Source organism: Ambystoma mexicanum, chromosome 14, assembly GCF_040938575.1.
Source record: "Ambystoma mexicanum isolate Mex_15411 chromosome 14, UKY_AmexF1_1, whole genome shotgun sequence".
NCBI lineage: Eukaryota > Metazoa > Chordata > Amphibia > Caudata > Ambystomatidae > Ambystoma > Ambystoma mexicanum.
In genome coordinates, this window is record NC_090940.1 from 528,329,335 (window position 1) to 528,401,423 (window position 72,089).

Sequence of the window (72,089 nt, forward strand, 5' to 3'; positions counted from 1 at the left end):
CAGCCTTTATGGGGCTGGCTTCCAGGGTGCCTCGATGAAGATCATCTTCTGCACGATGTTCCCTCGTACCTCGGGGACAGTTGGGGTTCCTGCGCCAGATATTCGAGATGCTGGGAGGCTGTGCAGAGGGTCCCACAATCTTGGGGGGAGACTTCAATCTGGTTGCGGACCTGGCATTAGACTGGTGGTCAGCAAAGGGAGGAGGGCCAAGAGTGGCGGGCCGAGAGAACATCTCCTTCAGGAATCTCCTGCTGGACTATTTTTGGCTGCAGGATCACTTCCCGGGACTGGGAGTTATACTTTTCTCTCCCCCACACACCAGACTTACACCAGGATCAACATATTGCTGGTCTTGCTAGATGGGGAACGAGAGGTGGAGGCACCCAAAATTGAGGTGGTCACTTGGTCAGATAATGAGATGGTGGTGGCAAGTTAGAGGGTGCCAAAACACCAGGGGCAGTTCCACTGGAGGTGTAATGACACCTTACTGAGATACCAAGTATTCCATGATTTCCTGGGGAAAGAGGTGCAAGCTTTTTTGAGGTCAACGATAACAGGGAGACTGGTACGACGATGGTGTGGGAAGCAGCTAAGGCTACGTTCGGGGGACTCCTTATTGCTGAAGGGTTGCAAAAGAAGGGAGAGAGGGGGTTGATTGAGGCCAGGCTCTGTGGAGAGTTGGCGGCACTGCATTCCCAACTAGCTCTGCAGGGTGCTAACGAGGAACAAATCCTGGGTGAGATGAGAGATAAGTGGCAGGAGTTACATAAGGCATTGATAGGAGAGGTGGCAAAGAGGCTAAGGTTCACAGGACAGAGGTACTACGAGTGTGGAGACAGGGCAATAGCAGTTCTGACTGACAGGGTAAGGGGTTTCAGGATGGAGAGAAAAGTGTACAAGGTGCAGGCACCGACAGAGATGTGGTGGACAGAGGGGGCGATATTGCTGCCTGGTTCGCGGGCTATTACAGGGAGGTATATACTAAGCCGGCGGAGGTGGGAATAGAGGAGATGCAGGACTACCGTTATGGCCTATTACTTCCCAAACTCACTGGGAAGGACATGAAGGCCCTCGAAGGGGAGGTAACCAGGGAAGAGATGTTGCAAACGATCCAACAATCGCTTGCAAGATCTCTTCCCCGGGGCAGGATGGGTTTACAGCACATTTCAACAAGCAATATCAATCCCTATTGGTGGCACCCCAGGCAAAGTTATTTAACTCTATTGTAGGGGAGGGCACAGTGCTGCTGACTTTTCTTCAGGCCTTGATAGTGGTTATCCCGAAGCCGGGGAAAGACATGGCTGAGTTTGTGGTTTTTACAGCCCTATCTCCCTGCTCAATGTGGATGCAAACATTTTTGCCAGGGTCCTTGCGTCCCGTCTAGAATCCTATCTGCCCAAATTGCTTCATTCAGATCAGGTAGGTTTTGTAATGCACAGGCAGGGGGCCAACAACCTGTGAAAGACGCTCCATGTCCTTAATGCTCCAGAGGTGAGGTAGGATGGGGTGCTCCTGCTGACGCTGAATGCTGAGAAGGCTTTCGATCGGGTGAGCTAGGCCTTAATGCGGGAGGGTCTCGCGACCATAGCGATGACCTCGAAATGGAAGGGATGGATGGTGACCCTATATTCGAATCCAACTTGAGTGTCTCTCAAGCTTTCCACCAGCAGCGAGGCATGCAACAGAGTGGCTCGCTCTCCACACTGCTTTACGCGTTGGTAATGGAACCATGGGTGGCGAGGATTAGGGGAAAAGAGGAAATAAGGGGAGTCTCGCTATGGGGAATCAAGTGCAAGGTTAGTCTCTTTGTTGACGATGTCCTGCTATACATCACCAAACCGGAGCGATCGGTCCCTCCCCTCTTGGAGTGCCTGGCGAGATATGGGGAACAATCCAGTTTCAAAGTCTACCTGGAGAAATCGGTGGCTTATGAGGTAGGGTGCTGTCGGAGACCGAGAAGACATATAATAAGAGACTGCCATTTCAGATATGAGGAGATTCTTTCCGTTATCTAGGGATACATTTAACACGCCACTATGATGATCTTTTCCCTGGAAACTTCCTACCATTATGGGGACAGTAAAAATGGATATGGAGAAATGGACGAGGTTGGGGCTATCGTGGATGGCACTTCTGAACTGCATCAAAATTGTGGTACTGCCTACATTTCGATTCTTATTCCAAATGCTCTTTGTGGTGATCCTGCCACCTTTACTGTGAATGCGGCAATGTTAAGATTCCTCTGGGCAGAGGCAAAACACAGGGTAGCATAAAGGACTCTGACCTTACCAAAAGAGGAAGGGGTCGTTGGGCTACCAGATGTTTAGACCCACTACAAAGCGACTCAGCTCAGGTTCCTTGTTGACCACCTGGACCCTCCCTCTGACAAACAATGGGTACAGGTGGACAACGCTATCTTGGCCCCGGTCTCGCTAGGTGAGTGGTTATGGTTGCCTAAATCTCAAATCCCATGGAGGGTGCTACATCATCCGGTCTTGGAATTCCTGTGGACCATATGGAAGGAGGAAGGGGGAGGGAACAGATGGCTAACCACGTGGCCATCAACTTTGAGTTGTATCTGGGCCCCACCCCTGAGAGACGGGATAGTAGAACTGCTGGGATTCCAGTCCTGGTATGAGGCAGGGCTGAGTAGAGCCGGGCAAATGAGGGGCGGGGGCATCTTTATTGCACTAAACCAGTTGGAGGGGGCTCTGGTTCTTATGAAACTGCCATTCTGCTATCTACAGCTGAAAGGGGCACGAAAATCTGAGGAGGGAACTGACGGGCTTCCAGCAACTCCTGATAACAAGGAGAGGTTCCAAGGGACTCATTGCAGGGCTGTATAGGTCAATTCTATTAGCGAAACCTAGGGACCCACCACCAGCCAGGGTCAAATGGGGTCACGATTTAGGGAAGGACATAGACAATGCATTATGGGCACAGATGTGTAGGAGGATGGCGCGCTCTATGATCACCCTACAATACAGACACCAGGCCCTGAAGATGATACACAGGTGGCATTACCCGCCGGCTGTAATAGCAAAGATGTGCAAGGGATATGACCCTCATTGCTGAAAATGCCACCGGGAGAAGGGGGACTATGTCCACATGTAGTGGGGTTGCCTTGAGGTACAACTATATTGGTGTCCAATTCTGTAGCTTCCAGCCCTTTTTCCTCCCCACTCTCCTCACCTGCGTCGTGGATCTCCAAATCTCCGGGGCTGAGGTGCCGACGTGTCAGGTAATCCTTCTCTTTCTTTGGTGGTGTGTGCTAACAAACCAGCAGTCCTGCGGCCCCGTTCACGTGGCCAGGCATAAAAAAGGGAAAAAGCTGAAACGGCAGAAAAAACCCTTTTGCAGCAACGAAGTACCAGGGAGGAGAAATGAACCAGCTACGAGTGATGGAGCCGGCAATAGGAAAACCACAGCGGAACTGCACCGTTTCCTAGTTGAAGGATACCGCAAGAGGCGGCGGCAAGAAACAAATACAAACAGCAGGAGGAAGGAGAGTACACGCAGCGGCGGAGCCGAGCGGAACAAGAGAGAATAGCCGAAGAAAAGGTAAGAAGGGAAGGATAGGAGGCAGAGGTGCGGAAACGCCAGAGGAGTGAATCCGAGGGAAAAGAGAGCGGCTGAGTACAAGCCGAGAAAGGAACACTTAGCGTCTTACCCAAAGATGAGCGAAAGCCTAAACTGAGGGGTTGCAATGCAACGGTCGCCGGGAGGAGGAAGAACAAGTACCTCCCGGCGGCCGCCATCTTGGGCAACAACTAGACCTGCACTGCACGTATGGAAAGGAACGTGCTGGAATTAGTGATGCACTCGTCCGCGATGAAGCCGCCAACGCGGAAGTAACCGCCACTCAGCGCGGCGGATGACAATTGAAGGGAAGGCTTATCCTGCATAAAAGGGGTGGATGGGATTCAGAGAGAGCTCTCACCGTGGCTCCTCCTCTTTTGAGTATGGTTGGTGGAAGAAACTGAACAGTGGAAAAACCTGCACATGCCGGTGGAAAGGGAATGAGTGGCCAAGATCAAAGCAATATATGACATGGACTATCTCACACACCTTCTGGATGAAACCTGGTGCAATATTGAGGTCTGGAGGCTTCCCTTTTTCGAGAAGTATGGAAGATAAGGGTTAAATGGGGAAAAGACCTGAGGAGAAGGGTTTGTGATGGTCCTATTGGTCATAGCAAAGCCATGTCCTACTTGACATTTTTTGGGAGTTTATTGGGGAAATGGGAACCACTGAGAAATGGTTATAATGTAGGTCCGGGGCTTTCGAATTGTCCATCCACAGAAGGGTTATCACCCCTGTCTGACAACCATGGGAATCTACTAGTGCTCACTGCATAGGGGTGGAGGGGTCGGGGAAGGGGGAATGAAATTGATAGGGGGGAGGGTAATTACAGTGGATTGGTTTTAGATGGGAGGATTTAGGATGATTTGTTATACAATATGTGAAATGCCAATAAAGTTTAATTTGGAAAAAAAGATACATGATTCACAATCAAAGCAAAGTTCCAACTAGTCCACTTAGGAAATACATTTGCCACTAATTAAACCATGTAGACCACTGGGGACAACCACCCTCAGCTCTTTTCCGTAATCCCAGCACTATCAAGTTGTTCCGGAGATTTTCAAGGTCTTCCAGTTTTGGATATATATTTTAGAATTGAACCTCATGGGATCCCAGATTTCCATCCGGATAGTTTCAGGGTTCTTCAGATTGTGCTACTGAAGTCTCCATGGCCCCAATTCTACTGAACCAGCAGTGACCTGAATCAATCATGAAGGTGAAACAATGACAACAGGAATGGTATAGCGCCTTAACTTCTTTAAGATAGTACGGGGCGAGGGCAGGATATACTTCAATAGTGTGTGAACCAGCACAGAAGCAACCAAACAACAATAGTGCATTAAGTATCAAAATAAAAGAAAGGCCAAATCAAGATTCTATAAATATATGAATTTCAGCTAACTAAAGGGCAGACACATCATCACAAACAACTAATAACCCAACCCTAGCCGAGTGTTTCGAGTGTGTTGCCTGGTGTCTGGCAGTCTCTCTGCCATTGCAGTCGTGAGGAGAGGAAAAGGAGGAGCTACACTACAAAACAACCGTCCCCGCCGTAGCGGAGTGTTTCGAGTGTGTTGCCTGGTGTTCCCTGGTGTTCCCTGGAGGTCCTGTGGGCTCCGTGGGCAGGTAGAAAGCGGTGGTTGTGTCAGGAGTTTAATAGGATGCGTTGCCTGATTCACCGCCTTTGATACTAACGACGCTGACACTCTCGTACCCAACCTCCGTTACAAAACAACATAGCCGAAAGGAACACGGTAAGAGCACGGTAAGAGCACGCACAAGCGTTTATTAAGTATAATAAATACTAGTAAACAAGTACTGTAAGTCTGGCTCACGGAACCAAGCGACAACAGTATTAACTGTAATGAGAGGGGCAATGATGAAAGCAAATACACGTGCACAAGCGAAGCAAGGGCTGTGTGCGATATGCACTCCAATCAGAATTCACGGTGAAGAAATTAGAACTGAAAAACAGCCCTCTGCGGCGCCTGCGGAAGTCACTGCGGTGTGTGAGTGTGACCCCCGGACGTGTGTGACGCCGCCGTGCAATTACACTCCAATAAGGAGCTGCCCGCACAAGACCTAGCTGGAGTGGCGTGGCTGCGGAGAGAAAGAGATGTGAACGATACTCTTGATATCCTAGATCTGAGGGTGACACTGAAAGTGACCAGGATCAGGACCTGGACTGGGATGAGGAGAGTGAGAACGAAACGATGGATGTGTACGAGCCAGAAATTGAGGGGCTAACGGAAAGGTGGAGGAAGCTGAATGGGAATACACAACTAGGCCCCACAGAGACATACGGCAAAAAAGCCAGCCCGACGTCGGGTCAGGGAGAAGAGGTAATGGGATCCGGCGCATAAGAAAAGATTGGTGATGCCAATGATAATCAGACGGGAGGGAAGAGTGAGGAAGTCTGCGCCGTAATGATACATCAGGTCGAATGCGCAGCCTTCTTCAACTACCCCTATCCGTAGGTGAGGTGGAGACAGGAGGCACTGATACGTGACTCGGAACAAGTAACACAAGTTAAGGCTGGAAGTGAAATGAATCCACAAAGTGAGACAAATACGAGCGTGCATTTAAACCGAGCTGGTCTCTAAAATCATTGGCATGGCTAAAGGTGGCTGAGATGCACAATCCAGAGCCAACCAAAAAAGACAATACACCCATGATGAGAAAAAGAGGTGATCAAATGAGTGAGAGAACACAAGAAACGAGGGACTCTCTTGGCTTTACATATACGAATGAAAGCATCAACCCGCTGGAGAAAACAAATGAGACTAGTGAGACACTGCAATCACACGAAGATTGGACTAAAAGCATTATGCTGCCAAATAATGCCCCCCATAACATGCTAAAACCAGGGGGAAGAAGAAACTCCATAGGGATAGCCGACCAAGTGATAAAAGATCTAACAAAGATGAACGCAAGCCTATCGCAAGCCCGAAGGATCTCCCAATTTAGTCCAATTGAGGGAAGCCCATCACATGCTGAGTCATACCATCTTAAGCACAGGAGCATTCATGAAGTAATGACTCTAGAATCAAACTCTCCAGCGTTTGAATCGAGAAATGAAGAGATTGCATTGTCGCAAAAGAGAAATCGAAGAAGTGAAAGCTTTGAGAGTGAGGAGGGATGCCTGAATAAACGACTCAAAAGGAAAAAACAAGAGGGTAGCTCGTGTAGAAATGAAAGAGGCGAGATAAGTTTGCCCAAAATGTCTAAACAGCGTACCACCCCAAACTCAACTGTGGAATCAGAAGGTGACGATGATGGAATAACTATGAGAAAAATAAATTGTGGGAAGTCCAATGAGATACCCTTGAAGGGAGGATCCAACACAGATGACATCTCGCATGGTGTCGAGACAATAATATCGAAGCTAAGCCCTATCTTGATGTCAGCTACAACGATAGCTGTCGCCCCTCTGATGAAGCTCTACGAGAATTTAAATGAGGACTGCAGAAACCAAACAACCCTGATCGCTCTACTAAACTCCAAAATGAATAACTTAGAGACGGATCTCAAGGAAATGAATTCTGAGATTTTACTGACGAAAAGAGGAAACGATATTTCACTAACAGCTTTGAAAGAATCGTTAAGAAATAACTCTGAGGACAAGAAACATCTAGCGGAAGTGGCGAGGCAAGCTCTCACGTTACTCCAAAATGAACGAGAAGGAAGGTGTGTTCTAGATAAAAATCGAGCCGCAAAAATTGGGCTAACGAGTATGAACACAGGGAACCCCCAGGAGACACTAGACTCTTCAGAGAATCCAGGGCAAGCTAACCACGTGCCCGAGAAAATGAGACGAGCTGAGCAAAAGAACTCCCATCAGAACTGTTGTTACGATACAGAGCTATTAATCAGTTCTGAGGAAATTAATTGTGGAGAGAAAGTCAGCCCGGGCCAGGAAACAACACAGCCCAAGAAGACTTGCACAACGAGTGTACCCACAAAATCTATGGAAAAAGAGGGAGAGACCAGCAAAACCCAAAGCGAACAAGACGCAGCTAAAGAACAAGTTCTTCCACCCCAAAATCCAATGACAAAAACTAAAAGCCCACATGTAGCAATTCCGTAGCTGACTTACCTAAAAGGTAGGAGGGTGAGTGGTTTGATATATTTGAACATCCGAAAGCTCAACTGGGAGTGAGCAAAGAGACGAGACCCAAAACCGACAATTCAAAAACAAATGACTGTAAAAAGAAAACGAAGAACCAACAAGCCCAAAAGAATAAGAACTCACAGAGCTCAGCGAATTTTTTTCGAAACATCAAAGCCCTGAATATAACAGTGAATAATACTGAGCTACAGACACTAAAAGAGCAAAAAAAGATTGAGGAAGAGCGAATCGTGGAAGATAAAGCACAAACCGAAATCCAGATTGGGGATAACATGCTTCAGAGTGAGAGCATTATAGAGGTGGACTCAGAAGACATAGAAGGCGATGAAGATTAACTGTTGAATATGTCAATTTACAGCTCGCCTGAGGCTGAGGAAAATAAGGATGCCAATAAGGTGGCGAGCACAAAAGAACCAGCCAAGGGTTGTGAATTCGGCGGCCGCGAGGCCAAGACGGTGACGCCTAAACCATCAACAGCTAGAAATTAAAAAGAAAAAGAAAAGGTACTGTTAAGCAAAAGAGTGATCACCTGGCCTGAAACACCTAAAAAAATTATGCCCAGACCGAAGATAAGTGGGAAAATGACGGATGATCCGCCAATCTTCTCAACCCTGGAAGAGAAAAGGTTGAAAAGTATGATGAAATTGAAATCCAACTCTAAGTCCAGGGAAGATTCTCAAGATTCTACAAGAGATGATCAGGAGAACACCAAGCTTGATGTTGAGTCTCCGAAAGAGAATTTAAAGAAATCAACACGAGCTGAAGGAGCGGCTAGGGGGAATGCAGAATCGTCCGCCAAGTCACAAAAAACTAATATGAATGTTGACAAGAAAGTCGTAGGAAGGAATCATCTATACAGATTACTTGTCGAAAAAATTGATAGCAAAAAAAATGATACCTCATTAAATCGATACACCATTCTACAGATATTCCAAAAAATACCGTCGTTAAGAGCAATAAAGAGCGATCGGATTGCACGTGTAGAAATTATTGCTGATATTATCCAGAAATATGTACTCTTACACATCGATGACAAAAAAGATGTTGATTTGATCATGATGAGCGAGAGGCAACTCCTGGAAGTTGGTTATCAAGTATATGAGGTAGACAATTCACTTGGAGACTGTGAAGGTGAAAAAACAAAAGAAATGAAGGCTCCAAAAACAAAAGGGAAAACCTTATTGGTAACTGAATCAACTGAAAAAAGTACAAATTATGAGTGCGTGTCTAAAGTCAACTTAATTGACGATGAAAGAGAATCTGAATTAGTATGTCTACCTGAAGAGATAAGAAAGAAGAAAACTAAAATAACAGTGTATAATTGTGAAAATCTAGGTGGAGGGGGCGCAAAAGAGCTAGAACTTAAAGCCGCTGAGGATGAAAGGAAAAATTGGTCTTGGTTAGCCAAATCACTGAACTCATCAACGAGGAGTTAATGTCATGCTGAAATAGGGCAACTGATGTTAGCCTTGTGGAATACTAGAGGATTTGTACACCTTCTAGGAACTCCACCTGAAATGATAAGAAAGGCTGATGTAATATGCTTACAAGAGACATGGGTGACCAACTTACCATGTGTGGACGGGTTTGAAGTAGCATTAAACACAGCCATAAAACAAAAAAAAGGACGGCCCATGTCAGGCCAAATGACATTAATCAAAAGATCATGTGGATTAAGAATCAAGGCAGCAAGTAACTTGTCACCTTTCCTTCAGAAGGTCTGTTTAGAACAAACAGAGTCCATAGGGCAGCTGGTGAACCAACTGTATATATTAAATATATACTGGAACCCAACCCCCAAGTCTGATCACAAGCTTGAAGATAACATTATCGAAACCATAGATGCAATCAGAATGGAAGACTCAAAGGCCTCAATCATATTATGTGGGGATTTCAATATGAAATTAATTGAAGTAGACCCACAAAAAACATCGAGGATTAGCTGTGAGACTCTTAAAAATGAACGCTGGCTAGAAGAAATGGCAAGCAAAAATCTTTCAATGTTGAATGGAGTAACAAGAGGAGACATACCGGCAAAGCCGACCTGGAAAAGAGGAAGTCAGCAGTCCATTATAGATTACATCTTTGCATCTGAGAATATACTACAAGCAATGGTCTCTTTCAGAGTTACGAAAAACACGCAAAGTGACCATAATATTATATCAATGGAGTGGAAGTGGTGTAAAGGGGAGGAAAGGGAACAGTGGAGATGTGGCATATCAGTGGTACCAGGGAGAAATAGACTAAGGATAACGAAAATGGACATAAAGGTAGTATCTGATCAACTGCAACGATCTCATGAGCACGGGACAATTGAAGCATTGGAGTATCAACAGTTGATTGAAATGTATAGAACCAAGAAAAAGACCTCTCTAAGGAATCAAAACTTTTACAAACATAAGTATGATCCGGAGGTGGGAAAAAAAAGAGAGAACTGAGAAAAACTTTAAGGGCAATCGTCGCTATCAAGGGCCAACCGAACCAAAGCCTGTCAAAAAAAGCAAGAAACCAATATAACAATTGGTGCAAAACACACAGCGCTAAAATGGAACAAAGAGAGGCTGAAACAATTATGAAGACTCTAAATCAAAGGAATTCGAGGGGATTTTGGGCCGTAATAAATGACTCAAGCAACTCAGAAAAGGCGATAATAAGTAACATGGTAACGGAAAAAAAATGGGAGTGTCAATACAAAAATCTATTTAAAAGAAGGAAAGAAATAAAAACAACAGAGATCCAAACGAAAGTACCATGGGATTTCAAAATAGACAGAGCCGACATAAAAACCTCAATTCTAAAGAGCAGTGCGTCGAGAGCCGCAGGACCTGATGGCCTGTCAAATGCGGATCTTAAAGAAAATATCGAGGAATGGTCAGAATTCTGCGATATTCTGTTTCAAGCAATAATAAAAGAAGGAAAGATACCTACAACTTGGAAGTTGGGAATAATCGTCCCAATATTTAAGAAGGGAATACGATCTGAGCCGGCAAACTATCGACCCATAGCCCTTCTTGATGTTATAGGTAAGGTGTTCGCAACCCAACTCCTTAACCAACTCACAAAATGGATTAGTCAAGAAAAGATCTATGACGAGCGTCAGTCCGGGTTTGTGAAAGGAGTGGGCTGCAGCATGAATCTCCTAATATTAAATCTATTAAAAATAGACGCCATACGAACAGGTCAAAAAATCTACCTGGCTTTCATCGACATGGCAAATGGGTTCGATGGTGTAAATAGGGAAATCTTGTGGCGTAAACTAAAAGAGAGGGGCTGTCATGGAAGTCTAATTGCGGCTATTAAAGAACTTTAATCAGACACCTGCATTCAAGTAAGGCTAGACAGCGATGGAAATCTGTCCAAATCAATACCCACAGAGAGAGGTGACAAACAGGGCTGCCTGTTAGGGGCGACCCTGTTCAATTTCTACATTTCAGAGGTTGGAAGTGCCCTGGCAAACGTGATTTCATTCCCACCAATCATCAATGGTTTCCAGCTGCACCACATCTTATACGCAGATGATATGGTGATCTTAGACCGTACGCCAATCGGTCTCCAGAGAAAACTGTCAGCTTTAGAGATCTACACAGAAGAACTCGGGCTAGAAATAAACATTGCCAAATCTGAAATTATGGTCCTGGAAAATAAAAGAGGCAAGAAAGCCCACAAGTATAGATCAAGCTGGTTCTTGGGAACAAAGAAACTAGAAAAAGTACAATACACCAGTACTTGGGTACAACGATTAATTCCAGTATAATTGATGAACCGATGGTGAAAAAAATTTTAAACAGATGTAGACAACTAACCTCACAAGGATGTGTATTGCAGAAGAAATTTGGAAAATTCACATGTGAGCCAGTGAGAAAATTTTACCAAAATAAAATTACACCGATCCTAATTTATGGGGCAGAGAACATGTTTGGCTGTGACCACAGGATATGGTCCAGGTGCGAAGGATTTTTTTGGAAGAAAATTCTCCAAATACCTCAAAGTACGCCGACTGCTTGTGTCCTATATGAAGTAGGAATCTCCACCCTGAATTCAAGGATTATGTGGAATAAGCTACTGCTCTTTAGGAAAACATATGAAGAAGCGAACCTACCACCATTCAAAATCCTGATGAGAAATGAGACAGGAAAAAGAATATCGGCCCTAAGAGACTGGAAATATCAATGTAGTCAGATCCTAAAACAACTGGGGACAGATGAGCTAACACTGGAACAATCCAGAGTATGTAAAAAGAAAATTGCTCGATCTAGACCGGATTGAAATCGGGGAGAGAAGAGCTTCTCAAAAATCCATGCTAAACCAACCAGAAGAAGCAAAAAAAACGGAATACACCCCAGAAATATCTGGTTCTATCTCCATGTAAGCGTCTTAGAAGATACTATCTGAAGTTCCGGCTGAATATCTTAGAAACAAAAGAAATTCTGAGAAACAGGCGTGTCATTCCAAGGGGCGATGTCCTATGCCGATTTTGTGGGCAGGAAGAAGAAAACTTAAAACATCTCATCCTAAATTGTTTAGAACTAAATGGCCAACGTGAAAACTGCCTGGGAAAGGTGATGACAAACTACCGGACGCTTTCTGCGGAGGAATGGTGGAAACAAATGCACTTGACAGAAAGTAACTCAGTGTGGATTGCGTTGACGAAATTCCTATTGCAAATACAGAACTACTTAGAATCGAGTCCAGTGGTCTCGAAAATAGAGTCCTATATGGAGACAAGTAAAGAGAACAAATTTGCAGATGAGACCCAGATTTAAGAATAAAGGAATGAGTGCCACCTTGGAGATCTACCACAAGATAGTATCTAAGGAGCCGACCGAAATAATGCTAGAAAGGAAATCATGTAAAGACGAAAGATGCACCTTTTTGTATATGTTTTAATTAAAAAGTTTTTCAAAAGTTTGTACAAACTAAATGAAAATAAAAAATAAAAATAAAAAATAAAAAAAAAATAACCCAACCCTTTAATAACAGTCACAATCAATGCAGACTTTATGTATGTGAAAGGGCATTCTGGGTATGAAGAAATGGGGCCTGAAGCTAGCAGAAAAATAAAACAAGTTTAAGTGGTTCATAGTGTGGATTGTCAAAGGCAGCTCCATTGAGATTTTGCAGCAGCGCTATGCCTTAAGAATGCACACAGTAGCTCAAATTGGCTTGCAATGGCAGAGAGATCCAAAAGCAGCTTCTTCTCGTCTGGGGGTTCTGGGAGACGGTCCATTGCGTCTCTGAGGAAAGTTGAATCGGTCTCCTGTCCTTGCCAGCTGAAAAGTAACCAGGGACAGGCATGCTACTTCAGTAGGCAGAGTCCTGGGTAGCATGGCAAAGCTGCAGTCAGGACCTTTCAACAGCAGGTTGTTTCAAACCTTCTCCTGAAGCAGTTAGGGAGAAGGTATGGAGCCTCTTTGGAAATCTTTATCATCACCCAAATTATAATTGGTTATTTGTAACATGCTTTATAGCCAGATGTTTCTAAGCATGGACCCATGGACCGGACTAATGTTGCTTCATGTCTCTTGCTTCCAATGCGAGCAAGTTGCCCCTGAGCTATCCTCCCGAGACAACATGACTAAGGACTTTGGGCTGTCTTTACCCCAACAAGTGTCCAGCAAAATCCTATTCAAGATGGTTCTTCAAACGTAGTTTAAATATGATTCCTCAAGATGACTCAAGTAAGCGGAGTCTCACTCCTTATATTGTCGTTTTGCGCCAGTGAACTGTGCCATTCCAAGCCTTTTGTAAGGATCCAATCATTCCTATTATAACCAAGAGTTTTGTCTTCTGATGCCAAATCCCATTCTTCTGTGTGTGCAGGAAGTTATGAGGGCACACATGAAGGAAGTGTTGCCTAGGCATTTTCAATACGGTGCAACCCTTCTTCCAGTGTACAGATCCCTTCTCCTCAGCTGCTGTATACTTCCCAGACACCTGTTTTCCTGAGCTAAAAAATGACTCAAGTACTTAACCCCCCAGATGGACTTCACCGTTTTGTTGCAGAGATCCCTTTGAAATACCCAACTTCCACCTGACCCCCTGGTGTCGTGATCCTTCCTCTTGGGAAGGTATCGGTCATTCGCAGCAGAGAACAAAATGGCAACCGGCTGAGCACAACATCTGTTATTGGTAAAATTCAAAGCCTCAGGCATCAATACACTAATGGCTCTGACAATGACAGTAGTCACAGAAACCAGTTGATAAAAAAAATAGCACCACATGGTTTTTGGCTGTTATGACTGTTTTTCATCATAGGCCGCTTTATCAACTCATAGGCCCTCATTACGAGTTTGGCGGTAGCCATGGAGCTATTAGCTCCATGGCTGCCACCAAACCGGGCTCATTTACTGGGTTCCTGCAATGAGGAATAACCGGGTCATTTCAACATTGGAGGACCTGGTAATTCCTCCTTGCAGGAACCTTTCCCCATTCCCATTGAGCCCTTATAGGGCTCAATGGGAATGGGGATAGAGGTAACAACGGGCAGATTACAACTGGCCCGTTGTTACCTCCTTCTTCTCCTCACGGGACCCGGAAAGCACGCCTGGTTTTACCAGGCGTGCAATCCGGGTCCCGCGATGGGAAGCTTGTAATCGTCCCTGATGGAATGAAGGGGGCCGGTCCCTTACCGGCCCACTTCATTCCATCAGCCTCAGCCTTGTAATGTGGCCCATACAGTTTTATATTTATATTTGACCTACGTTTTGACATGAGGCTGCAGGGATAGACAGTTTTATATCGCTTGAATCATGGGTGTCCACCATAGCTGTTGTGAATGATGTGATTCAACCAGGCTGTTAGTAGAATGCATTGCATCTGCTGGTGTGTCAGTAGACAGAGCCTAGCAATGTACATACTCTACCTTTTTAGCATGGAGCATAGGAAAGTGAGTCCTGATTAGCAGAGCTCACTCTCTGACAGAGAAAACCGGCATCTTTTAATATAGCAAGATTAAAGAAGCTCAGTATAGCACACCCTCGCCAAAGGCTTTCTGTCACACCACTGCACACAAGAGTTAAGACGCAAATGGAGCTATGATTGCCGAAGAGCTGGGGAATATAGGGTGAGCATTAGAAGGGCGCCTCTAGAAGTAGAGATTAAGGGTTGAGTGGAGCAATCAGTGATTGGTGAAAATGTCTTACAAACATTGGGTCTCATTACGACCCTGGCGGAATGGGTTAACGGGTGGCGCAAATGGATGCGGACCCGTTAAACCAATTCCGCCTGATTACGATGTACCCTCGCGGGACCCGGTAAGGACGCCTGGTAAAACCAGGCGTCCTTACCGGGTCCCGCGAGGGGACCAGGGAGCTAACAACGGGCCGGTCATAATCAGCCCGTTGTTAGCTCCCTGCACCCATTCCCATTGAGCCCTATGGGGGCTCGAATGGGAATGGGGAAGGTCTGGGCCCGGGTTCCCTGAGGGAGGAATTACCAGGCCCTCCAAACTCGGAATGGCCCGGTAATTCCCCATTCAGGGAACCCGGACCCGGTTATGGAGGCAGCCATGCCGCCAATAGCGGCATGGCTACCACCAAAGCCGTAATGAGGCCCATAGGGTCTTTAGCCCCTTTCGAACGTGTACTATATGTGAGCAATCTTATCTGCATTGGTCACTTGTTCTAGAGACAGTGTGTAAAGCAGAAAGCAGGGTCGGAGTGGCCTATAAGGCAATAGGCCCATGGCCAAACCAGAAAACGTGAAATGCTGGTAAAAGCTGGACAATTTTTTGGTCAATGTGGACCAGTTTGATAAGTTACTTCACTATTCAGCTAATAGTTTTGACCATGGCTGAATAAATATTCTTTAAAATGCACAATTTGCATCACAGTTTATCACAAAACTCCTATTCAAACACAGTGTCACAAAAGGAATGAATAGTCATTTGCAACTGTGGGGCACTTTTTCAATGGTGCCGGGACTATTTAATGGCCCATTCCCACCCTGGCAGAGGGCCTGATTTGTTGCACACTTTCAAGTCTTGCGATCTTGTGGCTCCTGGTATTGTGCTGGCCTTCAGAGATATGGAGTTTCTCGACCAGGTAGAGTGGCAGAGATTTCTAGCCTGTTTACAACTTTGCTATGTGGGCAAGGGAAGGTTTAGCTTTTTATTTCTATTCACATCTTCCAACTTGTTCTGGATACTTCTTAGGGCAAAGTAAATTGATCTGCCCAGTTGACCCAATATTGTTCTATTATGACCCCTGAATCCAATTCAATACCTTATAGAGCAAAGAAATAATCATCTATTTGCATTCACTGGCTAGAACTGGACATCATTTGATGTCTGAATTTTTTCTAATACTCCAGTTCCATTGAGTGCAATACTTTTCAATTCTTGATCATTGCATACTTTCTCTCACTTCAATTGTTCTTTGAGGAGGTCACAGGGAGGTTTGATTTGGCATCCCTCCTACATCTTTACTCTGATGCATTCTTCCATAAATAGCTCTGGATTTGTAAAATAGTGACCTCTTCCATCCATTCACCAGCTTTATCTTCCTTATTTGCTCCCATATGGTCTCCCACACAGCATCTAGTTGTTCATAGTGCCCATTTTTGGCACGTTGTGCCCCTCGGGCAGCAGGGCTGTTGCAGTGGAATGCACACGTCTAGGTTTAGTAATTTCAGTCTTTACCATTGCCACTGTGGACATTATCTTGACATTTGGATTCTGAAGCTTTGAATATTTGATAGAATTGTGGAGATTAGCCATGTGTCACATTTCGATAAAATTGTAAAGACTAGCCATGCGCCACATCTAGATAGAATTGTGTAGACTAGCCATGTGTCACATTTAGATAGAATTGTAGAAATTAGCAATACGTCACATTTAAATAGAATTGTGGAAATTCGCAATGCGTCACATTCAGATAGAATTGTGGAAATTGGCCATGCATCACATTTAAATAGAATTTTGTAAATTAGTCATACGTTGCATTTAGATAGGACTAGCAGAAGTACCCGTTCTCTGGATGGGTTCTGTAGACAGGCAAGATAACACTGATCCTGTAGGCCGCTGTTCCGATTCGCTTATCGCTTGATGTGCTGTGCACCCTGAAGTAAACTGCACTGAGTATGGGCTCGTATGGCTGGCTGTCATACCCAAGAGCAGAAGTTGGGGGGAGGTGAGAGTTGGTTTGCTGCTGCATACTGGGACCTTCTGTGCTCTCTCCCCACCTGTCGCCTCACACTGGCATGGTGCAGTTTTGTTGCGGTGCAAATATCTTGGAAACCGTGCATCCTAAGGCCTGGACCTCGAGTTTTGTTCCTTGTGTCGGGACCGGTCCTTCTACGACCACATTGATGTTTTGCCAATTTCAGGCAACCGTCTCGTGTGAAGGTGCTGATATCCAAGGAAAGGGGTGGGGTGTCCAAATGTCATGTAGTCAGTAATGGCTTGAGGTCCCAACAGGTCACTATGCAAAATTTGGTGCAGATTGGTGAAAGAGTGTGGAATTGTATAAGGAACAACACTTTGCCGCAAATCCTGCCACAAAAACATTTTGGGCCTCATTACACAGACGGCGGTAACCATGGCGCTATTAGCGCCATGGTTACCGCAGGTATTTTACCGATTCCGCCTTGGTGATTGGGGGAATTACCGCCCCAGTCCAAGGTTGGCGGGCGGTAATTCCCCATTCACCAAGGCCCTTCCCCATTCCCATTTGAGCCCCCATAGGGCTCAATGGGAATGGGGAAGGAGCAAATAACGGTATTTGCCCTTAAGTCCCTCAGCGGGTCCCCTCCTTAACCTGTGGTCTGGCCACACGTTAAGGAAGGGACCCGCTGAGGGACCTCGTAGTATGGCGCTAAGGGATTACTGGCACCGGTGCCCTTACCAGTGCCGGTAATCCCTTAGCGCCATCCTTGTAATGAGGGCCTTTGACTTTTATATATATATAGATTGTAAAGATTGGCCATGCATCACATTTAGATAGAATTGTGAAGATTAGCCATACTTCACTTCTTGAAGACTCGCGTTGTGTCACAATTAGACAGAATTGTGAAGATTAACATATAAAACACACATCAGCATAACAGACATTCACACACAAACAACCCAGGCATTGGACATTACCCTTACGGATACACATGCCAGTGTGCTCAACCACAACCTTAAATACCAGCTAATTTACACATTAAAAAATAAACACACACTGAACATAACAGATATTCCCTTAAATCAAACATCTCCGGCACTGGGCCCCACCCTTACAGATACAACAAGCCAGTGCACACAATCAACCCATCTGCAACCGACCACACAGACACCAGTTTCTCCTGGTTCTGGACCTATCCTATCCCTCTGCCCTCACTAACCAACCCCGTCCTCTTTCTTGCAGAGCCACGTGAGCGCCTGGAGACTGCCCCTGCGTAGTAGCGGTGTGTGGTGTAAATCAACATAACATATTCAATATACATGTAATAATGTGTTCACATTGTCTCTTTTATAAGGTTTAAAACAGTCAGAGTGGAGTTAACCAAGTGTTATGCAATCTCTGTTTACAGCGTATTTGGTTTTGGCATATTGAGTGAACAGCCTGTTCTGCATTCTTCAGTCCAACTTTCTGGGTTGCAAATACTTCAGACTGACAAATCAAAACAGAAAGTCAACGAAGGGCACATTATTCTGATTTTTTTGGATGACTTTAATGCGGTGGCAGCAGGACATGTTTACTTACTCGCTCCCACGATAGAAGAATGTATTCCAATTTTTGCAGATACATATTTCATGGTGAAAAAGACATGTAGTAGCACATGCTCTATCACTCTGCCAAGGCAAAGTGCGTGCAACGGCACTGATCTAAGTATGCAGCATATGTCCCCTCTTCTTGAGTGGGATGATGTAAACTGACAAATCCATTCCTCTGGTCAGTTTGCAAATAATTTGATGTTAATAAAAGTACAAAGTGAGATGGATTGTTTGGAGTTATAATGCATTGTGTGTTGTGAAATTATGTAAACCAAGATGAACCATGTCGAGTTTCAATGTGGTTTTAGTGTGGAACAGATTGCCCAATTGTTTCCAATGCAGCAATAGTCGACGAGCCATGTCCTTACATGCCCGGTTTATGGAATTTGAAGGCAGGCGATCGCAATTATTATTATTATTATTATTGCTATTATTATGGTATTTATTGAGCGTGGACCTGGCTTCGGGAAGCAATAAAGCACTTTACAGAGGTAACAACAATACAGATACATAACACAGCGCTTTACAGAGGTATACAACAATACAGATACATAACAGAGCGCTTTACAGAGGTGTACAACAATACAGATACATAACAGAGCGCTTTACAGAGGTATACAACAATACAGATATATAACAGAGCGCTTTACAGAGATATACAACAAAGGTATGCAACAAAACAGATACATAACAGAGCGCTTTACAGAGGTAAACAACAACACAGATACATAATGGATCGCTTTACAGAGGTATACAACAATACAGATACATAACAGAGCGTTTTATAGAGGTATACAACAATACAGATGCATAATGGAGCACTTTACAGAGGTATACAACAATACAGATAAATAACAGAGCGCTTTACAGAGGTATACAACAAAGGTATACAACAATACAGATACGTAACAGAGCGCTTTACAGAGGTGTACAACAATACAGATACATAAAAGAGCACTTTACAGAGGTAAAAAACAATACAGATACATAACAGAGTGTTTTACAGAGGTATACAACAATACAGATACATAATGGAGCACTTTACAGAGGTATACAACAATACAGATAAATAACAGAACGCTTTACAGAGGTAGACAACAATACAGATAATTAACAGAGCGCTTTATAGAGGTATACACCAAAGGTATACAACAATACAGATACATAACAGGGCACTTTACAAAGGTGTACAACAATACAGATACATAACAGAGCGCTTTACAGAGATATACAAAAAAGGTATACAACAATACAGATACATAATAGAGCACTTTACAGAGGTGTACAACAAAACAGATTCATAACGGAGTGCTTTACAGAGGTATACAAAAATACAGATACATAACAGAGCGTTTTACAGAGGTATACAACAATACAGATACATAACGGAGCGCTTTACAGAGGTACGCAACAATACAGATAAATAACAGAGCGCTTTACAGAGATATACAACAAAGTTATGCAACAATACAGATACATAACAGAGCGTGGTACAGAGATATTCAACAAAGTTATGCAACAATACAGATACATAACAGAGAGCTTTACAGAGGTAAACAACACTACAGATACATAACAGATCGCTTTACAGAGGTACACAACAATACAGATACATAATGGAGTGTTTTACAGAGGTATACAACAATACAGATACATAAAGGAGCACTTTACAGAGGTATACAACAATACAGATAAATAACAGAGCGCTTTACAGAGGTATACAACAAAGGTATACAACAATCCAGATACATAACAGAGCTCTTTACAGAGGTATACAACAATACAGATAATTAACAGAGCGGTTTATAGAGGTATATACCAAAGGTATACAACAATACAGATACATAACAGAGCGCTTTACAGAGGTGTATAACAATACAGATACATAACAGAGCGCTTTACAGAGATATACAACAAAGGTATGCAACAAAACAGATACATAACAGAGCGCTTTACAGAGGTAAACAACAATACAGATACATAACAGATCGCTTTACAGAGGTACACAACAATACAGATACATAACAGATCGTTTTACAGAGGTATACAACAATACAGATACATAACAGTGCGTTTTGCAGAGGTATACAACAATACAGATAAGTAACAGAGCGCTTTACAGAGGTATACAACAAAGGTATACAACAATACAGATACATAACAGAGCTCTTTACAGAGGTATACAACAATACAGATAATTAACAGAGCGGTTTATAGAGGTATAAACCAAAGGTATACAACAATACAGATACATAACAGAGCGCTTTACAGAGGTGTATAACAATACAGATACATAACATAGCGCTTTACAGAGATATACAACAAAACAGATACATAACAGAGCGCTTTACAGAGGTAAACAACAATACAGATACATAACGGATTGCTTTACAGAGGTACACAACAATACAGATACATAACAGATCGTTTCACAGAGGTATACAACAATTCAGATACATAACGGTGCGTTTTACAGAGGTATACAACAAAGATATACAACAGTACAGATACATAACTGAGCGCTTTACAGGGGTATACAACAGTACAGATAGATAACACAGCATTTTACAGAGGTAAACAACAATATGGATACATAGAGCATTTTACAGAGGTATACAACAATACAGATACATAATGGAGCGCTTTACAGAGGTATGCAACAATACAGATAAATAACAGGGCGCTTTACAGAGATATACAACAAAGGTATGCAACAATACAGATACATAACAGAGCGCTTTACGGAGGTATAAAACAATACAGGTACATAACAGGGCGCTTTACAAAGGTATACAACAATACTGATACATAACGGAGTGCTTTACAGAGGTATTCAACAATACAGATAAATAACAGAGCATTTTACAGAGGTATACAACAATACAGGTACATAACGGATCGCTTTACAGAGGTATACAACAATACAGATACATAACAGAGCATTTTACAGAGGTATACAACAATACAGATACAAAATGGAGCATTTTACAGAGGTATACAACAATACAGATAAATAACAGAGTGCTTTACAGAGGTATACCACAAAGGTATACCACAATACAGATACATAACAGAGTGCTTTACAGAGGTATACAACAATACAGATACATAACAGAGCGCTTTACAGAGATATACAACAAAGGTATGCAACAATACAGATACATAACAGAGCGCTTTACAGAGGTGTACAACAATACAGATACATAACAGAGCGCTTTACAGAGGTAAACAACAATACAGATACATAACAGATCACTTTACAGGGGTATACAACAATACAGATAAATAATAGAGCGCTTTACAGAGGTATACATTAAAGGTATACAACAATACAGATACATAACAGAGCGCTTTACAGAGGAATACAACCATACAGATAATTAACAGAGCGCTTTATAGAGGTGTACACCAAAGGTATACAACAATATAGATACATAACAGAGTGCTTTACAGAAGTGTACAACAATACAGATACATAACAGAGCGCTTTACAGAGATATACAACAAAGGTATGCAAAAAAACAGATACATAACAGAGCACTTTACAGAGGTAAACAACAAGACAGATACATAACAGATCGCTTTACAGAGGTATACAACAATACAGATACATAACAGAGCGTTTTACAAAGGTATACAACAATACAGATACATAACGGTGTGTTTTACAGTGGTACACAACAAAGATATACAACAATACAGATACATAACGGATCGCTTTACAGAGGTATACAACAATACAGATACATGACAGAGCGTTTTACAGAGGTATACAACAATACAGATACATAACGGTGTGTTTTACAGAGGTACACAACAAAGATATACAACAGTACAGATACATAACAGAGCCGTTTACAGAGGTATACAACAATACAGATACATAACTCAGCGCCTTTACAGAGGTATACAACAGTACAGATAGATAACAGAGCATTTTACAGAGGTATAAAACAATACAGATACATAACGGACCGTTTTACAGAGGTATACAACAATACAGATACATAGCAGAGCGCCTTACAGAGGTATACAATAATACAGATACATAACAGAGCGTTTTACAGAGGTATACAACAATACAGAAACATAACAGAGCGTTTTACAGAGGTATGCAACAATACAGATAAATAACAGAGCACTTTACAGAGATATACAACAAAGGTATGCAACAATACAGATAGATAACAGAGCGCTTTACAGAGGTATAAAACAATACAGATACATATCAGAGCACTTTACAGAGGTATACAACAATACAGATACATAACAGAGCACTTTACAGAGGTATACAACAATACAGATACATAACAGAGCATTTTATAGAGGTATAAAACAATACAGATACGTAACGGAGCGCTTTACAGAGGTATACAACAATACAGATAAGTAACAGAGCACTTTACAGAGGTATACAACAAAACTATACAACAATACAGATACATAACGGAGCGCTTTACAGAGATATACAACAATGTAGATACATAACAGAGCGCTTTATAGAAGTATACAGCAATACAGATACATATCAGAGCACTTTACAGAGGTATAAAACAATACAGATACATATCAGAGCACTTTACAGAGGTATATAACAATACAGATACATAACAGGGCGCTTTACAGAGGTATACAACAATACTGATACATAACGGAGTGATTTACAGAGGTATTCAACAATACAGATAAATAACAGAGCATTTTACAGAGGTATACAACAATACAGATACATAACGGATCGCTTTACAGAGGTATACAACAATACAGATACAGTAACAGAGCGTTTTACAGAGGTATACAACAATACAGATACAAAATGGAGCATTTTACAGAGGTATACAACAATACAGATAAATAACAGAGTGCTTTACAGAGGTATACCACAAATGTATACCACAATACAGATACATAACAGAGTGCTTTACAGAGGTATACAACAATACAGATACAAAACAGAGCGCTTTACAGAGATATACATCAAAGGTATGTAACAATACAGATACATAACAGAGAACTTTACAGAGGTGTACAACAATACAGATACATAACAGAGCGCTTTACAGAGGTAAACAACAATACAGATACATAACAGATCACTTTACAGGGGTATACAACAATACAGATAAATAATAGAGCGCTATACAGAGGTATACATTAAAGGTATACAACAATACAGATACATAACAGAGCGCTTTACAGAGGAATACAACCATACAGATAATTAACAGAGCGCTTTATAGAGGTGTACACCAAAGGTATACAACAATATAGATACATAACAGAGTGCTTTACAGAGGTGTACAACAATACAGATACATAACAGAGCGCTTTACAGAGATATACAACAAAGGTATGCAAAAAAACAGATACATAACAGAGCACTTTACAGAGGTAAACAACAAGACAGATACATAACAGATCGCTTTACAGAGGTATACAACAATACAGATACATAACAGAGCGTTTTACAGAGGTATACAACAATACAGATACATAACGGTGTGTTTTACAGAGGTACACAACAAAGATATACAACAATACAGATACATAACGGATCGCTTTACAGAGGTATACAACAATACAGATACATAACAGAGCGTTTTACAGAGGTATACAACAATACAGATACATAACGGTGTGTTTTACAGAGGTACACAACAAAGATATACAACAGTACAGATACATAACAGAGCGGTTTACAGTGGTATACAACAATACAGATACATAACTCAGCGCCTTTACAGAGGTATACAACAGTACAGATAGATAACAGAGCATTTTACAGAGGTATAAAACAATACAGATACATAACGGACCGTTTTACAGAGGTATACAACAATACAGATACATAGCAGAGTGCTTTACAGAGGTATACAATAATACAGATACATAACAGAGCGTTTTACAGAGGTATACAACAATACAGAAACATAACGGAGCGTTTTACAGAGGTATGCAACAATACAGATAAATAACAGAGCACTTTACAGAGATATACAACAAAGGTATGCAACAATACAGATAGATAACAGAGCGCTTTACAGAGGTATAAAACAATACAGATACATATCAGAGCACTTTACAGAGGTATACAACAATACAGATACATAACAGAGCACTTTACAGAGGTATACAACATTACAGATACATAACAGAGCATTTTATAGAGGTATAAAACAATACAGATACGTAACGGAGCGCTTTACAGAGGTATACAACAATACAGATAAGTAACAGAGCACTTTACAGAGTTATACAACAAAACTATACAACAATACAGATACATAACGGAGCGCTTTACAGAGATATACAACAATGTAGATACATAACAGAGCGCTTTATAGAAGTACACAGCAATACAGATACATATCAGAGCACTTTACAGAGGTATAAAACAATACAGATACATATCAGAGCACTTTACAGAGGTATATAACAATACAGATACATAACAGAGTGCTTTACAGAGGTATACAACAATACTGATACATAATGGAGCGCTTTACAGAGGTATACAACCATACAAATGCATCACGGAGCTCTTTCCAGAGGTATACAACAGTACACATGCATAATGGAGCATTTCTCACAGGAAACAACATAACAGATATGCAGCAGGGGGTAGGATACAGAGCGGCACAGAGGAGGGGTACAGTTGTACTGCATGGCGGGGACGAGAGGGGAGGCCGGCATCTAGCGAGTCAGGTGGTGCGAAGGGTGACATAATGGCCTAGGTGTTGAGGAGGAGAGATTCCTCAAAGAAGTGGGTCTTGAGTGGCTGTGTCTGTTGCTGACTGGCAGGCGGTTCACTCTTCACCTTTAAGAAAACTATACCTATGAATGACAAGAATGTATTAGTAAACTATTTTATTAGTACTTCTATTTGGCCTCACACTTGTGCAACCTGCCTTCCATCAGTCCACTACCCAGGGTATTTAGGCATCACCCTGCATTTGGTCCCTCCCTAATTCCGGAGCTGAGCGCCACCAGCCAAGTCAGTGCTCCCTGCACTTCACAGACACCATGAATGTGAGTGTTACAGGAATGATGGTAGTAGAGATTATTTCTTCATATCTTATCACTACACCAAATGGTATGAACATATTGAACAAATAACAAAAGGATGTGATACTGCCAAAAGATTGCCCATGCACATATTTGACACCATACACAATAGCAAATCCACAAAGTCGTGGGTGAAACATGAAATGTGTTTTTAAATAATATCCAATTCAATGAAATGCCTTTCTTTCCCAAGCTAATAAAGGGTTGGGTACTGTATGGACGAATCACTTTTCTTCAACTTTTCTCAGTGACTGTGAAGAAAACTGATCCTGGTCAGAGGAAGTACAAAGGCGAGCAAATACTTATCTGCGCTATTCCCACATTTTCACCGCAGCTCTATGGTGTTTTAATCATAAAGGAAAAAAAGATTGAAAGTGAATAGCATAACACTCCCAGCTTTGTATTGTTAGCATGGGGCGATTGCAGATTGCTCCTCACAGATGGGGATCAGCAGTAACAGGAACAACACAGTAAGAAGCAAAATAAAAGGAATAACCAAGCAAGGATTTATAAAACTAGGTCTTTACTGAAAGCATAGAATTACTTTACATGCCAATCACAAAGCCATGCGAGGGAAAACACTCTTTTATTTATTTATTTATTTATATTTATTTATTTATATTTATATAGCGTGCAAGCAGCCCAGGGGCACTGTTACTTGCAGTAACTTAGTTGTATATATATATATATATATATATATATATATATATATATATATATATATATGCCGATAAAGTGGCATTTGCACCACATGAGGGATATCAAATAGGCAAATAGATAAAGGAAAAATGGAAACACAAAATGAAAATAATCACCGAAGGTGCTTTAAAATGGCTTTGGATAATATAGTGAACAGGTACCTAACCGGTCTTTACAAAAGAAGGTAAGGCTAGGGGCTGAGGCTAATGGTACTCAGCCCCCATATTCACTTTCTTTGATACATAGAAGGCTTGACACTAACAGGGAGATTCTATTGGCACTTTTGTATGCAGCAGAAATTGACTTTTTGTTACAGGCTTCTTAATGTGGTGGGATGAACCAAAAGACTAAATCAGATGGGCAGCTTCGAATCAAGTTTATTTCAAGGCTTGGGTTGCAGAAGGCAATCGGGAGAGTGGCACACAAGGCCACTTGGTGGGTGGTTCCAATTAGGCTTGCTATCTCAAAATCTTTCCAAATTCCTGAGAGGGTTTTCAGACAGCAAATCCAAAATTGTCCCATGATATGATGCTGCAGTGGTGTATTTTGCTGAGTTTTTAAAGTCAAACGCATAGGAAGAGGCGGAGAGTGTTTGAGAAATCAGCAAAGGAAGAGAGCCTGCCTGACAGGAATAAAGCAGATTGGGGTTCCAACTGGAATTGGCTGATTGCAATTCTTCTTAAGAAGGTCTTTTTTCAGATGAAACTGAATGTACAAACCTTTCCCAGGACAGACCAGATTGTCTGAGAGGGTTTTGGGAGCAGGTGGACAGACAGAAAAGAAGAGTTTGCCTGGCGGGGTTGAAATTAGCTGTTGGTGTCCCTACCTTTCATGGGAATTTGAAAGACAAACTAAAAGTGTGTACAATAATCCTTGAGCATTTATATAAAATATCCCACTAATGAATTAAATCCCATGTAGCAATTGAACGTGTTTTGCGGGAACCCTGTTTACAAGCTGTGTCACCAAAGGGGTCTGGACCTAGTAAATTAAACTTTACGGAATTATATTTAAAATAGGGTATTATATATGCTAAAATTGCAGAGGGCTCATTTGTCTGTAATAGTAGCAATGTATTAATGAATTCCATGGGTTTCACAAGAGCGAATTATATTTGGATTTGCGAACACGGTGTAAAAAGTGTCTCGCCAGTTTATTGTCATTGATATGTTTCTCGACCTGCAAAAAAAACATTGTTTACATTAAAATGGAATAGGAGGAAGATTGTTTTTGCCTCCATTCCCAAGAAAATCATTTCAATTTAAATAACCAACATAATTTTCCCAGGTAACATCACACGGAAATAGAAGGATTCTGCCTAAAATAGATTCTTAACTTCAATTAAGATAAATGTGCTGATTCTTTTTCCATATCATTTCTATAACCCCATGCTTGGGTAACCCCTTAAATAAATCAACTTTTTTTGCGCTCCAAAATAAAAGCTTTTAACTGGTAGCGATTTCCAGAAATATCAATAGGGAATCCTGAGTCACTTTCAAAAGCCTTGTCCATGGTGCTGATGTAACAACTGTTATTTTGATTATGGTATTCTTACAATAAAACTTATTATTTTAATTTAAATTATTTGGAAATGCTTGTGCAGTATATCCGGAATTCATTTCATTCTTATTAGAAACCATAGATTGTTGGTATAATTTGATAAATAAGTGTTCTGTGGAATGAATCTCCCATATTAGTTCTTCTGATTTATGCGTTGTTGAAAATCAGTAACATAAGGACGTAGGTTTCAAATATTTACAGATATTAGAATTTCCTATTTTGTTTTCTGCAACAGTCATTTATAGTTGATTGTATCTTTATTTCTGGATAGTCTTGAGTAAAATAAATTGGATATTGTAGCGTGAAGTAAAAATAAGTGAGGCATTAGCAGACAGCCTGTGTTTCTTTTCTGTAGACAAGTTGCTGGTATTTATATGCAATATTGTGGTTGGCCTCCTCAGCATTGAAGGTTAGGGGACCTCCTCTCATTTCTTGATTTATTTTTTTAAAGAAACCCATAGCTGAGAAAAAGGTTGTATCAGTTGGTTTTTTAACAGTTTGAATGGTAACAGACATAGACACCCTCAGAGTGGCAATCAAATAATCCATCTGGGGATGAAATAGATCAGGTTTAAAACTGATCGACAGCCAACATTGGTTTTGGTATTTGTGTAAAGTTATCATATTCTCAACGTGTCTCTTTTTACATCCATGAAGATGGATCTATTTGTTCTACACAACGTGCATATGCAGCTAAAATGTTTTTGTGGCCACATGTATGTCTTTACGGGAGACATGATTCTACCTGACTATTTGCTGGTCGATTTTTGTATGCGTTATGCCCTTGCTGATTTCATATTTTTGTTTTCTGGTGTCACGTTTGTATTCCTTTTTAATTTGATTAACAGAACTAAACGCATTTAAGGGTCCAATGAAACCTGTATTAAATACACACACACATCTATATCTAATCAAATCTTCCCTTTTGTTGTGTGCTTTGACAAAATGTGCAAGTAATGTTTAAGTACTTGCATTTCTCTTTAAGAATTCATTTTGGATGTATGGTTGATCCTGGTTGTCAGTTGGGTTAAGCCACTTTGGTGTAGTAGAGTGTGAGGTGATGGCCTGGGCTTTTAGGACTGACCTTGTTGGACTTGGTTTATTGTGGATGGCATGTGGGCGAACCCAAACCATTTGGTCCAACATCCAGAATGAAAATATCAGCACCATTTTCGTTAACAACCAATCCTTGAGGTGAAATCTGAAAAAACGGTCCCCATGGCCAGCTATATAAGCAAAATCTGTAAGTGCTCTGCACCAGCCCCTCTTCAGATTGTGGAAAATCCCTTCTTGCAATTGTTGCGGCAGCGGGCCCAGTCACACCAATCTTCACACTGCACCGAGAGGTGAGGCTACTCTACGTCTCTGGTAGAAAACGGCTAAAGCTCCTAATGTCCTCCGTGGACCATCTATAACATGACAGTGCCCTATCCCCCAACAAGCCAACGTTTCCTGAGGCATCTCTGTGCAGGAGGATTTCCTATGTTAGAAATAAGCTGACTGGATCTGGACCTGAGAAGTGGTTTATACATCTCTTAAATATTCCCAAGCCTGGGTCACACTTACCAGGTAAAGGTTCTTGGCTAATGATGAAGATTAACGTGAAGAATTTCCATTATGTTGATCTTAATTTCTAGCCTTGATCTTCGTGCACGCTGAGATGCTCTTGAGTCGTTGCGCCTTCCACTTCGCTTACATCCCTTGCGGATGCAAGCGATATTGTATGATCTAGTCCAGCCCTTCGCTAGAACCAATTTCAATCAGAAATCACTACCTGACATTGAGCTCTCTCTGCTAGTGCCTAACCCTTGGGCCCTGTCCCTCTTGTCTTGAGTATGTTTCTACTGGCTACCTCTGTTCATAATTATAGGCATATGGAATAGTGTACTGTATGAGTAATGCAATGTCATGAGCATTCCATCAAACCCCCCCATACTGCATTTTATTTTGCAATCTGATTGAAGACCTTCCGGAAAAACATATGGCCCCTTTATTATTATCTTGCAGACCTGACAATGTCACGCCGTCTACGTGAATTTGCAGGTTTCAAGAGACCCAGGTGCAATTCTTGCACTGCAAAAATATCGGACACAAACCTTGAGGAGACACATCAGCCTTGCATGCTCCGCTGTTATAGATTGACCCAATAAGTGTTCTTCAGAAGGGAATCTAGACAGCCAATCATAGTGAGGATTGGCGCCACAACCCCTGCCAAATATTGTCTCCATATGAATGGCTCTCTAATGTACATTTTTGCTGTATATTTTAAGGTTAAATAAGTCAGGTAATCGCTAAATGGGGAAAGTTTCAGCACTATACAGTTTTGATAATAGCCTCATGCTTTGTGAACAAACATGTATGACAATGTTATGTGAGCTTGAAACAGTTACTAGTCTTTCCATCAAATGTTTTTAATTGAATAGATTTTACATCAAATTGTTTCCAATATTTTTTTTTCATTTAATGTGGTTTAATATCATTTTCCATCAAAAACCTGTAAAACGATTTTCTTTTTTTAAATTTTATTAATTGGGGTCCCCCAAACCCTTGTTTTTCACCCTTTAAAACACCCATTCCCAAATATTTAACCATTTAACCCTTTAACCCCTTAACCCTTTAGCCCACCCAAATACACATACAATCATTTTTTCAAAGGGAAAATAGTCATTGAAAGTTTTTTTTCGTTTGAAACATTTTTCAGTGAAAATGTTTTTATGGAAAATCTTTCAATAAAAAGACTGTAACCCGCTTGAAATGTTGGAACAGTTGGCCTCTAGGACAACTGTAATGTATTCCATGAAGCTTCTGTAGACGTGTTTCACCTTTTTAATGCACTGTTTTTAAATAGACTTTCTTTTGAAACTCTACAGTTTGGTAGAACACTTGGTCAATTCGACCAATCACACTGACATGTATTAGTACATGTGTTGGCGGTGATAGGGAAATAAAGATGTGGGGGTGTGGGGTGACAGGCAAGGGGCGTAAGGTAGGGAGGAGGGTGGACGGAGGACACTGTAAGGAACTCATGGTGGCAACAGTAAAGACAGACAAAAGTCATCACAGTTCAAGGGTGTTTATTAAACTCTATAGGTAGGTTGGAAAAAAACGCCTAATCTAATGTAGTATTGTAGTTATCTATCTGCACTGGGTGCTCACAGTTCTGCTAGTAGAATACAGCTATGTCATATAGAATGTGATGGGACCTGAAGGTTCAAAGAGCTACACTTGGTAACACAGGATGGGAGAACCTTACTGAAAGGATGTCATCTATTTAGCTCCCTGTCTTTCTAACTAACTAGCCCTGTAACTAAGAAATAAACTTACTCCTTTTATATATTCAAGTCTCCTGTGCCTTACTGAATCCTGATGAGTTCTCACCATCCTCCTACACTACATCTAAACCTAAATCTGAAATGGGAGCAAGCTATGAATAGCAAAAAATAATAAGGTAGTCCTAGTGGCATTTTGGCAAATAAAAAGGGCCTTTACTAAAAAAAAAATATTCTTACAACTAAATACAAAAAGAGTGTGGGATAGTGTTCACAAGCAAGAAGTGTTCACAAAAGATAAGTCAGGATGTGGTTGCAGGGGGTCCCCCTTCCCCACAGTTTGTGCTTGGGACAAAGTGGAACTCCTGAGCACAGCACACTCTTGAGCTTTCCCAGCACAAGATGACAGTTCTGTTCTCAGCTAACAGGACCTTTAGTGGTTAAGTCTCTTTTATACACAAATGTCTCTGTTCTGCAGGCATCCTTCCATTGGGTTCATGTTGCCAGCCCCACAGTTCCTTCTACTTTCTCACTAGGTCGGATTCACTTCCCTTTATCTTTATAATTCCCTTTGAATTGTCAGTCAAAGACTTTTAACTGTACGGGGGGTTTTGCTAGACACCTGTATGACCACTTTGAACTTCTCCTTGAGGTTCTCCTAAGGCCTTCTGGTATTGTTAGTTTCAACAATAGGGGAATTAACCAGTCTCTCGAGTGAGCACCGACGTGGTGCCAGACCCCTCTGCAGCTGGTTTTCCCTGAGATGTTAACAGTTCATTGATTTCCCTTAACTTGCCATTCGCAAATTTCGTTCAACACAGAGCGGTTTCTTATCGGTTCTTGTGTCGACTCACTGGCTGTGACGAACTGCTTGGCTTTTCTTGTATTTGGAGTCAAAGACGGTACCACAGTAGCAAGTGTCTCCCAGTCCTGGTTATCAGTGAAGGAGGGCTCTGTGTACTGTTGACATCTGCTGCAACACATGCTGGCTATAGTTAGCAGTCTTATGATTCCTTTCACAGAGGCTTTGTGGGTCTGGCTAGAAAAGGGCAAGGTTGCTTCCCCCCTTGTCGCCCCTTCGGTTCTTGTCGCCTTTCTCCTCCTCTTGAACAGCCGCCCTGGGATAGCCATCTTGTGTTGCGGTCTGCCTTGCTCCACCTTTTATCCCTGTGGGGAAGGGCAAGGGCTGTCAGGTGTGTGTGATTCTGGTCCATTGCCTGACTTTGCCTGACCCTTGTGTTGGGACATATCAGCTAAACGGCTCTGTGTTGGTCCGTTGTCTTTCATGTTGTGAGAAAGTGTGTGTCGGGAAAGGGGGCGGGGTAGAGTTTTCACGTATCCTACGTGGTTGTTAAGGATTTCAATCAAGCACACAACCAGGTCTCGCCTAGCATGTAGCCCACAATGAAATATTTATTATGTCTATAGGTTCAATATTCTGAATGATATACCACTCATATCATACCCGTTTCAAAATACCTCCAGGTTACACTGGACAGGAATCAGGCTAGTTGGTAAAAGTAAATATTTATTTATTTATTTAATATTCAAATCACACATACATTTTAATATATATATATGGGGCAGCAATCTCCAAGCGGTGACAATACAATTCAGAAAATAAGTAAAGCAATTGAATTAATTTATAGTAATGCAGAATAGAAAACACAGGAAAAAGAACATTTTTGGTTTGTGACAAGATAGCGTTTAGTTTAATATTTCCCCCTGCAAAGTTCGGACGGCACAAATGAGCAATCCTACACAGATGTAAGTAATCAGCAGGTATTCAAGAATGAAAGACAATGTCTAGAGTTTGAATGCAATCTTCCCTCCCCCAAAAAAGAGAGAAAACCATTTTTGGAAATTGACACTTTTTAAAATGACAAGTGAAAATGACTCTGTGAAACAATGCAAAAGGTTGCGAAAATGCTTAAATGGATATAAATTCTTATGAGAGCAACACTAAACAGGTCCTAACAAACATGAACTACAAGATAAACAACAGTGCACACTTTAGATCAGGATGGGAGTTAAGAAACACTTTGAATGGGAACAAGACGCGTGGGAACATTTTGTGAAATGTAAATTTGCGGCAAAATTTCACTATGCGATTATTAATAATAAAATACATTGGGCAACTTAATCATTCAACTATGATGCCTATTTCGACAGGTAGTCAGTCGCATCTCGTCGACTCCCAACAAAATCTGAAATCAAGTAAGGACAACATTGAAAAAGAAACAAATTCTTTATGTATGACTTCAAAAGGAGCGGTCTCTGACACGGCCAAATCGGCAGCAATTCTGCCTAAAGACAGGAACCCGCCCTCCGCGCTCTCGACTTCGCAGGGGATGCCAAGCTCATTTGGCATATTCACGGGACCCGTGAAAGCAATAACCTTTTCTCTTCCTGATTCTACAGCCAATCGCTTCAAAAAAGTGAAGAGCCTACCGGCCACCAGTAAGACAAACTCTAAACGCTCACATGGCATCATTGATAAATTGAAAGGAAACAATAACAACAAACAAAAAAAATTCATTAGAAATTTACCTTCGCCGACAAAATTGAGTTTGTTCACACGAACAACCAAACCAGAAGAAGACGCAGCCAAAGTTCCTGCCACATCTGCACAAACTGTAAGACCAACTTGTGCACCAGTTCATCCCCCATTGAAAAGACGAAGAACCGAGTCTGCAAGTGAGACAATTGAAAGCTCTGAGAGTGATCCTGAAATAGACCTCTGTAATCTCTCTACTTACTCTGAACAGGAAGACTCACTCGAGAGACACAACGTGAGAGCCACTGACGGCATACGTTCCTTTCCTCCTGATGTTCAGGGTCAGTCTAAATCCACTATAAACCGAAGACCAGCGTCAACGGCTCAGTGTTCACGTACTGGCAACGAAACCCACAGGGTGAGCGATCAATTAGTACATGCTTCCATACACTCAACTAGATGGAACCCTAAATGTACCAAACACCAACAAAGCAAGAAGGTGCACCATGTCTCTAGAGTTCACCAAAATCTCTCTTCCTCTTCGACCATACAAATTGGGAAATTGCGTCTTCAAAACATTTACGACGACGAAAACGACGTCAATCTCAATCGTGCAAATGTGATGAGACTACTCAAATGCATCCCATCGCTACGCACAATTGAATCAGCCGACATCAAGATTGTCGAATATCCAACTGAACATAGGGCTGACCAGGTCATTCTGCATATTCCTTCTGCCTCTGTACGAAACACTATGTTGCGTGCCTCTGACGAGTTACTGGCGTTTGGCTTTGATATCTCGACTGAACCTCCGACACCCACAATGAGTCCCAACATCTGTTCCTTCTCGCCTTCATCTAAGGCTGATGTCTCCATAAGCTGCAAAGAGATAAGGCAGTCACTTGCGGCAATCTCACTACGACCCAATCAAAATCTTCAGAACAGTCGAAAGTCAACAAGGGAAAATCAATCTCCCCGCTCCCGCAACACGAAACAATAGCCACAACCACCTGCTTGTGAAACTCAGAGCGAGATCTTATCATGGAATACGAGAGGATTTACACACCTCTTTAACAACTTCGAAGTCGACCTTCAGCATGTGATCATAATTTGTCTACAAGAAACGTGGCTTGTAGAGGCTCCAACGAAAGACGGCTTTGAAATTCATCTAAACCCTGCCGTAAAAAATCCACAAGGTCGCCCTTACTCTGGGCTATTAACAATGACCAAAATAACCAACCAATGGAAACTCATGGAAGTCTCAAATCCGAACCCCTTTACCCAGGGGATTCACATGCAATCGACTCAAGGCACCATAGACGAGCGGCTCAATCTCCTGATTATTAACGGCTACTGGAATCCGTATAAAATCAGTACTGCCACATTCCTGAAGGCCATTACCAGTCTCATAGACAACACTGTAATAAAATACAAAAACTTGTCAATAATTTGTTGCGGGGACCTGAACTGTACCTGGTTTGGCTTTGACACGAGTCGACAAACATACCTACCCCTTGGCGAACATGAGTTATCTAGTAGAAGCAAGGCCTGGATGAAGGCATTACAAAATCGAAATTGCCACTTGGTGAACGGAAATGTTAAAGGAGACGATCCTCCATCCTCAACCTGGCACCGTGACACTTCTCATAATATCCTAGACTACTTTTGGGTGTCGTTAAACATGATGGCCAAGATAACAAACTTAAAGGTTGACAAAATGCAGAATAGTGATCATGATCTCTTACGTCTCTCATGCACCCTTGAGTGGGCACTTTTCGAAGGACATTATGGTCTACCTATCACAGTAAATGCAGCAGGAAATCGTCTACGAATAAACGGCTCAAAACTCCACGCACTAACCAACCTTTTATATAAGCATTATGCAGATCAAAACGTCAATTACGCACCTCTGGTCAGCAATATGATGTCTACTAACATCGCAGCCCGATCAATGGGAATAGTTCACAAATATGTGTCAAGTACAATCATTTCGGCACAAAAGAAAACGATGAGAGCTGACATTCGACAGCTGAAAAAGCTCTTAAAATCACCCCTGATGGCCGAGACACTCAGGAAAGAAATTAAACAAAGGCGTCAGGTGTTTCGTCATTGGTTGAAATCGCATAAAATGATTATTGACCAAAATAAGGCTGAAGAAATGATGAAAATACTAGTAACCAAAAACACCCGTCAGATATGGGACATCTTAAATTCCGGCAACTCCCGATGCTCAACTAACATATCCAACGAAATCAACAGTGCAACCTGGGTAGAGCACTTTTCTGAAGTGTACCAGTTGCCTGAAAAAGAACGTAACTCAGACTTCGTGCCTTCTAGTGCTGTCTGGGAGGTAACCATGTCGGCCATCGAAATAGAGAAAATGATCACGACCCTGAAGAATTCCCATGCCGCAGGTCCTGACATGCTTACTAACATCATGTTGAAAAAACATGCCCGGCAATGGGCCATTATGATAGAAGCCTTGTTAAAAACCATTCAATCCACAAAACTAATGCCTGAATCATGGCTGGAGGCTATCGTGGTTCCAATATTCAAGCGGGGAAATCGAGCGATTCCAAACAACTATCGCCCGATAGCATTACTCGACACTATTGGAAAAATCCTGGGCTCGTCTCTTCGTCAAAAACTCGAAGCTTGGGCTTTGCATGCAGGGATCCTAGACATCAGACAAACAGGTTTCACCAAGGGCGTAGGTGTTGAAGTCAACTTACTCATACTAACTATTTTAAAGCTGGAAACTTTACAAACAGGGAAAAAACTATTCCTTGCTTTTATCGACCTACGCCAAGCTTTTGACATGATCAACCGTGACCTGCTGTGGACAAAACTCCAAGCCTGGAATTGTCCGAAATCTATTTTGGAACCCATTCAAGCCTTACATTTTGGCACATCAATTCAAGTAAGGCTTAATAACCAAGGCGACTTGTCACCAAAAATTCCTACACATAGGGGTGTGAAACAAGGCTGCCCTTTGGCAGCTGAGCTTTTCAAGCTCTTTATCGCAGACATCCTGGCCTGCCTAAAACAGGTCCAGTGCTTTTCTCCGAAAATTAACACCACACCGATAAACTGCATAGCATACGCGGACGACCTCGTCTTAATTGATCGTACCCAGATAGGTCTTCAACGGCTGCTGAGTAATCTCAGCGACTATCTAAAACAAAATGACCTAAACCTGAATGTCAACAAAACCAAGATAATGGCTATCGGCACAACAACATCACGGAAAGACCAAGCATTTAAATGGACCATTGAGAATAACACCCTGTCACTGGTGAAGTCCATCCGCTACCTTGGCATCATGTTCAATAATTCCATCAACGAACACGACTGGATGCAAGATCTGATCGCACGGATGAACCAGTTCGCAATTCAAGGCGCCAAGATAAACAGAGAATTTGGAAAATTTAGTCTATCACCAGTTTTGATATTTTATGTCCAAAAGGTAATTCCTGCAATCACCTTTGGAGCGGAAGCCGGATGGAATTTGGCCGCTCAGAGCTGGCATAAACTTGAGGCAATATTCTGGAGACGTGTCTTAAGACTTCCAAGCTATGTATCCATCACCGCGATCCGCTATGAGTTATCGTTGAACTCTTTACACTCTGTTGTAATATGGAAATCATTGACGGCCTGGAGGAAAATGTGCGTAGCTGCACCGTCCCCTGCTTACCAAATTCTGGTTGAGAAACATGTAGTTACCAACAATCATCTACTTCGCGCCTGGAAAACTGCCCTGGCAACCTATTTACATAGTGCTGACATATTAATTGATGATTTAATTAACTTACCACAGTTGGCAAAAATCAAATTTGACAATTGGTCGTGGATCTGCAATTTAGAACTTCGCAACAAACTGAAATCCACGCTGAAATTAGATACCACAGTTCATAAATTGAACAAACCTTGTCGATATTTAGTAAAATGTCCAAACTCGCAATATCGCGAAAAATTCTTGAAGTTTCGGCTGAACGCCATTCAATCTAAAGAAATGCTGTGGCAACGCAAAATCAAGGACATTGTCGACAACATATGCCGATTTTGCTGCTTCGCCAAGGAATCGTCTTATCATTTAATAACAGCATGTGCCGGGGTGAAAACCCAACGACAATGTCATCTTGGGAAATATGCTCCTCTGGACAACGACATGGCCAACTGGTGGTGTCGGGCAATTTCTGGTCATGACATACAACTTACATGTGCCATTGTTAACTTTTTGGACTCCATTTTCTTAAGTCATGAGGCAAAATCAATTACAAATTGATTAATGATCCCACCAACCAATAAAATTTCTGGGTACGTAAATGTAACCTTGAAGGCTGTATACGTCTGCAAGTACATCTAGTTACTTGATTGTAAGACGTCCCTTTGAAGAACAGTTTTGTCTTCTATGTAACAAAAGTTATGGTTGCCCAACTTTTCTCTTAGTTGTGATACCATGGCTGACGTTTCAATAAAAAAAATAATAATAATAATAATAAAATACACTGTTCTGCGACTCAGGTCTTGGTTGTGGAGGTAGCTAAGGGTCTTAGGTATAAGTGAGAGTTGAAATTATGTTTCTATCTATAAAATTGAAGAAGTTATAGAAGTTTTAGTGAGAGGCGTTTTTGAAAAATAGAACAGAGAAAAGCAGAAATTCGGTTTTAAAAATGACAGATTGGTTTTATTACAATGCCACCGTGAATCTCCACAGCTACGGCCGCTTGTGACTCTTCATGTGTGATACTCTGGTTTCCGTTCTGTATGAGAATTACTTTATTTAATCCAAATCATTAATGGGTTATGGTTTAATGAAACAAATGAGAAAAAAAGGAGCGCAAGAATGGTTCTGACAATATTAGAGGTTCTCAAGTTAAAGATGGGATAGGTTGAGATTGGGATAAGACAAGGCAACATACTATGGGTGACTATTATTCCTGTTGATACTTACAGTCCATTGTAATTAAGATTGGACCGTCAGGGTTCTTGTCATCGGATCGGGTCTAGCGGCAGCAGGGCACTTCTGGATGGATCGGTCAGCTGGGCTAAGCACACTTTATAAGGGATTTGGACATTTACAGAATTAAGCCCTTCACAAAAATATACTGTCAAATAGGCAAATTTTGCAATTTCTTCAGGGAAAAAGCACGTTTAAACTGGGTTTTTACATCTAATCTTCTTATGCAGCACACACACATTTAACTCAGCATTATTCTGTCTTTGAGTGCTGAAAATTGTCTGCAATCTGGAAGTAAGTATTCAGTTTATGCTTGAAGTCCTCTCTGCACAGCTGAATTTGATATGTTGCCCCTTTTATCTGCATTTTTCCTGTGTAACTGAAAACAAATTGTTGCTGGACTGGTGTTTCATAAAATACATTTCTTAGCTGCTGTCAGTCAGTGGGGCCCGGTTTCTTCTGACTGCACTGGATGATCTGTGGTTTCAGCACACTTTTCATTTCAATGGTTCACTTGGAAGTGGGGCGCATTGGCATGGGTAAGAATATCCCACATGGAAGGATGGAGAAAAGGTGCTGGAAGAAGGGGACTGTGGCGTCTCACCTGTCAGTGTCCCACTTCCACTCCCCAGGGACTCCACAACCAGATGATCCTCCCACACTGGTCTACCCCCCGGAACTGGATCCAATAGCGATGGCTGTTTAATGGGCACCTGGATGGCAGATCCCCAGGGACCAGTCAGGGGGACACCCTCAGGTTTCTCAACACCAATAATGTTAAAAAACCAAACGGGTTGAATTCAGGTCTACAAAAAGTAGTTGACTAAACTGCAGACTTGGCATAAAGAGCCCACAAAGCTGATGTAATAGGTTCATGGTGTCTCATTTTCATTAGTTGCCTAGACGTCGCATTTGCTGACCGCGAGAGATGTTTGGCGAAGTGTTTAGGAAGTCTGATATCAACAATTGGGATAATCTAGAAAGGGCAGAACTGGAGAGATTGAGATTTGTACCCATCCACAGATTATGGAACCGTGCCTTGCAGAAACAAAAGATGTATAACCTGCCCACATATCAACATTTCACACACAATCAAGATTCCCCACCTGGGGCAGAACAGCATGGGCATGAAATGCCCCAGGCAGGACTACCATGTAGGGAAAACTGGTCAACTTGCAATGCACAAGAGGCCAGTTGGTGAGCATTTTTTTCGGAAGCTAACCATACCCTTGATTATCTAAAAATTGCTGTACTCCGGGGTAATTTCAGGACCGACAAATCCAGAAAGACCTATGAATTCAGATACATGCACACTTTCAATACACTGCCAGGGGGCTTGTACAGACATCACAGTCTCATGAGTCAATATCCCAGCTAACAGACACTCACTTTTCCGACCCATAGAGATGCAAGGATCACAACATTCAGACTTGACACTTTTCACAGGCATCCAAATGACACTGCACCAGCCACATCAGCCTTCCTAAGGCAATGAATTGTCGCCAGACTCCCTCTGTCACAGCCCCATCTGCGCTCAAAATGGCCCACAGACTTGTCAGGGCCATGTCTCAAGTCAAACCACACTGTTTCCTCATGATTGTGATGTAACACAATCCCAATATGCTATTTGACACAAACTTACCACACTGGGCTCCACAAGTCATGGGCCTAACACATAACTGGTTATGTCTTCCCTCTGTTGGCCTTCTGGATGCACAAGCTTGATATGTGGATAATTGTGCCATCATTACTTCCAAAGCCGTTCACTGGCATCCAACTGCAACTGCACCATCCCCATCAGCCCCTTTAAGGCAATAAATCATTGCCAGATTCCCTCCCTACCCAGGCCCATCTGCCCTCAAAATTCTCCACCTCATAAACTTCCCAGAGACTTGTCAGGGTTCCTGTCTCACGTAACGTCCCACCCTTTCCACAGAGGCATTGCTAGGGCATGCTGGGGGACTAAAGCCCTGTGTCCTTTGGATATGGCCTTGGATAGAAGCTCAGGGGCTACAACCGAAAGGCTAGCTAGCCCTGAGTCCCAACAGTCTCAACATTAGCATAGCCCAGATCTTTTCCAGACCTAGCAATACCACTGTCTTTCCTCATGATTGCCATGTAACACAATCTCGATATAGTATTTGACCCAAAGGTTCCACATTTGTGGCTGCGCATTTACCCAGTGCAAGAGTGGTTAGCGAAACAATGGTCTTAGGCAAGCGGTCAGTGGGATGATCTAGCAGTTGTTTCGATAACCTTGGTACAAACTCTGTGCTGGTGGACAAAAGAAGATATGTTAAAAGGGAAGCCTTTTGGCAACCCACAAGTCTAAGCCTCTGTCACAACAGATGTCACACTCTCGGGATGGGGAGCCCATTACCATCATCATACATGGACACAAACAGCCAAAAACCACATAGCCCTACTAGAATTGCTAGCAGTCCTCCAAGCACTACAATCTTTTCAGCAACACCTAGTGGGGTCCAACTGTGCAAGTCTTCACAGGCAGCACCATTGCCAGGTTTTATCTAAACAAACAGGGAGGGACACACTCTCCAAGCCTATCCAGGTTATATCAAAAGATTTGGAAGTTGGCGCTCAAACAGAATATGTTACTAGTCTCAACAACACATTAAAGGGCAATGCAATGCTCTAGCAGACACTCTATCAGAAGTCCCCTGCTATCCGCAGAACGCAAGTGTTAAAGTCACAAAGATATTTTAAACAATATCTTCACCCAATGGGGGCATCCACCTCTAGACGTGTTCGCAACAAACCTAGGTGCACAATGCCCAGACTTCGCATCCAGGTTGTCCCAACCAGGGTCTAAGGGGAACGCCCTGTGTTGAGTTGGTCAGGGAAATTTACCTACGCTTTTCCACCAAGCCCACTCTGCAACAATAGTGCACAAAATGCACCAGGAACAAGTCCCACTAATCCTAATTGGTCCAATGTGGCCATGACAACCATGGTTTCCACACCTCAAACTAGCAATGTGCTAACCAATCCAGCTTCTGTTCCCTTTCACCATGCTGCCTCAACACAAGGGGACAACTTTCCATCCATACCCTCAAACTATGAACTTGACAGCCTGACACCTGAAGTCATTGAATTTGGGAACGTTAATCTTCCACAAAGGTGTATAAATATCCTCAACGAAACACGGAAACCCAACACTAAACACTGCTACTTTAACAAGTGGAAAATATTTCCCATTTGGTGCAGATCACTGAGCATGAATCCAATTGACTGCTTACCATTTTACATTTGTCACTATATGCTTTACCTACTAAACTCAGGTTTAGTATTTAATTGCATCAAAGTACACTTGGCGGCTCTGTCTGCTTACAATACGTCCCAAAACAGTGTCATGGTGGAAAGTACCAGTTATCAAAGCATCCATGGAAGTAGTGAAAAGACTATGCCCTTCCATTTCAAATCCCCCACCAGGTTGGGACCCTAACGGTGCCCTCCCAAAACTCATGGTTCCACCCTTTGAGCCGATGCACAAAGCCAGCCTGTATATGTAAATTACAAGACTGCCTTCATGGTAGCTATCACTTCTATAAGATGAGTCCATGAACAACAAGCACTCTCAGTACAAGACCCTTTCCTTATCTTCCACAAAGATAAGGTGGTTCTTAGAACACACCCTAGGTTCTCACGAAACTTCATATCTAAGTTCCATATTGACCAATCCATTGAACTACCTACTTTTTCCCCAAAAACATCAAATTCAGCTGACAGAAGCCTCCATACCCTAGTTGTAAGGAGGGCAGTCTTGTACTACATGAACAAAACTAAACCTGCAACGAAAAAGATCAACTCTTTGTTTCCATAGCACCCGGCAGGGAAGGAGATCATATTTCTAAAAACGCTATCTTCAGATGGATAGTCAAGGGCATACAACTTTGCTACTCACTATCAAAAAAGACTTAACCCTTTACACCAAGAGCTCGCTCTACATGAAGTACAGGAGCTACTTTAGCATTTATTGCAAATGGCAGCTACTTGGAGTTCCATTCATACCTTTACTCTGCATTACTGCATTGACACACTCAGATAGAATAGTAGCAACGCAGATTGAATGAATAACCCCAATTAAACAGAAACCCAAAGTTTTTGGAACGGATAGAGTGGATGGAACGGATAGAGTGGATGGAATGGATAGAGTGGATGGAGCAGATAAAGAGATAGAACCAATGAAGTGAATGAAACGGATGGAGTAAATGGAATAGATGAAGAGAATGGAACGAACAAAGTGGATGAATCAGACGAAGGGGATGGACAGGATAGAGTAGATGGAACAAATAGAATGGACGGAACGGATGAAGTGAATGGAATGGACGAAGTGGAAGGAATGGACGAAGTGGATAGAACGGGCGAAGGGGATGGAAAGGATAGAGTAGATGGAACAAATAGAATGGATGGAACAGATGAAGTGAATGGAATGGACGAAGTGGATGGAACGGACAAAGTGAATGGAATGGGCAAAGTGGATGGAACAGACGCATTGGATGGAACGGATGAGAGGATAAGAATGTATGGAACAGATGGAAAGGATGGAGTGAGTGGACGGAGTGGATGGAACAGACAGAGTGGATGGAACAGACGGAGTGGACGGAACAGATGAAGTGGATAAAACGGACGGAGTGGATAGAACGGACAGAGTCGACAGAACGGACAGAGTGGATATAACGGATGAAGTGGATGGAACGGATGAAGTGGATGGAACGGATGAAGTGGGTGGAACGGATGAAGTGGATGGAATGAATGAGGGGCTAGAACGGATGGAAATTATGGAAATTATGGAGTGGATGAAGCGGATGGAGGAAGTGGATCAGACGGAATGGATAGAACAGACGGAGTGGATGGAACGGACAGAGCGGACGGAGTGGATGGACTAAATGGAACGGATTGGAGTGGATGGAGTAGATGGAAAAGATAGAGTGGAAGAGAGATCGAGTGGATGGAATCGATGAAGTGAATGGAGTAGATGGAAAAGATGGAAAAAGAAGGTAAAGGATGGAAAAGGTGAAACAGATGGAACGGATGGAACGGATGGAACGATGGGAATGGAGCGAACAGAGCAAACGGATGAAGTTGACGGAATGGATGGAATGGATCAAATGAATAAAGAACGGATGGAGTGTATGGAAAAGATAGAGTGGATAGAAAGGATGGGATGGATGGAAAGAATGGAGTGGATGGAGCAGTTAGAGTGGATGGAATGGATGAAAAGGATGGAATGGGTGGAAAGGATGGAGGGGATGGAACAGATGGAAAAGGTGGATGGAGCGGATGGAAAGGTTATAGTGAATTGAGTGGATGGAAAGAACAGAGTAGATGGATTAGATGGATATATCTCTGTATATCTCTGTATCTCCTATTTATGCTATGTATATACTCTGTACCTTTAGCCCCATGTTATATGTACCACATGTTTACCCTATCCATCATGTCACTTTATATATGTGTGCCGCTATCCGCTATGTATGGCACCTTTCCTGCTCTCGTGCTTGGTCGCATGCGCTTTGCTTATAACCACCATATCACACAACTACACTCACTCTCTCCTATACACCATCATTCAACTAGAACACACCTATGCTATGACACATTCGGCCTAGCTGTTCTCATAATAACATGACCCCACGAACACCTCATCATCCTAATAAAACACAGCTAGCTGAGCACATACCGGCTAGCTTAGGCATGTCCTCAGGCCTTAACGCAGCTAGAACTCAGTCTGGGTGTCAACCCTCCAGACTGAACACATCCAACTGATTTCCTCAGCAGCACACCTACAGCTAAGAAGCAGCTATCATGCAATAACCACACCAGCTGCACACATATCCGGTGTGCCCACGCACCATACGACACTCTCTCTCTCTCTACTGACCTGAACTGCGGTTCCCAAGGGCTTTCAACCTACCAGCGCTTTGAGATCATTCCAATGATACATAAGGCACTATATATATGCCAAGTAACATAACATAAAATAACATAACTAACAAACTAAACACTGGGCTATACGAGTCAGCCGCCTAACACATAACTGTTTGTGTCTCTCCTCTTGTTGCCTTCTAGATGCACAAGCTTGTTATGTGGATGATGGTGACACCTCTGATCTTTAAAAGGGACGGGCCTGACATACAGAATTTCAACTGGGCTGCACCTCGCATGACTGACACCAACCCATCCCCACCTGCCTTCCTTTGAGCGCTCTAACAGGGCAGACTTTCTTTTTCTTCTTTCGCTTCTCTTCACTTCTACTGACCCCTGACTTACTTAACACTGTGTGCCATTTAGAAAGCGAAGACTCCAATGAGTGAGGGAGTACAACTTCTAATGCATGCCTCTCTGAGTAGAACTACAAATTAGGAAATGCTGTAATGTTTTTCAAAGGCTTCATTCCATCCCTGCCTGAGAAAGTAGTGAAATACCACAAAAGCTCGCAAATAAGCAACATAAATTACTTTGTTAGCCTAATTAAGGTATCAACTTGTTGATTTCTTTTGTATCAACACTCTATTAAACCCATGGCTAACACCACGGTACAAGCAAACAACCTATATATATATTTATATAGCTATATATATTGAGTAAAAAAACGTTGTTAAATGGGACGTTAAAGTTTCAAGTAAAACCGAAAAAACGCCAGGAATTGGCCAGTTATGGTAAGGTAAGCTAAGCAACCATAACTTGTGCCACCACTGTCTGCACTTCGCTAACGGGTCTGTGCTTCGCGAACAGTTCGGAAACTGCATTTCCAGCCGATGTAAAAAGTTTGAAGCTAAAAATGTACCCTTGCACAGCTCCGACACCTATTTTTACTCATTATCCATTAACAATCTAGGCCACAGCACATGCTTGCAAGAATATTAGCAAAACTTCTATTTATCTTCAAAAATGGCATCAGCTATTTGCATCCCTCCTCCCCCGTAACCACCACCACCAGTTGGAGGACCTAAACAATTGAAGAAGTGCAATACTTCAGAAACCAATGAAGAGGACCATGAAGATGAGGTGGAAGAAATGCCTACCACTAGCACCCAAAGAGAATCATGGGTGTGGCAGTTATTTACCACCGTTGGGGATGTACTAAAGGCTAATGCTACCAAAGTGAAATGCACTGAGTGCAAGTCACAGACAACCTGGGCAGTACTCCTACGGGTCTAACTCCATGCGCCGCCACACCAAATCCAACCACCGGGATGCTCTTAGAAATCTGTTCCTTTCTCAGGAAGTAGTAGGCTCTCTTTCTCTACCTCATCTTCCTCAACTAATACCACAACCACACAGGCTACTCCTGTGGGGCACAAAATAACACCAGCTACTTTGCAAACCATAAAAGAGGCTGTTGATCCGTATCTTTCGAAGACAACAGTACTCTATATATGCAGAAACACACCACTTTGCACAGGGGAGCAGTTTAGAAGTTCTTTCGAGACTGTAATCAACGAGCATGAAAAACACTGCCCCCTACCTTACATGTAATGCACACCCAACTTCTTCCCTTGTTCACTTGCCCCTCCATAGCGGTGCTTGCTGCCCCTTCCCTCCCCAATTACTTCCTGGCCCCTCTTGCAAAAAATACCCAAAAAAATTATTAAAATAAAAAAAACACAGAAAAAGTTTCCTTTAGGAACCACCTTTCACAGTTAAAAAATAGAAGAAAAAGGCTTATAGACACCATCTACTTCACATGTTTCAGTAAAGTACTCAATAAGATTCTCCAATATTCCTATTAGCATTTTCTACTATGCACTTTTTTAAATTGAGCACACACCCAAGAATCTGGCCATTGGCCATAACCATCACAATAATAATGTGTATAGTAATTATAGGTAATGTAGTGGGAGTATGCAGTGTTGGTAATATGGTGGAATTATATAATTAAAGTGTGTATGGTATTTATAATTGTAGCTAGTGGTCGAAGTGTATGAAAAGAAGTAGTGAAACTATGTTCCCTGTTGGCCTGCACCCACTCCCCACAAACTCCACCACCCCACCGCACACAAAATACAACCCTCCAAACACATGCACCTGCTGTTTAGGAGAACATTGAGTGTAGTGCACTGAAAGTGCAAGTGTGAACTTCTTCTTACACTTTTATTTTAAAATGAAAAAAATCCAGACAGTTTCTTTTTAAAATAAAAGTATAGGAACAGGAAAATATAATTTAAAAAAGTAGAGGAGTAGCCCTCCCAACCACTCCCGTTTACTTCGACCACTAATTGCAATACAATTGAGGACAGTGCTTCTTGATGTCTCCTGCACCTTTCACACGGTGAACAATTGTATCCTCATTAAACGGTTACATGACACAACTAGCATAATGGAGCAAGCGCTGGACTGGCTGATTTGTTTTCCTCACTAACCGCCCTTACCAGCTGCAACTGGGCTGTTTGTGCTCCACCACCTCACTGTTTACCTGGAGAGTACCCTCGGGTTTTATCCTAGAACTGTCGTTCTTCCATATCTATTTTGTCCCTCTGGCTAACCTGATGTCATTGTTCTTTTCTCATTTCCAGTGTTATGTTAATGATAGGTTTTTTTGAAACATCCCTGAACTAATTTATTGTCCTCGTTTTTATCTCTAATTGTCTGCCGCCATCAAGGCATTGTGTCTGAATGCCAGTAAGACTGAGATATTTTTACTGTGACACCTATGCCCTGTTTTTTCTCCTACCCACTGGCCGCTGTCATTCGGCCCTCTACTCTTACCATCCTGTAAGGCCTATAACCTTTGGGCTATCTGTAAATCCACTCTCTCCTTTAATCCTTACATTCAACTTGACCTGCTTACAGGCATTGTACTATTGCTCACCTTCACCCAAAAAGGTGAACGTATGTAAAGTCCGGGTACTGTGTAGGCTCGACTACTGCAACAGCCTCTTCCTTAACCTCCCCCTTTGTTGTCTATGCCCTGTTCGGCTAATCTAGAATAGGTCTGGAAGACTTACGTTTGACCTCAAGCCCAGGGATCGTATTGCTGCAGCCCTAAAATGTGTACATTGGCTCCTGATAATTGCAAGGACTAAATTATGTCCAACTTTGTTTACCAAAATACTGCCCTGCTAGAGCCCTCCACTGCCTACACCCCCAATAATCTGCCCACTGGCCAAAACCACCAAAATAGAATTAAACCATATAACCATTACGTCCAATACACCTTCATATAACAAAACTCGCCTGCAATGGAAATGATGTCCGAGGACACTAAAAGTGACCGTGGACTTGGTGGCATCTGCAAACCCTTTTCTCACCTATACAAAGAGCTCCATATCATCTTCATTCTAGTGCCCTACCCTTTCTATGCCCTCTTTCAGCCATTAAATAACCCCAATTTGTTTTCCAAGCTACTCGGTCACTGCGTTGTCCACAGACTAACGCGTTGTCTGTGGAGCGAACAGCACCAGCACCCACTTTTTTCACCTAGACAAACAGCTCCATGTCATCTTTGTTCCACCCCCAACCCTTCCCAGCCCCTCTTTCGACCACCAAATAAACTAAAACATGTTTCTCAGACTTTTTCCCCACTGTGCTATCTGCAGACACCAGACGTGTCCGCAGATCCAACATGACGACCGTTTAAAGAAATATGACGCACCTCTCCCTTTTGAGCATCCAATCAGCGGCCATGTATGATGTCTGCGGATATCACGCCACACCTTGATTAGTCTAGAGTTGTCCGCGGACCCTGAATCAGAACATGAGTCTGCGGACCAGATACAGATTTAACAAAGATATAACAATTTTTTTACCTACTTTTTGGCAGTTTTCATAAAACTACTGGACAGATTTACACCAAATCTACAAAAGCATGCTTTTCTGATCAAGCCGACGCTTCTGCCACAAATTTTGTGAAAAGCCATCCAGCGGTTTGGGCTGTAGACGTGAGCAAACCTTTTTTTCCATTGCATCTATGAGGAATTCCACACATTTTGGCACCCCCTATAACTTTGCCCTCCCTACACTAAACCGGACCAGACTTCGCAGAAGCATCCCGAGGGAGCCACATCTTATAACTTCGTCCTGGGGCGGCGAAGTTATAAGATGCCTAAATAATGCTCTTTCTATGAATTGAGCAACTTAAGCATAACTATACAGCTGCTACCACAGGCTGTGTAATATATATATATATATATATATATATATATATATATATATATATTTATATTTATATACACGGCCAGCCTAGTGGGCGTGAAGTTATGGTTAAGTTGCTGTTTCCATAGGAAGAGCACTTTTTGGGGGGCCTATAACTGCGCTATCCCATGACGAATCCTCACCAAATTTTGCAAAAAAAGTGTATGGGCACTCTGTTTTGTAAAGTTTGGTGATATTTGGTCCGGGGGGGGCAAAGTTATAGGGGGGGTCCCAAAACGTCTTTTTTTCCTATAGACTGAATGGGGGAAAACTTTGCGCATGGCTACAGGCCAAACCGCTGGACGGATTTGCACCATATTTGCGGAAGGGGCTTGGTCGCGAAAGCGTGCTTTTATCAATTTTGTGACAATCCATCCAGTAGTTTCCTTAAAAACGATCAAAAAGTATGTCTCTAAAAATTAGTGATATCTATGTCCGCACCGCGGTCACACTTCCCTGTTCGCTCGGTGGAGAAGATTTCAATTGGCTATTCCGTGGCGTGCTGCCCACGACCATGTTGCGCTTTCACCAATTGGTTGTGCCACAGCGTGAAGTGTGCCATAATCTTTCGATACGGCCGCCATGTTTACTTCATTTTCTGTTGTACGTGGACATTGCCGGTAACATACATGAACGAAGAAGACACCAATGCACTTGTTACACTTATGGAACACTGTTTCGAAAAGGTGATTGTTAATGAGATGTGGCAGTAGAAAGTCAAACATTGGTGTATTCTTGTTACGAGTGTCATACGGTACAGTGGAACTTGCTACTCATTGTACGACATGAACTCACTGTGTCCATGTTACAATACATAAACAACATTACTGCGGTCAGACTGGCGTCCTACAGTTTGGAATCTGAGGCAGCCACCTGCACTGTTTTGTACACACAGCACTTCTGCACGTGTACGGGAGTAGCAGTTCTCATGAATAGCGGCTAATATGTTGTTACAAAATGACAATGTATTTGCATTCGGAGTGAAGGTCACTTGATTTTCTCTTTTCAATACGAGCTCAGTACGGCCACATATTTGTTGGCACCCATAAGGGTCAGTTGTTTTATGACCTTGATCTACAAGGAAAAAGCAGAAAGAATGCAGGGAGTAACAGTTTGAAAAACATATCGTTTGATAAGGTTATGCTTCAAAAACCCTTGTAAGGAACATGGAATATCAGTTCCCGAAGAGGCACTCTTCCAAATACCCTAATGTCTGACTGTCCCGAATGCTATGGAGGCGGTCCACATCATGTAAGTTTATTTTTGACGCCTGTATACCGAACTGGCATTACATTTTTAATTTTGAAAAGAAAAAAGATATTATTGCTAATGAATTACAAGTTTTCTGTGCCGTTGAATTTTTTTTCCCATTATGGAGATTGCACATTGTCGCCATTTGTAGGGTGCCACTACATTTCCCCAATTAAATGAATATTTAGTATAAATGGTATGTGTTACAACTTTGGTTTGTGCAGAGGTTGCGTATTGATACACGTTTTATTTCCCCTTTCCTGCTCAGCTACTTCCAAAGAAAATGTTTATTATTAATAATGACGTACCACCTTTCTGTACCGTTGACATTTTTTTTCCCATTATGGGGATTGCATATTGTCTCTGTCTGTACGGTCCCACTACATTTCCTCCTATTAAATTAATTTTTATTGAAAATGTTATGTATTGCAACTTTGGTTTGTCCAAAGGTTGCGTATTGACACATGTTTTATTTCCCCTTTCCCCCTCAGCTACTTCCTCCCCTATTGTGATTGTCACGAACTGCAGCTGCCGAGTGACGGCTTTTTTAACCGTCAAATGCTGTTCTTCACCGGTTGTCTGTGCATTATAATTCAGTTGGATGACCGTGTCGGACCTCTATGTCCTTACGCTGCTGTCGCCATAAGGAGTAACATTCCATCCTTTCTGGTGGTGTAGATCACAGCAATTGACATTGTCTTGCAAATCAATGTGTGAGGAAAACGACTACTGTGCCGACAACGCATACTTTCTGTGTGGGAAAACAACAACGTGGCCATCACCATTAACATTTTCATTGTCGACCAAAGAGACAAACTTACTATTTCTATGGAAATGTGAATAGGGCGATAATTTCACACCGTTTATTGTGAAATAAAACTACTTTACTAATTCTGCCAAATCAATGTGCGAGGAAAACGACTACTGTGCCAACAATGCATACTTTCTGTGTGTGAAAAGAACAACGTGGCCATCACCATTAACATTTTCATTGTCGACCAAAGAGACAAACTTACTATTTCTATGGAAATGTGAATAGGGCGATAATTTCGCACAGTTTATTGTGAAATAAAACTACTTTACTGATTCTTAAATGTTAGTGTTTTTTTTACAAATTTACTCTCCTATTTCAAAATGTGGAATGCTATGTTGCAGGTCGTAATGTGTTCTTTTGTAGGGGATGCATCACGGCACATAAGTCCTTATGGACGCATTTGTTTATGCTGCCAAGGAACGGTTTGGAAAAAGGTGTTGCTTACCACTTGCATTGGCTATGGGAGGGTCAGGCCTATCTCATATGCTTTAGTGCCGTCAGGCCAATTTCTGTCACGCAGATGCCCCATTAACCATCATTAGGTCAGAATGATTAGTATGTTTCTAAAAGAGGAAAAATGAGGTAAGGTGCAAGGAAAGTGTTTGCTGTATAGAAATGTTTGTAAAATAATACATGGATACACCCTCCCAATACACATATCTTCACACCTTTCGACCTGTGCCACTTACAAAATTATGTGTCGAGAGGTGAGTGGTAATGGTGTTGATTGCTGTATTTCTGACGTGATTGCGCTTGACATCACAGAGTTTGTTGGGATTTTGTGCAGACGTAAGAAGACTACTCGTTTGCGTTTTCTACACATATTTTTACAAAACAAAATTACTGTATGTACAACACATGTATGTACAGGTCATTGCCAACGACTGAAAAGGTTTGTGTTGTGCATGTGGTAGTATTTTGATATTTGACAAGTGTCGTCATGTACATAACAAATCAATGGTACAGCTTCCGTCTCTGAGGGATAGGCTCTAGGTATGGTTAGTGGCCACAATGTCGGGGATGTGGGTACTGGCCATTACTGAAAGGGACAGCACCCCCCGAAAGTGCACTGCAAGTGCTGTTTTGCTGTGGGGACCCCCTGGCGTGCTCCTGCCTTTTCTATTACGGGAAGGTGCCCATGCACAAGAGGAAACAAATAATCTAAAGTGTGGCGAAACGGGCTGCTGGACTTCAATCTCCAGAATCCTCAGCGAGCGTGACCCGCCCCCTCCCATCCGCCCACCGTTCCTCGTTGTGCTCATAACCCGGGTGCACGCGCACCCGGAAGTGCACTGCAAGTGCTGTTTTGCTGTGGGGACCCGCTGGCGTGCTCCTGCCTTTTCTATTATGGGAAGGTGCCCATGCACAAGAGGAAACAAATCATCTAAAGTGCGGCGAAACTAGCTGCTGGACTTCAATCTCAAGAGTAATTATTCTGCATACAACTTATTTTGGGACTTGTTGCCATTGGACGTTGGACTCAGTGTTTGGTCTCTTTCTGACTCCCTTTAGCCTTAAGATCCTAAGGAGCCTGTACTTTCACCTAAGGAGCCTGTGTATGCAATGTGTCTCGCATTGTTTGTTATGCAAGTGCCTTTGTAGGTACTTACGTTTCTTTTCTTCTTTCTGCACGCAGATCCTCAGCGAGCGTGACCCGCCCCCTCCCATCCGCCCGCCGTTCCTCGTTGTGCTCTTAACCCGGGTGCACGCGCACCCGCGCTTGCACCCCGGAAGTGCACTGCAAGTGCTGTTTTGCTGTTCGGCTGTGCGGCGGGGTAAGGGGCGAAATTGGTGAATGATATATGTCTTGTTCCATATGGAATTTCTTGGTAAACCTTTGTGCATACCTTAGTGGGTGCCTGCGTGAAATTCATTTGTTTAGCTGTGATACATTCAAGGTGATCGTTTGCTACTGTTTGGTGTTTTGGCCACTAAGAGCAAGTGTGCTCAGAGCCTAATTTGGCTGTATTTCTTGTCACATAAATCGCAGTATGGTGAATGGCTTGCGCAGTGGTTGGAAGCTTCTAGAGCCGATAACTACATTACCTGTCCCCTCTGTGAGCGAGGTTAAGTCTGCTGAGTTTGTGGCTCCACCTATTCATCAAGCTACTATGTTAACAACACCGGCCCCTTTTGGGAGTGAGGCAACGTCTGTTGAACTTGTGGCTTCAACGGTACATCAAGCTACAATGTCAATAGATGGTGCAGGGGCTGAAGATTGCACTCCAGCTGTCCAAAAAATCAGGGTATTCAACGAAATGGGTATTGCTCCCAAATTTGACATTAATGCTATGATACACTGCTCGGGTAATATGGTGGACACTTCAGAGAGGAACACTAAATTCGAACTTAAGGATTTAAATAATAGTGCTCCAAGTAATATCCCTGCAATTGACACGAAACAAGGAAATTATCTTGGATTGTACAGTATCTCCAATATTTCCTACATAGAGGAAACAGTTGATTGCTCAGTAATGGGTCCGACTATTGAAGCAGAGCTAAGCAAATGTATTTGTCTCTCTCTTGGACCATCAACTCCTGTTAATCAGAAACTGGTCGGGAGAGAAGATGTTTTTATGTTGAGTACTAGAAGTAAACTTGCTCCCATTAGCAATTCTGATACTTTAAGTGGCAAAACTGTCAAACTGACCTGGGAAATGGACTTTGAATCGAACGACTCCTTAAATAAACCCATGGTTAGTTCACCTAAAACTACTAGTGCTCAAACTGCACTAAACGACAGGATGAACCTTGACATTAAAGAATTCCAATCTAGTCTGATTGGAAAAGACAAAGATGCCTCTATTAATGATGTTCGTTCTGAGAGCATCACACTTGATGTACCATCTCTAAGCCCTGATTTCCCAGTTCTCTCAAGAATTCTTAACTTACTGGATAAGGGACATGAGCGCTCCCATTATGAAATAGGAATCATGAGAGAAGCAATCACTGACTTATCCAATAAAACTAACAGAATTGAAGGCCTACTGTTCACTTGTGACGCGGTGGCTGCTTTATCAGATAGACTACCAAAGAAAAAGGATATGGTGGATAGTGCCATTCAATTTGATGGCATATTTAACATACCTACGCAGAAAAGACGCTCTTATGCCAGTACTTTAAACCCAGGTCTTATATCTCAACCTGTACACAGACTGATGTCATTGTTGATGATTTGTGCAAAGTTTTGTCCACTGTCCAAAAAAGTGAGTATCATCTGGACAAAATGAATATAGAGACATCAGCTTCTCAAGCAGTGATTCCTCCTGCTGTCATTGGGGTCGAATTCATAAATAAATCCCAAAGTCCTGATAGCCCTTCTCACCTGATGGATTTAATTGATCTAGGGGGTGAATGTTCCATGATGGGAGACTCAAAAATGTCTGACTCTATTGACGGTGATCTCCCATTGAAACCTATAACAGTTCTAACCCGCAGGGAAAAAAGGCTCGCTGGTAGGGCTTTGAAAAGGAAAGCCAAAGCGTCGGCCTTAGCAAAGAAGCATGTGAAGGCCGCACTGAATGCTCAAACAAAAGTGATGCCTGTCATACCTGAGAATGACGCAGTGATTAATCTTTTACAACTCGATGACGAATCCAGGCTGTTACTTGATATCAAGCCCCCAAGTAAAAGCAAAGAAAAAACAAATGGGGATAAAAAAAAGAGTAACCATGAAAATGTTACTGTAAAAAGGAATGGGGGGAGGATTGATTGTTTTTTGAACCCACAAACCAGTTCACTCCCTTCAGGCATCTCGGGGGGAGGGGGGGATTCAAATGTCGCTTTCTCAATTCTACCCCATAATCCATAAACAAACATCCGCCTGCAAAGGGAAAAGCAGGCTTGCACCCCACAGCCTGCTGACAATGACTCACCAGAGGGTCCCTCTGCTGAGCCATGGATGGTGGGTGTATTGGGTAGGGATCCATTACAATGTTTGGAAGGTATAAAGGGCTTAAAAGATGACCTGGGGCCTATGCCTCCACCGCCAAAAGTTAAGTCCCGTAAAGAAAATGATGCTATAGCACTAACTGAATTGGCTGATTCAATTGTGGCTGGTAGTTCTAATAGCAGTCTCAAAGCGGACAATAATGAGCTTGAGTCCATCCTTGATCCACCGTATATACTTGTTTGGGAAAGTGACCCCAGTATTAACGGCAAATTAACCTTGAATCGATCATCCCTGCTAAAAGCGTTTCACACAATACCCTGCTTGAGAACTATAGTATCAGATGACATTGATTGGGTAAGACTAGCAAACAGATATAATAACAGGATGATATGTGGTTTCTATTCCAGACTTATCATGAAACTTGTATGGGAACAAAAAGAAAATTTTGAATTTATTGGATTGACCCCCTTCTTGTTACAGTCCAATTCCGATGCTAGAATTTTCCTTGACAAACCCACTGTTTCTACAGCCACCGTTGACCAAAATATGATGCAAATGCAGCCTCCTCAAATCAGTGGTGATCTGGTTAAACAGATATTAGCAATGGCTGCTGTATTATCAGGTTTAAATTCACTCCCGCATCCTACACCTGCGACTGTGTTGGTGGTGCCACCCTAGCCTTGCCAACTTACAATCATTTGAATGTTTGTCATGGAACTGCTGTGGGCTTGCTAACTTGAATAGATGGTGGGGATCCATTAACCAATGTGAATTTCCAGCTATATTGCTATTACAGGAGACAATGCATGCCTCCCAACTGTCATTTGATGGTTTTGTTTGTTACTCTCAACCTGCAATCCGAGGAGAAAAGGGTAGACCTTCGGGTGGTCTCGCTATCCTAGTAAGTAATGCATGTAAATATCCAACGAAACTTGTTTATAAGGATCCGAATGTGATAGCCATAGAATTATCTCCGGTTTCTCCACAGGGCAAATTCCTTATCCTATTGTGCATCTATTGGAATAGATTGACCATAACATTTAATGAAATCACCGACATTATTGATTCCATCTTAGAAGGTGCCTTTTCTCGACATGGCGAGGTTGGTGTAGTGGTTGGTGGTGACTTTAATTCTTCCTGTTTAAAGCAAAAGCTTGGTCCGGGACATCAACTTTTTCCTATCGCCTCTAGTTCGGCTAGGAACGGGTTGAAATGGGTGGAGTTTTTCCTTAACTGGGACATTCAGGTAATTCCAACCGATACAGTGAACTACACATACACTTGGTCTAGGGGAGGTTTGTATTCACATATTGACCATTTTTTCAAATCCTCGAATACCTGCCTCTTATCTGACAGTGTGAATATTAAGAACCTGGGATTTGGCGATCATAATGCTATCTCCACACAATTAAAATTAGAGGGTTGGGGATTTACCCCATCTTACTCTCTAAAGTTGGTTGAGAATGATCGTACAGGTTTAACGGTCAGATGGAACCCTTTGGTATGCCACCAACTAACTGAGCGTATTAGAGCTGATTTGGGGCTGATCACATGTGTGAATGATTCTTTCCATGATCCTGTAGGTGTTGATCAGTCTATCTCTAAAATGGTTGAATTCCATCTGTTGTAAATGTCTAAGTACAGAAAACCCCCACCGGTCGCTAAACAACACCTACACAAATTTAATATTGAAATCTTCCAACTTAAGAAGACCAGAAATTATAAGTTACGTAAATTATCTCGGTTGTCGCTTGAACCAACACAACATTTCCTGCAAAGAAAAACCATCCTAGCTACACATAAAACTGCTGTGAAAAACCTAAAAACTCAACTTTACATGAATGACAACTATAATATGATTTATCATATTTTGAAAAGTGATACATGCAAAATTTGGTCCCTGTTAAGAATGATCAATGGTAATAATGAAGGGGAAAGAAAATGCTATCTCTGCTGATCAGTGGGCCAGCTACTTCAGGCAGAAATATGAATTACCTATAGAGTTTCTAAACAATCCTAATTTGGTGACCCTGAATAATATACCTATGTGCTCGCCTTGGAGCTTAGAAGATATTTCACGGGCTATTAAGAAATCTAATCCTTCTAGGGCCGTGGGACCTGATGGTATTCCAGCCTGTCTTTATAGATCAGATATACATTTGTGGGCAATGATCTTGAAAAAAAAATGTGATGCAACATTTACTTCTCAAACTATTCCGAGATCATGGTGCTCTGCTAATATTATACCTATTTACAAACAAGGCCCTATTGATGACCCCAGTAACTTTCGCCCCATTGCGTTAACCAATGCTTCCTCTAAGGTATTTTGCCAACTAATTCTGGAAGAACTCCAAGTATTTATGAAAACTAATGCCACTCTTTCAAAATTCCAGACTGGTTTTCGTCGGCAAATGGGATGCACTCTTAATGCTACCATTATCACCCATATTGAGTGGAATTCTAAGCATAACCACTCGGGGGCAGTTTACATGACTGCTCTTGATTTGAGCTCTGCATTCGATACTGTGGTAAGGAATCTTCTGTGGCAAAAGATGAAGGTTTTGGGCTTCCCTGAATATCTTATAGCGCTAATACACCTACTCCATACTGACAGCACTTACAGAGTGCGCCTTAACAAGGAAGGTATGCTAACTGGACGAATTCCATCTAAAGTGGGGCTAAAGCAGGGGTGTACTCTAGCAGCCATATTGTTCAACCTGTATACCTGTGATATTGAGGAATGTTGGGCAAACAAAGTCATTTACCCAATTCTAATTGGTCGAACCAGATTGAAAATACATTGGCTTTGCGGATGATATCCTTATCTTTGACAAAACACCATTTGGCCTACTGCACAAACTTAATGCTTTCAGCTCCTATGCCAAAGCCCATAATTTGAAAATTAATCATTCCAAATCACGTATCTTGATGTTTAAAGACGGTCACAAAAGACTTGCACATATACATGGCTTATGGATGATACCCGGATTGTTATAATCCAAGAATTCAAATACTTGGGGTATCCCCTATCGAATTCATTCTCAAAGCTATGGTGGAGAAATAAAATATGCGAGAAAATTAAACCCCTGGTTTCCCAAATGAGACTAATCATGGGTAAATACTGTGGGTTTTCGCTCCTGCCCGTTCTTCAATTTTACCTTCTAAAAGTGGAACCTTCAATTCTTTACATGTTAGACATGTGTTTATACGAAATAGACGCCATCTTAGATACACTTCAAGGAGGTATTTGGAAAAATGTGTTAAGGCTCCCTCCATCCGTTCCAAATGATATAGTTCGTCATGAACTTGGTATTATTCCTTTGTCAGCTAAACGGAACTGGAGGCTTTTGAATAACTATGTTAAAATTTTGACTCCTCCTGCCAATTCTTTGTATGAAGACTTGAAGGAGCATCTTGCTTTGGGCTGTATGAGATCTCTGTCAAAATACGCTGAAAAAATGAATGATCTAATGGCTTTTCTTGGTATTTTGAAGGAGGATCTAATGTTAGGTCTTCCTAGTTGTAAACAAAAATTATACCTTTATTATTGGAGCTGCCAGGCTGATAGAATTGGGTCCTATCGATCTTACTATGTGTATGCTCGGTTTAGAAGGAAAATGGGTGACAGACCAGGATACATAATGCAGTTTCCCTCAGCCTCGGGTCGTAACTCATACCTACGATTTAAAATTAATTTGTTTTATAATAATGAACGTTTGTGTAAATGGGGTATTTGTGAAATTGAATCCAAAAATGGCTCCTGCCAATTTTGCAAAGAAGTGTCCATACTTGAGACTCTTAAACACTCTTAAAAACAGTGATCCATTGCAAATATTTTAAAGATCTGAGACATACCAGGTTTGGTGATTATATGATCGCCAAATCTAACTTGTCTCATGAAACTCCATGGAGTAGATGTATGCTGGGTGAAAGCACAATTTCACAGGTTAATATTGAGATTATTGTCGGTTCTAATGATCATTGACTCAAAATTGATGGATATCATTGAAATATAAAATGTCATTTTCAGCCATGTGGTATCTGATATGTGAAGGGTTGGATTGTTTTATCATGTGAATTTGTTTTGTACTTTTGAAACCCATCTTTTGGTTTTTTAATGTGTAAAGAATAATGTACTTTGTATAAAATTTGTTTGTAAAGGTTTTATACCAAATACAATAAAAAAAAAATTTAAAAAAAGAAGGGACAAAACATTGCATTGAAATCGCCATGACCACCAGAGACTGGCTTTCTGGTAAAGTTCTTGCTCATAACGACACATTTCACAAGGAAGAAAAATGTGGTCCTGCCATTATGGTCACACGGTTTCCTTTTTGCTTTCTGCAGGCTGTAATGAAAAGCGAAGAAGGGTTTCTATCCAACACCCGTCTTCCCTTTCTATGGTGGCCATCTTGGAAAAGGATTTGTTTCCTTCAGCCGGGAACGCCGGAGGCGTTCCAGTTGAAGACAAAAAATCTTCTTTTTTGGTACCAAGGGTTACTGCTGTAAAATCTCGATTGCTAATGGCATTCATCCCCCATTTTTTGGGGAGGAATGGGGGGTTAATGATCCAGAGACGTCGGTATGCACTCTTGCTTGTATTGTGCTGCAAACTTACCCTGTGGAGTTCTGCGCTGGAAATTTTGCAGTTACAAGTTCCTAAAAGAATATACAATGTTCTTCCGCACTATCAACCAGACACACATGTTAGTTATTGTGAAGTGTGTATGAGTTTTCGAACACGCCCCCATGCTGTGCGCCAGCATATGATAATGTGGAATTCTTCGGAAGGTGGGCAGTTAATTCAAATGTTCCTTTACAGTATGCTTATGTGTTACTATTAGAACCCTGATAAATGCAGTAGAAACATTCTGTTAAAGTAATGTTATGATTCAATTACACTATTAAACACCTATGGAATTCAGTGAAAAAAACTTTGTTAAAAGGACGTTATGGTTACGTTGCACTACTAAAAACCTGTAAAATTCACTACAAAAAAAACTTTGTTAAGGGGACGTTATGGTTAAGTTGTCGTACCAAAAACCCGCACCCACTCCTGCCATTAGCACTGTGCACTGCTTCCACTACCACCCAGAACATGAAAGATGCCATCACAAATGTCATTGATGACATCACTGACGACATCACATGTTTCGCCCCTTTGTTTTTCTTCACTGCCATATATATATATATATGTATATTCTGTGGAAAAAACTTTGTTAATGGGACGTTATAGATCACAGTAAAACCGTAAAACACTTGACAATCCCTAAATATGGGGCGCTAAACAACAAATAGCCTTTACAAATTTACAGATTCAACTTAGAGTTTCGTCGGACACAGACAGCTTAGTTATCATGAGTGTTGTGCGAGGCTAGTTGAATAGCGTGGTTTTGAGGGCCTCTGCTAAGACTAAAATCATAATAAAGTGCTCGTGCTTAGGTGCAAACATTGTGTGCAAAATATTGCAAGATCTATATAGCAGCATTTATAATGTCATAACGTGCAAATGCCATCTTATAAGATGCAAATGCTTTACCCGTCCAGGGCATTACCCAAGGTGCAGATGCTATGGTTGATCCTCAATACGACACAGAACATGCTAATAAAGGTTTATGCATTGATGGAGAAGAATAGCATTATTCACAACAGAATTCCTGCTGAATCTTAGATTCACAATAAAGTGCTAGTGCCTTAGTGCAAAACATGCTGTGTAAAATGACAGTCTATCTAGCAACTTGTACCACTTCACTGGGTACATATGCACATATACTCTACCAAAAACTAGTTGTTTCTAGGAGCATTCGTAAACACAATCTTATGGACACTAACTCGATTCAATGGTATATTTCTTAATGTACTATTTGCTGATACCTAAATATGTTATAAAGTGCATGTGCGTTGAATGCATGAGCATCATAGGTAATTACCACATACTATATTTGATTTTCGTTCTCGATCTAAAACATCTGAAAACTTGACAGGTTGCTACATGTACTCTATTGGACTGTGCCCATTTAAGTGCCGGTGCTACGCACGCGGTCATGTTTTTGCTCATCCAATAAATGGGGGGCACCTGTGGCGCAAGCGGCAGTTGTAACAGGGGACCCGTTACGACCACACTGGTGTCTTTGTGGTCTTTCATTGCTCCGGCCCTGACTTGGACCAGGCCCATCATCACATTGGCGACAGGCGTGTGATCCCGCGTGTGCGCTGGCATTTTGTTTCTTCGTGAGGTAGGCTCCTGGTTTGCCAGTCCGCTCCTGCGGCCTTGTGCCTCTTCCCCACCTCCTCTGTCTTGCTGCCTGGGCTGCCAGCAGTGCCAGACGCAGGAGGTACCTGGGGGAGGGGCACATTACTAGCTGGGATAAAAAATATATAAACAAAGCATGTGAACCACAGAGAGGAAAGAGACGTGTACAGGGCCCCAGGCTCTCTTCCAGCACGTGGTCTGTGGTGCACACTTCACGCGGCACCCAACGTTCTTCTGAGGGATAGCCCCTCAACCAGCACCATGTGCTGACAGCGTTCTTCTGAGTGGGGACCTCTCCAACAGCACCACATGCTGCAAGCAGCTTGCTAGGGACAGTCTATCCTCCAGCACCATGTGCTGATACCTCAGTGTGGGTTGCAGTTCCTGAGGTGAGTGCTTGTGCGCCCTTGGGCCCATGTATGACTTAGCCAGTGCATCTCTCGCCCAAGACACGCTTGGGTCTACTCTGGCCAGGGACCACCACCACGGTGCATCATGGTGGGGGTCATGAGGCACCCGTGGCTCCCAGAATTCCACGCTCATCGGTGCATCTTGCCCAAATGCAAGAATTTGATGTTACAGGGGTCCGTCATCGCTATGTCCCAAATGGATTGCATGAGTAAAAAGACTGGACATGTTCTTCAAGGCCACAGGTGAGGACGACGATGAGACAATGACTTTCATAATGCTTCACTTGGCTGGCTCGGGTGTCCAAAACATCTTTGAGACTTTGGGCCCCGCAGATCATTCATTTACAGCTGCCAAGGCAGCTCTGTTGGAGTACTTTGTGCCCATGGTGAACGTAGACTATGAGAATAGCCTCATGAGGACTGCTGTACAAAAGCAAGGGGAGTCTCTCAACGCTTATCACAGCAGGCTACGGCAGATGTCGGTGGCATGTGCTTGGCCAGACGTGGAGCATGAGGTGCACCAGTAGGTTATACAGGGCTGCCTTGAGGTCAAATTGAGGCGCCAGATACTGTGCAAGCCCAAAATAACGCTAATGTGTATCCTAGAACTGTGGAGATCCCACAAGCTGGTGAATGTCCGGGCGAGCAAAATGTCCTCGGCAATGAAGGCCGTCAAAGTGGAGGATGTCTGTGCAGTAGGGCAGAGGCAGTTTCAGCGTGGTGACAGGCGCCAGCAGCGGGGCAGGAAAGAAGAAAAAGTGGGGGAGATGTTTCCATGGCTCAACTGTGGTTACGACCTGCCCCATCTCAAAGACTACCCAGCGAAGGGCCACATGTGCAGACGCTGTGGCATAGCAAACCATTTCATATGTATCTGAAGGGCGCAGGTACTGTCGACACACTCAAAGGGACAGGTGTCCACGAGGCCAGCAACTCAGAGGTCGCAACGTTAGGTGGCCCCCAAGTCGAACAACCAATGGTGGAGGACGACGCACCCGAGGAACAAGAAGATGAGGAGGATGTTTCTTCGTCTCAAGCATGTCTGTGCTGCAATGGTCAGGACGGCGCCAGCCCAAGTGCATGGTCCATATTTGTAACTCCCCGGTCCCCATACTGATTGACACTGGAGTCTGTGTGAGCATCATGGCAGAGGACCATTACCGGCAATTGAACAATGCCCCACCCCTAACCATTTGGGGTGTACCTTGAGGACGTTCAGAGCCTGTTCACCAGATATGCTAGTGTCTTCGACGGAATTAGGAGACTGGTGGGCGACCCGGTGCGGTTGCACATTGACAACACGGTCCAGCCCGTCCTGCTGAAGCATTGGAGAGTGCCATTTCATCTGAGAGAATGCATTAAGCAGGAACTGGACAATCTGAGAAAGAGGATGGACCAACCCCATGGGTCTTGCCCATTGTGGTTGCAAGAAAGCCCAAACAACCCAAAGCCATACGCATCGGTGTGGACATGCGCCTCCCGAATAGAGCAATCTGACTGGAGAGACACATCAGGCCCACCCTGGACAACTGGCAGAGCTCCAGGGTGTGTGCTCTTTTTCCAAGCTGGACCTCTGTGCCGGTTACCATCAGCTCATGCTGGATGCTGAATCACGCTACATTACCACGTTCACTACGCACATAGGGCTATACAGGTACAAGCGCCTGAGCTTTGGAATATCGTCGGGCGCTGAGGTTTTCAAAACACAATTAGAGAGGCGCTCGCTGGCCTGAAGGTTACGATAAACATTAGTGGCAACATCCTGGTTCATGTGGAGTTCGAACAAGAACATGTGGAGAGACTCGAGAATGTCCTGAAGCGTATCCAACAACTGGGTCTCAGACTACACTCGAACAAGTGTGCGCTGATGCAGAGGAAAAGTTAATTCTCTGGATTTGTGTTCCAGGAGGGTTGCATTTCCACGGACCGCGTGAAGGTAAAGGACATATAGGAAGCCTGTGCCCTGGTGAATGTGTCAGAGGTGCGTAGCTTTTTGGGGATGGCAACATACTGTGGAAGGTTCATACGGAACCTGGCCACCCTAGCTGAACCACTTAGGAGACTAACGAAGGAGGAATGTGTGTGGAGGTGGACGGCATGATATAAAAGGGGCTCTAACAGCAGAGGACACAATGGAGTTTTTCAACCTGGCAAAGAAATCGGAGATCACAGTTGACGGCTGCTCATTTGGTTTGGGAGCTGTGCTGATGCAGCTGGATGAGAGTGGATCGGATCGACCGGTGGCATTTGCCAGCACAGCACTGTTTGCGAGCGAGCAGAGGCATTCACAAATTGAATGGGAGGCGCTGGCAGTGCTTTGGAGATGCAGACGTTACCACCTATACACCTATGGCAAACCCATGAAGGTCATCACTGACCACAGGGCCCTGATACCGATCATGACTGGGTCTTCTTCCAAGCTGCCGGAGAGGATTGAGAAATGGCTACTCGCTCTGAATTAGTATGATATCAAGTTGACATATTGCCCGGGAAACACTAACGCAGCAGACTACCTGTCATGCCACCCCAGTCATGGGAACGAGAGTACGGATGAGGTAGAGACAGAGGAATACCTGCACACTTTAGCAGAAATCAATGACCCTCGTCTCCATGTCAGTTGATGACATTAGAAAGAGGTCGGTCGAGATACTGCAAACTGCTCCAACGAAGGGTGACTAGCGGAGAGTCCTCAAAAGGCTTGACAAATGCACCACAGAAGCAAGAAGGTGTAACGCTCACCTGACTCCCACGGAGGCGCTGGCCTGGTTCGCGCTGCTGTGACCTCTTCTAAGGTGATGCGCAGGGTTCGGAAGACGGACTGGACCGGGCCCCCCAAATCTGGCTTGTCTGGCTCGCAGAAGTATCCTTCTGTAGGCGAAAATAGGGGATTAACTGTCTGCGGGGTAATGCAATCGGCCTCCCACTTTCCCCTCTCACCCTCCTCGAACCCCTTCTGTGATTCCTCCTAGCGTCTCACCTTAGGGTCTGGAAGGACGAGCTCTCCATCCTGCTTCTGATGCAGGGGCGCGTTGGTATCCAGTTACTTCACTGGATTTTCGGATTGGTGAGAACCAAACTTGCTTGGCTTCCAGGTAAGTTTTTTGATAAGAGGTTCCCCTTGTGTCCATGCATTAATGTACTAATGCTAGTGTCTTTTTCCCCATAGGGGCCGGGGTACGGAATGCCGGGGAACAGGCACCGACCCGAGATGAGAGGTGAAATCCTTGTAGAAATCAGGTAAGTCTTTAATGAGCATTTTTTGGTAATGTCTTTTCCTTCGCTCATTAATGCTGATGTCTCTTTTTCCCTTTAGGGTCCGGAAATGCCAGGATGCGGCGCGGACCCGAAATGAAGAGGGAATGAATCAACAGGTAAGTCTTAACATGGAGATTTAGCTTTCCTTATTCCCTTCTCTCTCTCACCTTTTGTTCTGGTCTTTTTCTCCCTAGGCGCTGGGGCGTGACTGCGAATCCGGATGATCGCTGCTGAACATGGAGTCGCCCTGTAAAGGTGAGTGGAATGCGGCGCTGCAGCGATTGACGCGATGAGCTTTTAAATAAAAGTCTTCCTTTTCAGGATTGTCGGCGAGATGTCTCCGGGATGCGGGTTTTAGCAGGTCAGGACTTTTCCTTCTTCTGTTCTCTTCTTCTCTTCCTTTGCAGGTGATCCAGGATGCTGGCAGGCGTGGCAGAAGTCAGGATGCAGGAGTAGACACGGTGAGCGTCCAGCTGCTAGATGCAGAACAACGCGAAGCACTTATGGCTGTTCGACTGGGGTTTAAATAGACTTGGAAGAAGTTCCAGGTATGTATCCTTCCTCCAATCAGGTATGTATCCTTCCCCGACCACGCCCGGATGGTAAATTAGCCCCACAGGTAAAGTAGTTCCTTTCAGGCCTCAAGGGGTCCTGCAGCATAGTCTGCATCAGGTAAGTGCACCCAAGCACTCCCATAATGAGCCTGGCGCCTATGGTGCCAGGACTGATGTCTTTTATGAGCCTGGCGCCATAGGCGCCAGGACACTGTCCAAAGGGCCCCTATATGGGGTTGCTGGGTCCTTCCTTGGGGACTGGATGTCCGCTTTCGGGGACGCAGGGCTTGAACCGGCTCCCCAAGAGCAGGCATCATGACAGCACTCCCCCCCGAGGCCCCTCCCAAGGTTGTTCCCTCCGGGGGTTTTTGTTTGTCTGGGAAGAGTTGGTGGAATTTCCTGACTAATCGAGGTGCATGCACATGGTCGCTGGGTTCCCACGACCTCTCCTGAGGTCCGTACCCCTTCCAATCAATTAGGTAGAACAGTTTTGACCTAAACATTTTTTAATCTAAAATGTTCTTCACTTCGAATTCGAGCTCCCCATATATTAGAATAGGTTCTGGAGGTTTGAGTAGTCGGGTTCCGGGTACCACTGGTTTCAGAAGTGACACATGAAAAACAGGGTGAATTTGCATACTAGCTGGTAAATCAAGTTTAACAGCCATTGGGTTCATTATTGCCGTAATAGAATAAGGTCCCAGATATCTTGGGTTAAAAGTTCGAGACCCTTTGAGTGGTAAATGTCTGGTAGCTAACCACACTTGATCCCCAATCTGATACAGAGGTGCTTCACTCCGATGTAGATCAGCATTCTCCTTGTATTTTCTCTTGGCTTGTTGTAAATGCGTAGTTGCCTCTTTGAAGGCTTGGGTAATTGTAGAATGCAGATGTTCTACTGCAGGCATTCCGAGGTTCTGAGGTGAGTCAAGGTTTGAGGTTCGAGGGTGATGCCCAAACAAAGTATAAAAAGGACTGTGGCCAGTTCCAGAGTGTACCGAATTATTATATGCGTATTCGCCTATTCAAAGAATGTCTTTCCAGTTGCTTTCAGATTGCTGTAACATACACCGTAAGTACTGCTCAAGGGTCTGATTTGATCTCTCGGTCTGACCATCGGTCTGAGGGGGGTGACTGGTCAATAATCTTACGTCGATCTGCGCCATTTGACAACATTTGCGCCAGAAGTGGGAAATGAATTGGCTTCCCCGGTCAGAGATTAGTATAGATGGGAATCCATGTAGCCGAACAATATTTTTGAGGAATTCTTTGGCTAGGACAGAAGCTGAAGGTAAACCTGTCAAAGGAATAAAGTGGGCCATTTTGGAAAACAAATCCACAATTACCAGAATAGTATTGTACCCCGAACAAGGAGGCAGGTCCGTAATAAAATCCATTGATAGGGTGTGCCAGGGTGCTGGCTGTATGTCTAGAGGTTGAAGGAGACCGGCTGGTCTTTTCTTTTGTCTTTTATTTTGGGCGCAAACACCACAGGACATCACAAAAGATTTAACATCTTTTCGCCAAGAGGGCCACCAAAATTGTCGTTTCACCTTTTCCTCTGTGTTGGCAATAACGGGGTGTCCCTCTATTAATGTATCATGATAACCGGAAATAACTAGTTCGTGTAATTCCTTATGTGGCAGGAATAAGCGTCCTTGGAAATAAGGTAAACCATTATCTATGGTAAAGTCTGATCCCTTTTGTATCCAATCCTGTAAGGTTGTAGGGTCCAGGAGTTGTTTCACTCTGGCTTGAATGTCTTCAAGCCTCTGTAACGAAGTCATGCCTAGAATCCTTTGTTCGGGAATTATTGGTACTGGTTCTGAGTTTGTATCAGATTCTCCCATTCCAATTCGGGATAAGGCGTCTGCCTTGCCATTCTTGCAGCCAGGTCGATAGGTAATCACAAAATCAAATTCAGCGAAAAACAAAGCCCATCGGAGCTGCCGTGATGACTGAGCCTTGGCGGTTTTCAAATACTGTAAATTCCGGTGATCAGTGATCACTGTGATGGTATGTCGAGCGCCAAGCAGATAATGCTGGCAGGCTTTAAAAGCGGACTTAATGGCTAACAGTTCTTTGTCCGTGATTGCATAATTAACCTCGGGTGCCGAGAATTTTCTGGACCAAAATGCTACGGGATGCAGTTGGTTGGTTTCGGGATCTCTTTGGGACAGGACAGCTCCCATGCCTAGGCTGGATGCGTCAGTCTCGACGACATAAGGGAGATCTGGACGCGGGTGTTTCAATATAGGTGCGGAGGTAAACTTAGCTTTTAAATCCTGAAAGGCCTGCTCGGCTTCTTCAGACCATTCAAAACGTGTATTTTTCCTCAAGAGTGCAGTAATGGGTTGTACCATGCGTGAAAATTCCGGGATAAACCTGCGATAGAAATTGGCAAAGCCGAGCATGCTTTGAACCCCTTTTACAGAGCTAGGTGATGGCCATTTGAGGATGGCATCCACTTTTCTTGAGTCCATTCGGACTCCTTTGGGTGTCAGGATGAAACCTGGAAACTCGACTTCTGTGGTATGGAAAACACATTTCTCCAATTTAGCGAATAGTTTGTGTTGGCGCAGTTTTTCAAGTACTGCCCTGACGTGTTTTCTGTGATCAGATTCCGAAGAGGAGTACACCAGAATGTCATCGATATATACGACAACACAAACATCGATGAGTTCCCGAAGGACATCATTCATGAAGTATTGGAAGGCAGCTGGCGCGTTACACAATCCGAAAGGCATCACCTGGTACTCGAATAATCCGTATTTAGTACGGAAGGCAGTTTTCCATTCGTTGCCTTCTTTAACTCGTACCAGATGATAAGCCCCCCGGAGATTTAACTTGGTGTATATGCAAGCGTCCTTCACCTGGTCAAGGAGTTCAGGGATCAGAGGCAGAGGATAACGGTTTTTAACCATTATCTGGTTCAATGCGCGGTAATCGATACAAGTTCTATGGTCGCCTTCTTTTTTGGGCACGAAGAACAAAGCCGAGGTTCCCTGGGACTTTGACGGGCGAATAAAACCATTAGCTAGGTATTGATCCAAATATTGTCTCAAATGCAGGTTCTCAGGTTCGGTAAGGGCATAAATCCTGCTACAAGGGGGTTGTGCACCGGGCACCAGATCGATTTGGCAATCGTACGATCTGTGAGGAGGTAACGTGTTGGCCTGTTCCTTTTGGAAGACGTCCTGAAAGTCTTGGTATTCCGGAGGTAGTTGAATGGAGGCAGAGGTTACAGATGCTAGATTAATCTTCAGGTTTTCTGGGTAGCAGTTTTGTGTACAATCCGGGAAGGTTATTCTCTTAGCTCGCCAATCAATTCGAGGATTATGTGTCTCTAACCAAGGGATTCCAAGAATAACCTGAAACTGTGGAGCCTTGATTACATCAAACACAACACCCTCCCGATGGCCGTCGGGGCCAATAAGAGTCACCTCAGTAGTGGAATGTGTTACCGGTCCAGAGGCAATTTCAGTTCCATCGACTGTGGTGATGACATTTTTGCTGGTTTTAGGACAGAGAGGGAGGTTAATCCTAGAGACCAATTCACAATCCACATAGTTTCCAATAGCCCCACTATCGATGTATGCCTTTATTGCATGCAACCGCTTAGGCTGTTCTGGATCTACGAGAACCATTGGCACAATGAAATGCGAGGTCTGAGAGTTAGTTTTCAAGCTCGGCAAGCGGACCCCTACACTTGTCGGGCAGAGTCGTTTCCCGAAACAGAGTCTTCATGGTTTTTATCAGCGGCTCCTACCGCCTTTCGGGGCGGTTTTGCCGGGCAATCTCAAAGAAAGTGTCCAGAATTCCCACAATAAAGACATAATTTTAACTACCACCTCCTTTCATGTTCCTTTTGAGTTAAGGGTCCTTTAACCCCTCCAATTTGCATAGGCTCGGAGACATCAACTCCCTTGGGATTAGCATGGGTCTTGACCAACACCCGGGTCTCAAACCTGGACCGATTTGCTTTTCTGTTTTGAAGTCTGTGATCCAATTGGACCACTAAGTCTATATACTCTGTGCATTCTTGGGGCGGATTTACAACTTGGGCCAAGACATCTTTAAGTTCTCCGCGTAGGCCTCGATAAAACAACGTGACTCTTTTATCCTTTGGCCATCCCGTTTCCACAATTAGTCTATTAAAGGTTGCAATATAGGATAGGAGGTCCTGATTGCCCTGTCGCAGGGATAGAAGTTCGTCATCCAGAGCCTGCCCCTGAGAGTGTCGAGCAAATAACCTTTCCATGTTTGCTTGAAACCTTTGAAAATCACGGAGAATCGGGTCATCTTGAGTAACCAGTGGAACTGACCAATCGGCAGCGCAGCCGCTGAGATATGACAATATAAAGGCTACCTTGGTCTGATCATTAGGGAAGGCCCCAGGTCTGCATAGGAAGTGCAAACGACACTGATTCATGAATACAGCGAATCGTTTGGGGTCCCCAGCAAAGCGTTCGGGTGGGGCCAGTGGCATGTTTCCAGGTAGATTAATCTGCACAGGGTTACTGGAAACCACAGGAGCGGGGTTCCCTCCGGAACCGGGTAGAGGAGTTTGCCCAGCTTGACCTTGCAAAAGCTGTCTGGCCAAGTCATCAGTTCTTTCCTTTGATATTATTAATTCCCTCCTGAGGGCATTAGTCTCTTGACGAGCGGCATGTACTTCGGCCCGTAATTCCACAAGTAATTGGGCCAACTGATCAGTCTAAGAACTTTCCATAGCGCCTGGGTGGGAATTTGTAGGAAGGCTTTGCATTCTGTAACGCTCACCTGACTCCCACGGAGGCACTGGCCTGGTTCGCGCTGCTGTGACCTCTTCTAAGGTGATGCGAAGGGTTCGGAAGACGGACTGGACCGGGCCCCCCAAATCTGGCTTGTCTGGCTCGCAGAAGTATCCTTTTGTAGGCGAAAATAGGGGATTAACTGTCTGCGGGGTAATGCAATCGGCCTCCCACTTTCCCCTCTCACCCTCCTCGAAACCCTTCTGTGATTCCTCGTAGCGTCTCACCTTAGGGTCTGGAAGGACGAGCTCTCCATCCTGCTTCTGATGCAGGGGCGCGTTGGTATCCAGTTACTTCACTGGATTTTCGGATTGGTAAGAACCAAACGTGCTTGGCTTCCAGGTAAGTTTTTTGATAAGAGGTTCCCCTTGTGTCCATGCATTAATGTACTAATGCTAGTGTCTTTTTCCCCATAGGGGCCGGGGTACGGAATGCCGGGGAACAGGCACCGACCCGAGATGAGAGGTGAAATCATTGTAGAAATCAGGTAAGTCTTTAATGAGCATTTTTTGGTAATGTCTTTTCCTTCGCTCATTAACGCTGATGTCTCTTTTTCCCCTTAGGGGCCGGGGTCCGGAAATGCCAGGATGCGGCGCGGACCCGAAATGAAGAGGGAATGAATCAACAGGTAAGTCTTAACATGGAGATTTAGCTTTCCTTATTCCCTTCTCTCTCTCACCTTTTGTTCTGGTCTTTTTCTCCCTAGGCGCTGGGGCGTGACTGTGAATCCGGATGATCGCTGCTGAACATGGAGGCGCCCTGTAAAGGTGAGTGGAATGCAGCGCTGCAGCGATTGACGCGATGAGCTTTTAAATAAAAGTCTTCCTTTTCAGGATTGTCGGCGAGATGTCTCCGGGATGCGGATTTAGCAGGTAAGGACTTTTCCTTCTTCTGTTATCTTCTTCTCTTCCTTTGCAGGTGATCCAGGATGCTGGCAGGCGTGGCAGAAGTCAGGATGCAGGAGCAGACACAGTGAGCGTCCAGCTGCTAGATGCAGAACAACGCGAAGCACGTGTGGCTGTTCGGGTGGGGTTTAAATAGCCTTGGAAGAAGTTCCAGGTATGTATCCTTCCTCCAATCAGGTATGTATCCTTCCCCGACCACGCCCGGATGGTAAATTTGTCCCACAGGTAAAGTAGTTCCTTTCAGGCCTCAAGGAGGCCGGGATCCTGCAGCATGGTCTGCATCAGGTAAGTGCACCCAAGCACTCCCATAATGAGCCTGGCGCCTATGGCGCCAGGACTGATGTCTTTTATGAGCCTGGTGCCATAGGCGCCAGGACACTGTCCAAAGGGCCCCTATATGGGGTTGCTGGGTCCTTCCTTGGGGACTGGATGTCTGCTTTCGGGGACGCAGGGTTTGAACCGGCTCCCCGGGAGCGGGCATCATGACAGAAGGGCGCTAGAGCAGATGTGGCAAGTGTGGGAGAGACCTCACTTTCATGGAAGATGGCACTGTGTTAAGAGGCTCAAAGATGGTAGTTCCTGCTGGCCTAGTGGGAAAATCTTTGGAACTGGCACACAAAGGCCACCTGGGTGTGTCCAAGACCAAGGCGCGTCTCTGCATGAGGTGTGGTTTACGGTCCTTGAGGAACGGGTGTAAGAGTTCATCCGCAAATGTGTGTGGTGTCAGGCGGTGCAGCTGCACCGATGAGAGCTCATATTGAGTTGTGCGCTCTTGGGCACAATACACATGGACTTCGGGTCGACCTACAGAGACAATCATTTTGTGGTCCTTGTCGATCAGTGGTCGAGGTACCCAGAGGTCGAATTAAATGACTCCACTTCCTTGGAGGACATAATACTGGCAGTGGAGAAAGCTTTTGCCATGTATGGACTCCAAGTGGAAATATATTCCGACAATGGGCCCCTATTCCAGGGTAGAGGGTTCACAGAGTATTTACAGGACTGCACTATCATTCACGCCTCTGTGGCCAACAGAAAATGGGGAGTCCGAAAAGACTGATGCAGACCTTAAGCAAAGTCTTCAGAATAGCCAATGGACAAGGGGAACGGGAGCAGCGTGCCCTATACCAATTCTTGGTGGAGTATATCGCCAGCTGTGGCACTATTCCAAAGGTGCCTACGAGGACTTCTGCCGGATCACACGCTGCAAACACCTGTAGTCATTGATGACGATGCAGTCTCTGAGGGAAGAAGGAGAGCTAACGAGAGGGATAACGATCAGAGGAAACTAAGGAGAGAACGCCTGGAGGTTGGTGATCGGGTGCTGGTGAGAACAAGAACTGTGAAAGG